The sequence below is a fragment of the Lactuca sativa genome, chromosome 9 (assembly GCF_002870075.4).
Source record: "Lactuca sativa cultivar Salinas chromosome 9, Lsat_Salinas_v11, whole genome shotgun sequence".
In the NCBI taxonomy this organism is placed as follows: domain Eukaryota; kingdom Viridiplantae; phylum Streptophyta; class Magnoliopsida; order Asterales; family Asteraceae; genus Lactuca; species Lactuca sativa.
The window spans coordinates 39,491,559-39,563,647 of NC_056631.2; the positions used below are offsets into that span (position 1 = coordinate 39,491,559).

At 36.2% G+C, this 72,089-nt stretch overlaps 2 protein-coding genes and 1 long non-coding RNA gene across 3 annotated transcripts; 1 reads left to right on the forward strand and 2 right to left on the reverse strand.

Moving 5' to 3' along the window:
• Window positions 1-30,633: 30,633 nt before the first annotated feature.
• On the reverse strand, window positions 30,634-32,022 carry LOC111891628 (chlorophyll a-b binding protein CP29.2, chloroplastic). The gene is made up of 2 exons (XM_023887689.2): window positions 31,215-32,022; window positions 30,634-31,124 (listed from the first exon to the last, which is right to left on the reverse strand). Exons 1-2 carry the CDS (start codon window positions 31,845-31,847, stop codon window positions 30,762-30,764), a joined length of 996 nt encoding a protein of 331 aa, XP_023743457.1. The 5' UTR covers window positions 31,848-32,022; the 3' UTR covers window positions 30,634-30,761.
• A 10,959-nt stretch (window positions 32,023-42,981) lies between these two features.
• LOC128128779 (uncharacterized) lies at window positions 42,982-44,318 on the reverse strand. Its single transcript, XR_008226809.1, has 2 exons — window positions 44,074-44,318; window positions 42,982-43,203 (listed from the first exon to the last, which is right to left on the reverse strand). It is a non-coding gene; the product is annotated as an uncharacterized LOC128128779 (long non-coding RNA).
• A 6,247-nt stretch (window positions 44,319-50,565) lies between these two features.
• LOC111891639 (high mobility group B protein 1) lies at window positions 50,566-52,699 on the forward strand. The gene is made up of 8 exons (XM_023887701.3): window positions 50,566-50,709; window positions 51,409-51,472; window positions 51,553-51,675; window positions 51,782-51,839; window positions 51,937-51,981; window positions 52,081-52,161; window positions 52,248-52,316; window positions 52,407-52,699. Exons 2-8 carry the CDS (start codon window positions 51,411-51,413, stop codon window positions 52,458-52,460), a joined length of 492 nt encoding a protein of 163 aa, XP_023743469.1. The 5' UTR covers window positions 50,566-50,709; window positions 51,409-51,410; the 3' UTR covers window positions 52,461-52,699.
• Window positions 52,700-72,089: the final 19,390 nt, after the last annotated feature.

The window sequence follows — 72,089 nt, forward strand, 5'->3', positions numbered from 1 at the left end:
AGTGTACATGCTTGGAGCATGGGACAACTATTGTTTTAAATTCAAGAATAAAGTTGATAGCTGAAACAGTATACAATGGATAATGTGTAATCATATGGTGATAAATAAAAGGTGTTTTATTTATGTTCATAGGTTTTGATACCATATTCGATTCAATTACTCTTGTGTTTCATTTTGCATGTCTTGACATCCAGAATAAACTAGGTCGTTGTTCTGGATGACTAAGTTATTCAAACCATCCATAGTCGTTCATATGTTGGAAGTAGATATGAGTTAAGACTGTCATGGGTTGGCTTGTAGAGGCCTAAGATGTTGGACAAAGGGCTACAACACTCATGAGTGCTCATAAGTTCTGAGTATTGGATTCAACCCGCGCTCATTGGAATCACTTCATGGATTTTTATCACGGGTGATCATGAGACGATAATATCTTATATTCTTCAAACCTAGAGATATGAGATGTTACTATTAGTTGGTTATACATTGATTGCATGAAAACGCATTGGTAACTCGATGTTATAAAATGTGCCTTTGTGTATGATTCAACAAGTAATAGAACAAGCCATATTAGTCGAAGTTTATCCATTCCTTTTACCTTCGGGATAAAAGTGATATCTATGGGCCCCTCGATGATTTGGTGATGACAAACGTAAGTGCTCGGCCGGGCCTGGACTGATTTGATTTGTTCAATTAGTCAGTCTTCATAAATCGGAAATCGGGAAACAACAAATGGACAGAGAGAATGATTATAATCCATGTCTCAGTACATATGATATCTAGAATAGAGGAATATATGATCCCTTATCTAATGGAACTGTCATTTGATTTGTTCAGAGTTTGACAGCAGCTTTAAGAGCTATGATTGCTAGTCGGGATCTTGGAGTCATACTTGAATAATAGTTTTAGACTTATCCAAGTGGGAGACTGTTGGATTAGGTGTCTAAGCCCATAACTATTATTGGTATGTATTCGACCCGAGAGTAGCATGGTCCGTTTGGGTTGCATATCATCAGGACAATTTGTTAGGATGGACTTTTGAGAGAAGGTTATTTATGGTTTATTAATATATTATAAGTAATAATATATTATTATGAAATCATATGTTTTAATTAGTATTGATCAAGAATTAATTTGGAATTAATTTAATGGTCGAAAGAGACTAATTAAATCTATGGGGACTAATTATGATAATTAGTTATAGTTATATGTGTTGGGCTTATGCTCCATGTTGGACCAAGTTTATGTATGGATACATAAAGAGTTGGGCCACATGAACCATGGATCATAAAACCCATGGGTATGGATTTGGGTTATATCCATGACCCTAGAAATCCCACATATAAATAGATACTTCATTCCCCAAAATCGCCACTTGTATCTTTTTAGAGTTCATGGTGTCTTTTGTCTGCATGGAATTCTCTCTCAAGTTCATCCTTTGTCCATGGTGTGTTGTGATTCCATTTGAGGCTTCCACACTATTGGGGCTAAGCTCTTTAAGGCCAAATACACCAAGAATTCAAGCTCCATCAAAAGGTATGTCATGCTAACTAGTATATTATATTTTTATGTTAAATGCATGCTAGTTGTAAGATTAATACCTTGGAAACCATTTGCATGTATAATTAGTGAAAACATAGATCCAAGCTATTTAGGGTTGTATGTGCACCATAGGATGTTGTAGTATACCAAAACCCAACAGAAACAACCTTCTACGTCTGACAACCACCTCATAGAAACGATCAGATCCTGAACTCCATCGAAAGTAGGGGGCTTCGTATTATCGAAGTCCCGATACCGGAAACCTCGACCGGCTGCTCCCCCTGCCGCTGATACAGCCAATGTAGCTGCCGCGGCAGCCGCCTCTGTGAGAGCTGCATAGCGCTCATCAAAGTACTCAACCATCGCGGTCTTGATCGACCCAAACATCTCCAGCAACTCAGTCTGAAAACTAGCAGCAACCTCATCATGCAGGATCTCACGAATCCTGGCATCCAACTCGTCCGTACTCATCTGACCAATGACCTCAGGTGGTACTGATCCACCCTGATCACCCTCTCCTGATCCCGATCCCGAACCGGATCCTACCCCGAGACGTCTCGTAATTGCCATACTGAAAATACGCAACAAGAATATTAGGCATTCCTTATAATAATCCCGAGAGCTAGCTCCCAACAAAACCCTAGGATATCTTTGCCGAGGCTTCGGCCTCTTTCCTAAAAAAACAAAACCCTAGGGGTTGTGACTTCCTTGGCACGCGTATGGGTCCTGTGCTTTCAGTAGTACGGGCCCATACTACCATCCACACCTACCCATATTTGTATCAAGTATCACCACAACACCCTAACAATAACATAACGAACACTCGATCCCCACTCCTAGAGGAGAACCACTATCCCATAACCGACCTACCAGTCTCACGCAACCCACCCATCCATGAAACTTCCACCAACCCTGCAGCACTAGTGTATGCTAGCCATACATAATGCTGGACCCCATAGACTTTCGAATATCCAATCCTACCCTAAGCTCCCAATCAAACAAGAATAGAGCATAAGGCCAAATCAAACATTCTCAGGCTATAAGATCTTAGTTATATAGGCCGTGATGCATACACTAAATAACTAAAGTAATGATGTCAATTTAATACAAGGAAACCCTAGGCTAGCAGGCATCATATAATCAGGCAATTCTATCATGCAAATTCCTGAAGATCCCTAGCCTAGTACTAGCATGTTGTTCTAACATATCACATAATCAAATAACTTGTATGGTATTTTGGGTTCTACTTACTGGCTCTGGCTGATCGTACCCCTACATCCCCCTTTACTTATTTTGAAAACCATTTTAAATTTCATTTTGAAAACTCCCCTTGATTTGAGATTGGATTCACGTGAGTGTTCCTCCAATTCACTCAAACCAAGGCTCTGATACCAACTTGTAACACCATGAAAATTGACAACCAATTTAAACTTTTCAAAAACAACCCATATTCATTAAGTTATTACAAAAGGTTTTCAGTTCATTTATTATCAGAGTATCCTAGAAACATCAATATAAATATGAGGAGCGGTACGATCACGCCTTCGCCTTGCCACCGTCTCCTAAAGTACCTGAAACAATACACTGAAACTGTAAGCCCGAAAGCTTAGTGAGTTACTCCCAAAATACCAACCACAATACCATACACATATCATATCATATCATAAACAGAACAATCATGCATATCGAGTCTACGGTGTGACTGGTCCACCTGCACCAGGCCTTCAGTCCACCCAGTCCACTCTCTCTCCGAGTCAACAGTATGACTGGTCCGCCCGCACCGGGCCTTCAGTCTGTTTGGTCCACTCTTCGAGCCTCGGCACGTCTGGTCCGCCCTCTTGGGGCCTTCATCCTATCCGGACCGTTCGTCGGGCCTTCGGTCTAACCGGTCCGCCCTGGGTATGTTGGCCTACAGCACAAAGCAGGACCCGCCTCAACCCAACCCCAGTCCAACAACCATGTGCACACAAACATATAATCATATAGAAATTCACGACTAATCAACCGATCTAGCATATCACATAACATAGCAACATCCTAATCAGGATACCGACCTAACCGGTCACTAAAATAACATCATCCTATATACCAGGATACCGACCTTAACCAGGTCTCTAATATATACCATCCTAACTACCAGGATGCAAACATAGCAAAGAAATAACATAACAAACAACTACCCGGATTCCCATCCAATAAAGGGCCGACTTTGGTGCCTTAGACCCTGTCGATATAGTGAGGATAACTCACCTCGCGACTCCCAAAATTCTGCAAATCTCCGATCGCTGACCCACCGGGACTCCCAACTATCACATGATAATCACCAAGTTAGATTCAAATCATGACTTTCTAGACCAAGGGCCCACAACACTCATTAAGTCCATCATCCTCTTATTGGGCCAAGTCCCAAAACCAAATCCTCATACAAAACCCATTATTGGCCCAATTTACTAAATTGGGCCCATCTTTCCAAACGGGCCTAGATCCAAGGTCCAATAATTATTGGGCCCAAATTACTCCATCCATGATGTTTAGTCACGGCCTAAGCCCCACTAGTCCATAAACAGCCCAATCACTTAAGGCCCAAAATCAAAAACCCAACAGAGGGCGTACGCTGGGCATACTCCTCTGGTACGCGGGGCGTACCCCGTCTCAAGTTGACTGGAAAATGGGTTGTTGACCCTATATGTTGGGTGTACAGCTTCCTACGAGGGGCGTACGCGAGTTCCACAAAAATCCTCATAAGTGCTTAATGGCTTAAGCTCTTAAGCCCAAACCTCAGATCCATCGACCAAATATGCCTATGACTCATAAAGTCTCGAACTTTATCATTTTGGACATCCAGAAAGTTCTTAATCCAAGGTATCAATCCATTAAGACCTTTCTACTACTTGCATGGAACCTCATAAGCCATTGGGACCTCATTTTTATCACTCAACACCCTATCAATAGTCTAAAAGGACAGATCATTTCGTCCAAAACTCAACATACATCATTTTAGGACTTTTGGGACAAGAAATGGTTCCAAAATGCTAGAATGGCTAGATCTATGATATACAAGCATAAAGTTCCAAGCTTTTTACCTTCTAGAGCTTCAAAGACACAACCCAACTTCAGATCTACATGCTAATCTTCTTCTCCAACTTCTTGGTGCAATGCCTTCACTTCCAAGAGCTCAAAATACCCACCAACTCACACTCTCACACAAGATCTAGGGTTTGGGACGTTTCTGAAAGATGGAGGCTGAGAGTGATGAGAGAAAATGAACCTTAAGGATGCTTATATAGCCCTCAAACCAGGACATTAGGGTTTTCATCTTTTACGAGTACACCCAGTGTACCCTTATGTACATGTGGCGTACTCCTCCTGGTCCCAATTTTACAAATTAGCCCTTAGGCTCTTCAAGACTTTACCCCATCCATTCCCATGGACTACAAATGACAAACTTGGGATGTTACAAAGATGATCGCAAAACATGATGCTAAAGTGCTCTCCTATCTTTTCAGATTTGAGAAACTTTTATCTTTCTTCCTAAGTTGATTTTTCTTATTCTCTCTGCCATACATTGGAACCTTTTCAAATGTCTCAAAATTACACTTAAGCTTGTAAGTATAACCATATTTACTGAGCGTTAGTAAATTATGACGAATAGTCTTATCGATATTTTGTGGTGGACTTGACCAGTGCACAAGAATGTGTACTCGATCCCTTAGTCCTTTACTTGACTCACACATCCATGTGAACAAGTAGTTAGTCTTAATTTTCCAACGCTTGAAAGTTCTTATTCATTATGCTATCCAACTTGCATGATTCTATGTTTCGGTCCAATTGAAACTTTGGTGAAGAGAAACTTTCCTTATTTGGTAAATTTAGACACTACCACAAATGAAAGAGTCAAATTCATATTTCCACTCTTGCTATTAATGGAATCATATAAGCAACAATTTTTTTTCCACAAATGCCATTGTAAGGATATTTTAAAATAAATAAAATCAAAATGCTTTTCTTTTATTTTAAAAACTTTGCGGAAAAACTATCCTTACAGTGCAAAAGCACATGAAAACGTTGTTGTTATCTTTTCCTAATATATCATAACTCCTAAGAAGTAGCTCAAGAATCCGATCCTCAAACTATGCGATAGAAATCCATCTACACGATCAGATTTAGCATGCTCTTTCTTTAAGTTTCTTCACTTTTCTTTGATTCGTACAATATCAACATGTGACCCAGTCACATCATGTAACAAGAATCTCATAACAGAAACTTAACAGAGTTAGATAGTGGACTTTCCCTGAAGTAGAGTCAATCTTATTGACTTGATCAACCTTATGATCTTTCAGGTAAATATGGCAGCTTCGCAACCAATGCCCTTTCCTTTTGGTAATAGAACCATATAGACCCTTTGGGAATGGTACATGAGACAATCTCAGACTTAGCCTTTCTCTTTACCATTTGGTCAACCGAGTTGAGTATGGCCAATCCCTTTCAATTGGGAAGAGAAAGATTTTACTGGGTATCCAGTGAAACCATTGTCAATGTCCATTGAAGGTTTGGGAAGTTGATCTACTAATCAAATTTGCTTTACCAAAGCTCCAAATCATTGCTGATTCAGCAGTACCAAGCAAATAGATAAGATCATTAAGGGTCATGTCATAGTCTATTTCATAGTAGTCCCAAAGGTAACTCACTATGTGACTTAGAAAGTGAATGAACATCCAACTTTCTTAAGACTTTGACACCCAACTCTCCCCGCTTGTTGATATGTGACTTCATCTCCAAGATGTGAGCACACATAGACCTTGCCTTCTATAAGGGCTTGAGTGACCTTGAACTTGTAGGTTAGGGAGAATAATTGGAGGAGGTGGAGGAAGTGAAGTTCCAAGAGATTTGGGAAGATCATATACGTCTGAACTAGACATCTTCTGGGAGATATCAATATAGTTGATTTAAAGTCCTTAATATAACACCCAATATGAAATATTAAGGCTAGGACCCAACAAACTATTTTATAACTTGGAAGAGGGATGTCGTAATCCAAGCTATAGAATATTTGAATGTAGGTGAATGGCGATTCACCAATTTCCACCATGAAAAAACAAAATAAATTTATTAGGTTTTTTAATTGGATTTGAAAATCCTAGATCTTTTGAGATTCATTGAACTGTTCAATGGCATGTTTCAATCTCGAGTGTGCCCTTCAAGTTTTGTGACTGGGATGCCGAGGATCACAAAACAAGGTGTGAATAACCATGCAAATATACTTGGTACCCTTAATTTTTTACCCCTCAATCGATGTGCCGGTTAACCACACACGCTCCATCGATACTATGATAAACATTAAGTTACCCTTTGCCTACCTTGTTAAATACGAGTTAGTGTGTCGGTTAACCACACAACTCCACTAACCGACTTAAGAAAAGTGCAAAGTGTAATTTCATGGATTAGCACCAAATTCACATTTTCCTAAGTAACTAAGATTGGGTATTACTAAGAGTTTAGTTACTTAGTATTTATCATTAATACTTTCGTGAAAGAGGCCTACTAATGGTAAGACGACTTGCTCTTATACATATATATATATATATATATATATATATATATATATATATATATATATATATATATATATATATTATTAACTTATAATATTATAAAGTATAAGGGTTGAATTTTAACTTTTAAAATTCTAAGGGCTTAACATGGAATTAAAGTATTCATGGGAAAACTTTACAAATTCCAAAACTTGAGGGCAAGTTTTGAAATTATTCAAAACTATTTAATTCCATAACTTATGTGTTTAAAGTAGTTTTAACTAAAAAACTCTTCAAGTTCCATAACTTGAGGACAAGTTATGGAAGACTTTAAACCATTAAAAATTGTGACTCTTCCTTATTCATAACTTATGGATTTAATTAAGGTTACACATTTTTTTTTATTTAATGAAGAGACTCTTGAACCTCCATAACTTGAGGACAAGTTATGGAGTCATAAAACCATTTAATGAGGACAAGACTCTTCATTTTGTAATCTATGACAACTTTTATGAGTTTTAAGAAACTTAAATGTGACTTTTCATGTAACTTGATAACAAGTTACAAAAACACATTTTAGAATCAACTCTTAGATTAAAATGGATTGAAAACATATTATCACATAATTTTCTATTAATTTAAATCAACTCATAAGATCAAGATAATTCAAACAAAAAAAACTTTTGGATTCCATAACTTGTGGAGTTTAATGCTTGTTTAATGATGAAACTTTTCATGTTCCTTAACTTAAGAACAAGTTATGGAATTCTTTAAAACATTAACACCAATTTTTGTAACTCCATAAAAAAACTTTGAATCAATTTTTTTTAAACCTTTTCATATCCATAACTTATGGAGGTTTCAAAAACTCTTTAAATCAAACTTTTAAAACTAATAAAATAATCATATCATTTTATCTTTTACTAAATTTGACCTAATTTAACTCATATAGAAAATGATTCAAATTTTACAAATAATCAGTTTTTCACAAAAACAGGTAATTATCTTAAAATTTGACAAACGTCAATTTTTTTTTCAACTTTGAAAATAAAACATTTGCATCAATATAACAGAAAACAACCCATGGCTCTGATACCATTGTTGGGTTTTGAGCATTCTAACACTCCTAAGTGTACATGCAATCCTAAATACATTGGATCTATGTTTTCTCTATTATACATGCAAATATGAATATTCCAAGGTATTACCCTATCTAGCATACAATCTATGATACTTGGGTAATAAAACAAGTTAGAATACATACCTTGTTGATGTAGCTTGTCTTAATGAAGCTTGAGTGCCTAGTGCCCCAACTGTGACACCTCAAATGGTTCACACAACACCATGAACACTTGGAATAACCTTGAGAATAAGGATACTTTGGTTCTCTCTAGTGAAATCGGCTAGCCCTCTTAGTGTACCCATACTAGTGTCAATTTCACCAACCAAGGACATCTTTATATAGTGTGGAGGCTAGGGTTAAACCCATGACCTTTCATTTCATATGATCCATGGGTTAAACACTCCATGGACTATCCATGAATCTTAGCCCAACCTAAATGAACTTGGCCCACCACACATATATATCTAAGAGTCCATACTTAATTAGTTCCTTCTGATCACTTAATTAATTATAAATTAATTCTTGATCAATACTGATTAAATAATATGATTATATATTAATATATTAGAACTTATAATATATCAATATAAATCACTAGTATCCTTTTTCCTCATCTTGTCAATCCAATTGTCCCGATGCCATGCAACCCAAATGGACCATGCCGGGTCCGATCAAGTCTTACTAATTATAGTTATGGACTTAGACATTAATCCAACACTAGTAAGTTTTCCCTAGAATACCCATATATGTTATCTATTATGACTTGATTTATGAATTTGTGAATCACATGCTAGTTAGGGCTAGGAGAGATGCCTTTATATGTTGTTTGATATGGTAGACTTGCATGCTAGTGCTGAGCAGTCAACGATAGATTGGCCTGATATGTGATGCTTGTAGCCTTGGGGATATTGGATGCTATGTTGGAATGGGAATGGCTATTGGTATTAGTAACTGCTAAGTGTATGTTTTGAAAATTGTATATGGTTAGGATCTTATAGCCTTAGAATAATTGATTTGGTCTTATTTCTTGTTCCTTGTCTGGTCGTAGTCATAGGGTAGTGTCTATTATTCGACAGTCTATTAGATCTTGTTATGTGTATAATTTGCATGCATAAGGCAACCAATAGTGAGGGTGGATTTGGATAGCATGAGTTGTAGTATGTGGGTCGAATGTTCTATGATAGTTGCATGGGTTGGAAAGTTACTGCATGAATGCTGCTTACTTTGTGCTTTGTGGAACTCTTGGATGATGGGAGTCAGCTGCTAAGTGCATATGATGATATTCAGGAGGTGGATGGTTGGCATCATGAGGAGTTCTTCAGCAGCTGATGACAGGGTGAGGTCGGAAACCAATGAAAGCCTAGGATATGCTCCAGTGAGTTTAGTGAGGTGAGTTGGCGAGGTTGGTGCTTGGGTTTGAGGAAGTGACTTAGAGGATTCGGGAGGATTGTTGAGGAAAGTATAGATAGGTGTGGAAGGTAGTATTGGGCCTGTACTACTGAAAGCACAGGATCCATACTCAAATTGGTGAGAGTCTTGGAGAATCTAAGAAGCTTATGGGAAAGAGAATTCTTGGTAATGCTCTGATCATGCAAATAGCTGTTTTGCAAGATGAGGATGAGCACGTATGGGGAAGGACCAGGGTTTGGTCTCGGCTTCGATGGTGAGCCAGGTAGTGGAAGTACTGCCAGAGATTTGAGTTCACGTTGGTTTAAGGATATCAAAAGTGTTTTCCGCACTAGTCCCTACTGTTGGATAAGGTGTCTAAGTCCATAACTATTTCTGGTATGTACTTGACCCGACCCGGCATGGTCCATTTGGGTTGCATGGCACCATGCAATTGGATAGACTAAATGAGAGAAATGACACTTGGAGATTATTAATATATTATAAGTTCTAATATATTAATAATATTATTTGATTAGTTTGATCAATAATTAATTTAGAATTAATTAAGTGGTCAAAAGAGAACTAATTAAATATATGGGTTGATTATGTAAATCATCCATATCTTGTATAGTGGGCTAAGAGGCTCCATGGATTATCAAGTTGGGTTCTACCCATTGGATGCTCCATGGATGCTCCATGGGAGTTACAAACCCATGGGTCATGGAAATGAAGAGTCATGACACATTAGGGTTTACATGGTGTAACCCTAGATGTGTCAACACTATATAAGAATCATATTCTCCACCAAAATCGGCTAGACATAAGAAACTAGAGGGCTTGGCCGATTTCAAGGAGTGTGTGTTCTCTCATAAGTTTTTCCAAGAGCATTTGGTGTTGTGTGAAGCATTTGAGGCATCACACTTGGGGTGCTAGGCTCACAAGGTTTCAAGGAACACAAGCAACAACAACGTAAGTAATTCTATCTATTATTCAAGTTAAAATTGTTCCCCATATATGCTAGATAGGAATATAGCCTTGGAATTCAACTTAGCATGATAATTAGACAAACATAGATCCAAGGTTATTAGGGTTGCATGTACACTTAGGAAGTGTTAGAATGCTCAAAACCCATCAGTGGTATCAGAGCCAGGTTTGTTTGTTTGTTATTTGTGCTTAAAAGTTGAAGGAAGTCGAAAATCTTGCTGTCTGACTGATGGACTCGGCGAGTCCATGGGGACGACTCGTCGAGTTCACTTGTATCTTCAACCTACTCGGCGAGTAGGTTTATGTACTCGGCGAGTAGGGTCGACAGAGTGCAGAATTTTGACCTCAGTTGCTGGAAATGGATTAGAAACATTACCCTAAATTGTTTTGGTATTTGAAAAACTTGTTTTAGAAGGTGTAATGTATTTTCTAATTCATTTACAACAACTAGTTATCAAAATTACAAAGATTAAAGTGTGATTTTGGTATATGAAAGTGTTCATGTTCATGATCTTGTTCTTATGATGTTTAGATGATCATAGGAATTATTTGTAACCTATGTGGTAGATTAATTCTTGATCATAATGTTATTTAATGGAGTCCATAACTTGTCCTCAAGTTATGGAAAACCAAAAGTCTCTTGGAGTGAAAACCATTAAAAGAACACAACAGTTAGAAAAATGAAAAGTCTTCATTTTATTACTCTATTAAACTCATAAGTTACAAGATATGAAAAGTTTTGAAAGTTTACAAAACTTGCCCTCAAGTTTTGGAACAAGTAAAGTTAAGATTAAAACTTTAGTTCCAACCCCTAGAATTTTAAAAGTTAAAATTCAACCCTTATACTTATATTATTATGATTTAATAATTATATATATATATATATATATATATATATATATATATATATATATATATATATATGTATAAGAACAAAGTCGTCTTACCGCTAGTACGCCTCATTCACGAAGCCGGTCTATAAGGTGGGTATAAGGTTGTTGCCTATAAAATGGTGACTTAATGGGTGTCCACTCTCACCTACCGCTTGCCTGACCGGTGGAGGGTCGTTAGCCGAACGGGTAAGACAAGGACTTAAAAATTTTCATTCAAAGTATGATGAATATTATAAAGTAACTAAATGTTTCATTAAATTCCCAATCTTAGTTACTTTAGGAAAAATGTGAATAAGGTGCTATTCCATGAAATTACACTTTACACTTTGATTAAGTCGTTGGTGGAGCGTGTGTGGTTAAACCGGCACACTAATTTGGACTAAACAAGGTAGGTAAAGGGTGACTTAGGGTTTATTATAGTACCGATGGAGCGTGTGTGGTTTACCGGCACATCGATTGAGTGATAAACTTTAAGGGTACCAAGTGATTTGCATGGTTACTTCACACCTCGTTTTGTGATCCTCGGTATCCCAGTCACAAAACTTGGAGGGCACACTCGAGATTGAAACATGCCTTTGAAAAGTTCATTGAATCTCAAAGAATCTAGGAATTTCTAAGAACCATTCAAAAAACCTAATACTTAAATATTGCGGTTTTCATGGTGGAAATTGGTGAATCGTCATTCACCTACCTTTCAAATATGACATAGCTTAGATTACGGCATACCTCTTCTAAGTTATATTATATTGTGATTGGATCCTAGCCTTAATATTACATTTGGGTGTTTTATTAAGGACTCTCTTATATCTAAACTAATCTTGTTCTCTTTTCTTCAGATGTCTTTCAACAATGCTTCTGGCTCTAATCCTAATGGCTCCTTTACCCTTATGAACTTGTGTGGGAAAGTCACCTTTGATGGATCCAACTTTAATGAGTGGATCAGAAACATCAGAAGGATTACCCGCTACGAGGACAAAGAATATGTTCTTGACAAGGAGCTTAAGGAGATTGATGAGACCACTGCAACTCCTCAGGAGATCGCTGACTTTCGGGCACATGAAAGGGATGCTACGAAAGTGGCTTGCATCATGATGGCCACGATGACAGCGGAACTCCAAAAGTCTTATGAGGATTTCTACCCTTATGAAATGCACCAAGATTTGATGGAAAGATACCATCAAAGTGCAAGGCAAGAGAGGTATGAAATCATCTGCTCCATGATAACAACCATGATGAAGGACGGGGAATCCGTCACGAGCCACATGCAGAAAATGCAAAGGTATGTGGATTGCTTGCTGAAGCTTAATGTGAACTTCCCGGAGGATCTTGCAATAGATATCATTTTGCACTCCTTACCATCGTGCTATGATCAATTCCGCATGACATATCACATGAGCAAGGAAGAAGTCACCCTCAGCAAACTTCAGGGACTTCTCAAGACCGCAGAATCAGGTCTTAAGGGGAAGTCGGTTGCTATCACTCCTACTCCAAACTCAACTCCGGTTTTGGCAATCGGGAAAAGTCGAGGGAGGAAGAGAAAGAGATCTTCGAAGGGTACCAAGGCTCGGACCTTTGATGGCTCTTCCTCGAGTGGAACCAAGAAAGGTTTCATTACTCCTTCTTCTGACCCAAAAGAGGCTGAATTCTTCTATTGCCATGAAAAGGCTCATTGGAAGCGGAACTGCCCAAAGTACCAGCAGGATGTGAAGGATGGGAAAGTCAAACCCAACCATGCAGGTATTTACACTATCATTTCTAATAACTCACCCCATTCTAATTCTTGGGTCCTTGATACCGGGTGTGGTATTCATATTTGTTGTGACTTGCAGGGACTAAGAAGAAGTGATGATGTGGAGCATGGAAGAATAAACTTGATCATGGGGAATAGGAAAGCTTCACCTGTTACCAAGATTGGAGTTTATACTTTATCGCTAAGTAGTGGGTTTAGTTTAGATTTGAATAAATGTTGTTACTCGCCAGGAATGGCAAGAAATATTATTTCCTTTCATGCTTTGTACAAACAAGGGTTTACCTTTTCATTTAATAATGAAGTTGGTTCTATTGATGCTTTCTTTAATAATGTTCTTTATTTTAAAGCATTACCTTGTGATGGTGTGTATGAAGCTATGTCTGTTGTAGATAACTTAGGAAATAATGTTTTGTGTATTGATTCTACTACTAATAATAACTTGGATAAAGCATCATTATGGCATTGTCGTCTTGGACATATAAGCAATAAGCGCATAGGCCAACTCCAAAAGGATGGAGTCTTGGAGTCGTTTGACCTAAAGTCAGATGATAGTTGCAAATCATGCTTACTTGGAAAAATGACAAAGTCACCCTTCACAGGTTCGTGTGAGAGGGGTGAAGGTTTGTTGGACCTCATACACACGGATGTGTGTGGACCATTCAAACATGCCACAAGGGATGCTAATCGTTATTATTTGACTTTTACTGATGATTACAGTAGATATGGATATGTCTACTTGATCAAGCATAAGTCAGAGACTTTCGAGAGATTTAAGGAATTTAAACAGGAAGTCGAGAATCAATTGGGCAGGAACATTAAGATGCTTCGATCCGATCGAGGAGGTGAGTATCTTAGTTCAGAGTTCCTCGACTATCTTAGGGAATGTGGGATTGTCTCACAATTGACACCTCCCAGGACACCACAGTTGAATGGTGTGGCTGAGAGGCGTAATCGAACCTTGTTAGATATGGTTCGTTCCATGATGAGTCGAGCTTCGCTACCAATCTCATTCTATGGGTATGCCTTAGAGGCTGCCGCCCATATCCTTAATCTAGTCCCTACAAAGAAAGTTGCCAAAACTCCTCACGAGATGTGGACTGGTAAAGTACCTAAACTAGACCACATCAAGATTTGGGGTTGCGAGGCTTTCGTGAGACGGTAGACTCATGATAAGCTCGAACCTCGAAGCGAGAGGTGTATTTTCATCGATTACCCACAGCGATCCTTTGGTTACCTCTTCTACAGACCCAGTGACAATGTGGTCTTTGTAGCAAGAAGAGGAGTCTTTCGAGAAAGAGAGTTTATAAGCCAAGGAGACAGTGGGAGGCAAATTGATCTTGAAGAAATTCAAGAATCAAGTGGTGAAGGAACTTCAAACTCTAGCCCTCAACTTGAGGAGGAAACTCCTGTTGAGCCAAATGACAAACCTGTACCTCTGAGGCGTTCCATGAGAGTTAGGAGTGCACCTGAGCATTACTATGGATTCCATATTACTGCAGAAGGTGAGACACTTATTAGTGATGGGACACTAGTAAGTCAAGATGACCCTAACAGCTACGAGGAAGCCATGGCAGGCCCCGAGTCTGCTAAATGGAAAGAGGCTATGGATAGCGAGATACAATCCATGTATGACAATCAAGTTTGGAACTTGGTTGAAAATGTACCAGGTCGTAAGACAGTAGGGTGCAAATGGGTCTTCAAGAAGAAGACCGACATGGATGGTAACGTACACACTTATAAGGCTAGACTGGTTGCAAAGGGCTTCTCTCAAATTCCTGGAGTGGACTATGATGAGACCTTTTCTCCGGTAGCCAAGATTAAGTCTATTCGGGTTCTGTTAGCCATAGCTGCATTTCATGACTATGAAATATGGCAGATGGATGTCAAAACCGCTTTCCTTAATGGAAAGTTGGCTGAAGATGTTTACATGAGTCGGCCAGAGGGTTTTGTCAGCAACGAGTACCCTAATAGAGTGTGTAAGCTTGAGAAATCCATCTATGGATTAAAGCAAGCACCTCGCAGATGGAATCTTTGCTTTGATGAGAAGGTCAAGGAATTTGGCTTTACTAGGAGTGAAGATGAATCATGTGTGTATGTCAAGGCTAGTGGGAGTATAGTTAGCTTTTTGGTATTGTATGTGGATGACATACTACTCATAGGAAACGACATTCCAACCCTGCAGGAAGTAAAGTCCTAGCTTGGGAAGTGTTTCGCTATGAAGGACCTTGGTGAAGCTGCCTATATTCTAGGGATAAGAATCTTGAGAGATCGGAGTAAAAGACTAATTGGACTTAGTCAGAGTACCTACTTGGATAAGGTGCTGAAGAGATTCAGCATGCAAGATTCCAAGAAAGGAGAGTTACCCATCCAGAGTAACACCAGATTGAGTAAGACACAAAGCCCTAGCACTGAGGCTGAGATAGCAGAAATGAGTCGAACACCTTATGCTTCGGCTGTAGGATCAATCATGTATGCTATGACGTGTACTCGACCTGATGTAGCCTTTGCCCTGAGCATGGTTAGCAGGTATCAGGCGAACCCTGGCAAGGCACACTGGACTGCGGTAAAGAATATCCTTAAGTACCTACGGAGGACTAAGGACTGGGTCCTTACCCTCGGTGGGAGTGATGACTTGAGAGTAGTAGGGTATAGTGATGCTAGCTTTCAGACTGATAGGGATAATTTACGCTCTCATTCGGGCTGGGTCTTTACCCTGAATGGAGGAGCAATTTCTTGGAAGAGTTCCAAGCAAGAGACAGTGGCAGATTCTACTTGTGAATCAGAGTATATTGCAGCTAGCGAGGCAGCAAAGGAGGCGATGTGGCTGAAGAACTTCATTGGAGACCTTGGAGTTGTACCAGCTATTAAAGAGCCAATGGAAATTTTCTGTGATAGTGAAAGTGTTGTTGCCTTAGCCAAGGAACCAAGGGATCACGGGAGATCCAGACACATCGACAGAAAATACCATTTTATCAGACATCGGATCGAAGAAGGACTCCTCGTGGCAAAGAGGGTATCATCAGATTTGAATCCGGCAGATCCCCTCACAAAGGGACTAACTCGGGTTAAGCATCTTCAGCATGCTCGGAGCATAGGGCTGAAGGATGATATTAGATTTAGTAGTTAGATAACCTCGAAATTTGTAAAGTGTAATTGACATTTGATGATGAATAAAAATGTTTTATTTATGAGTAAGGTGTTACTATCTCTTGTCGATCGTTTACTATATTTCGTTTGCATGTTTTGACTTCCAGAATAATTTTTGTTTGGTATAACATATTATTCAAACCCCCACAGTCAGTCATATGTCGGAAGTAGGTATGAATCAAGACTGTCATGTTTGGTTGTAGAGGTCTTGGACAAGGCTACAACAATCATGAGTGCTCATAAGTTCTGAGCATTGGACTCAACCCACGCTCACTAGAATCACTTCATGGAATTCTATCTCGAGTGATCGTGAGACGGTAATATCGTATAAGTCTTCAAACCTAGAGATATGATTTGTTACTTACAAGTTGGTTATGCATTGATTGTGCGAAAAACGCATTGGTAACTCGATGTTATAAATCGTACTCTTGTGTGTAATCCAATAGTGGTAGAACAAACATATGAGTCGAAGTTTATCTGTTCCTTCTTGGATTAGAAGCTGATATCTGGGCCCCTCGATGATTTTGTTTTGACCCATGTACCGGGCCCGGTCAGAACTAAGTTGATGTGTTCAATTAAGTTCTATGTCAAACAAATAGGAAATCGGGAAACAAATGCTGGACAATAAGCAAGATAGTGTTCCATGTATTTGTCCGGCTGATATCTCGAACAAAGGATTATATGATCACTTATCTTAAATGGCGTACCATCATCTTCTCAGTTCCGAGAAACCTTGAAAAGAGTTACGATTGCCGATTGGTTCCTGAAGTCATACTTGCAGTAATAGTTATTAGACTTATCCAAGTGGGAGACTGTTGGATAAGGTGTCTAAGTCCATAACTATTTCTGGTATGTACTTGACCCGACCCGGCATGGTCCATTTGGGTTGCATGGCACCATGCAATTGGATAGACTAAATGAGAGAAATGACACTTGGAGATTATTAATATATTATAAGTTCTAATATATTAATAATATTATTTGATTAGTTTGATTAATAATTAATTTAGAATTAATTAAGTGGTCAAAAGAGAACTAATTAAATATATGGGTTGATTATGTAAATCATCCATATATTGTATAGTGGGCTAAGAGGCTCCATGGATTATCAAGTTGGGTTCTACCCATTGGATGCTCCATGGATGCTCCATGGGAGTTACAAACCCATGGGTCATGGAAATGAAGAGTCATGACACATTAGGGTTTACATGGTGTAACCCTAGATGTGTCAACACTATATAAGAATCATATTCTCCACCAAAATCGGCTAGACATAAGAAACTAGAGGGCTTGGCCGATTTCAAGGAGTGTGTGTTCTCTCATAAGTTTTTCCAAGAGCATTTGGTGTTGTGTGAAGCATTTGAGGCATCACACTTGGGGTGCTAGGCTCACAAGGTTTCAAGGAACACAAGCAACAACAAGGTAAGTAATTCTATCTATTATTCAAGTTAAAATTGCTCCCCATGTATGCTAGATAGGAATATAGCATTGGAATTCAACTTAGCATGATAATTAGACAAACATAGATCCAAGGTTATTAGGGTTGCATGTACACTTAGGAAGTGTTAGAATGCTCAAAACCCATCACCTACTTCTTAGGAGCTAAGGTTCGGTTCGTCTTGGATCTCTTGTATCGGGCAGCAAGGAGTTGTTCGGTATTGATTGTGCGATCTATTACGCTTTCAGGATTAAGACTATGTCTTGGGAGTAGTTTGTAACCCAGGTTAGGACAGAGGTTGCTCAGCTATTGTAGTTCAGTTGTTGACGATTGAGCTGGTAAGGGTGTCAGGGTGCTAGACCCTAAATGATATGAATCCTAGATTCCGAGGGCAGGAGATCGATTTGGAGTACCTCGGGGAGAAAGGATCAGGCCAGGTGCATTTAATGGAGGGTCTCAGGAAGAGACCCCCGACTTTTGAACAGGTTGGAGAGGTCAACAAGGTCGAGGTCTGTGTAGCGCGTGCGAGAATGGCACAATGGAGCTTGCCAATCTAGAAGTATAGGTTGCTACAAGTGTAACAGGTTGATCATGTAAGTAGAGATTTTTGTCTAGGGGAGCCAAGGGAAGCCAGTGCTCCGACAAGTGGTTCGGAGGGTGTGTTATCGTTTATGATTCTTTCGGTTGCTATCAAGCTACACTATAGAAGTTGTTTATGCTACAAATTCACCCATCAAAAAGTGGTTTTGAGGGAGTTCATATGCATCTTTATTTTCGACTTCCAAAATTAAGGGGTATTACAGGAGGTAATAAAGACTTCTTGCATACTATTTATGGTTCTTCCGATTAATTGGCATGATTTTTTGAGTGAAATTCCAAACTTTTGATACTTGAACTTTGTTTGCTTACCACCTGTTTGATGAAATGCTTTTTTGTGTGAACTTTCAAAAGCTTCTAACACTTGAATTACTTAATGTCCAATGCATCAAGATATACATGTAGTATTTTATTCATTCTTGAAATATTTATATGCCCATGATGAAACCTAATTTGGGGTTTAAGTGGAAATTGCATCTAGTTTCTTAATTAATTAATGATGATAACGAAAGCAAGAAACTTATGTTATTTACAAGTACTGATCATTGGTATTGTGTGAATAGATCTTTGGCAAAAAGGGCTCTCACTATATTACATTGATAGGTATTTCCAAAAGAAAAAGAAATCCTCATTTAATTTAATTATTTTCATCTTTCTTATTTACTAATGTTAACATGATAGTGGCAAATTTATTATTTACTAATGTCACCATGATAATGGCAATGTTTGTATCGTTGGAAAGATTGTTAGGAGTATTACAAGTTCCTTATTATTTGTTTCGTCTTAATATGTCTAAAACAGGAGTAATTCAACTATGAACATGGCAAGTCGAAATCTTACAACATTTCAAGTGTTTGAACAACCCACTTCAAATGACCATATCTCATTCATTACATATCCATTTTGTTTGATTCTTTTTCCTATGTATTATTTGTTTTATAGCTATCAAATTCCCAAATCAGCTTTTAATAAATTTTTGTCCAAATTTGCAACCTAGTAGATTTTTCATATGACCTCCTTTTAAGCTGATTCTTTTTGTTATTGGTTCATTTTCAAGGCTACTATAAGTTACCTTTGTAACCTTTTTCCTTTATTTTCCTCTAGGTTTGACTTTTATGGTCTCAAAGTTGGCATTTTATCACTTTTACATTGAATTACAAATTTCATATTCTTTTCCACTTTTGCCCTTGAACTTAATCCCTTACACCATAAGCATATAAAACTCACATAACTCGTATAATTATGACACATTTACTATTATATACCTTGTTGATTACATAAAATAACCAATTTACCCTCTTTAACCATTTTTCCCTTTATTGTTATTTGTCAATTTCCAACTTATTCCTTTTCTTTCTCACCTTCTAAACATCCATATTTTGGGATGTTACACATATTCATATAGTTATTCATATTCATATGCATATAGTTATTCTTATAGATATGCATATGTATATACTTATTCATATACATAAGCATAATAAATATGTATTTAATAACCTTATGAATATACTTATTCTTATATGTATACATATACTTATGAATATGCATATACATACACATAATCATATGTATTTAATTGTTTTAGGTATATACTTATTTTTATGCATATACATACGCATATGCATAAGCATAAGCATATGCATTTAATTGCAATATGTATATACTTATTCTTTTATATATATATATATATATATATATATATATATATATATATATATATATATATATATATATATATATATATATATATATATAGATATGCATATGCATATGTATATGGATATATATGCATATGTATATGCATATGCATATGTATATGCATATATATATATATATATATATATATATATATATATATATATATATATATATATATATATGCTTACTCTTATGCATATATAGAGGCATTGAAGGTGTTTTCTTAAAAAAATACTCATGTGTATATGCATATGTTTTTAAAAATATAAATATGCATTAAAAATATATTTTTTTTTTTAAATACTAAATTCGAAATGTAAGGAATAATTTCGTTGATTTAAAAAATAATAATATTTTTTTAAATAAGTGAAAATATACATTATATTTCTAAATTAAGATTTGATAAAAGAATTTTTCAAAAAAAAAACATTTTTAATGCATATTCATATTTTTTGTGTAAATATATATTTTCAAAAAAATGTGCATATGTACATGCATATAACTTTTTTTTTTCATTTGTCTTAGATATATGTATGTACATTCACATGTGAAATTTAATACCTAAATTCATTATAGATAAAAACTTTGTTGGTTCTCTTCCTCAATTTATTTCTCCATTGATCTTCTCTCTCTCTCTCTCTCACTCTCTCTCTCTCTCTCTCTCTCTATATATATATATATATATATATATATATATATATATATATATATATATATATATATATATATATAGGGCCCACACGTGTTTCGACCTGACATTCTGAGCAAATCATTCTGGATACATGGTGAATACAAATTAAATTCGTCCAATCTTAATATCGAAGATTTTGTGTAATTTTCACCATGGATTCAATAAACCAAGTTAGTTTTACAGATTATCGTACTTTCATTTATGTCTATGAACGATTTATTTAGTCTTGAATGCGTACAACAATTATGGAATACGACTATCATCTTTGGAATAGCATGTACTATTATATTACTTTTAGGCATGGGTAAAATATAGAAAAACACAACCATTTATCTATCAGAATTCAGAAAAACCCTTATATTTTGTTTATATGCAGAAAAACCTTTATATTTTTAATTACCTTTCAAATTAACCCAAATATTCGGTTTTTTAAATAAATTATCGGTTGTTTTGTGACATAACATTTATATTTTGTTTTTAGGTTAACCAGTAAACATAAATAAATGAAGTTGCCTCTTCTCTAAACTAAAATGTGAGAAATATATAATTTACTCAACGACCATTTGCTCAAACAAATATAAGTGACATTGTTTATTTTTTTCCATGTCAACCTAAAACCGAACAAGATAAATGTTATGTCATAAAACAACCCGATAACTTCTTAAAAAAAGGATATTTTGATAAATCTAAAAGGTAACTGAAAATGTAATGGTATTTCTGTACATAAATAAAATATAAGGGTTTTTCTAAATGCCTATAGATAAATGGTTGTGCTTTTCTGTATTTTTCCCTTTAGGCATTGTTACCATGTATGTAACATAAAATTTGTAATTGATACTACATACAAAGTAAGAACAATAGGTAATCTTGTTAAATATATTCCAGAATGTGAATAATGAGTCTGGAATACAAAGAAATGTGAATAATGAGTCTGGAATACAAAGAAATGTTCTGGAATGTTCGGAATATGTAATCTTGTTAAATATATTCCACAATGTGAATAATAAGTCATTCCCTTCCAATATTCATAAAGTCACAAAAATAAAAGTATAATACTGAAGTGAAGTAAGATAACTTTTTTTAAACATAATAATAAAATATTTTCAAGCAAATAGTTTTTAATTAAGTAAAAATAATAATAATTTAAAATAAAGTAAAACTACAAAATACATTATATTATATTAAAAATATTATAATTTGAAATAATAATAATAATAATAATAATAATAATAATAATAATAATAATAATAAATGAAATAACAATACTTAAATAAATTATTTCAAAATCATTTAAAACTACCTATATTTTTTAATAAATTAAAAACTTTATTTAATTAAATTCAAACACAACTTATTATATCTATCTTATTTATCGTATACTTAAAATAATTATAAAATTAGTTACAACTTAGTGTAAAAATACATTATTTTAATGATAAATTCCAATAATAATGTTATTATAACATATAATTGTCAATATTTATATTACATTATTTCATACAACTCAAATGTTTGACACTCCGATTACAACTCAAGAGTTTTTTTTTTTTATTTTAAATGTAGTTTTGATTCCAAATTTAATGTAATTAGTCATGTCTTTTTATTTTCCACTACATACAAATGTTTTTTTTAAGTTTCGATTACTAATGTTCAATGTTTTTTCATTTTCCACTTATTTATATGCACTATAGTTATATTTGTATTATATAAATATGTTTTGATCAAAATATGTTCGAAAATATGTAACAACCTGATATTTTAAGTCAATGTAATGATCTAAAGTCAAGTAGTTTAACCTATTTTTGGGTTAATAAAATAGCATCAAAAATGAAATGTTCAAAAATCTCAATTGGTATGTATAAAGTGATAGATATCGTAGCAAGGTTTTCAGTAATATAAAGAACACTAAAATCTGAGGTATATCGAAGAAGTTATGACCAATCAAAGATCCGCGACAAATCCGGTAAAACACTGTTAAGCGTAAAACGCGAAATTCCAATAAAATACTTTTTAGCCTTAGGTATCTAAATGAAAGTCGTAGATATCATTAATCCGTAAGCATACATAAAAAGAACGTCCAAATCTGACTTCGTATGAGGAAGTTATGATTTTTTCTAAGTTTCGGAATAGCAGTACACAACTAAAAACTCGAAACAAAGATCGAGTGATTTTTAGCCGATGCAACCTAAACGAGAATTGAAGATCTCGACAATAGTAGTACAACAGTAAAAAAACAGACGAAAACGAACGTCGGATAAAGAAGTTGTGAATTTTTAACGGACTTTTTCTGTCCTAGCCTGTTAAATATATAATATTAAAAATAAAGTAAAAATTAGCTGACGGAGTCTAAATGAAAGTTGTAGAGACTAATCTCACCAACGCGCGAATATAAAGAACGTAAAAAACGGGACTCGTATGCGAAAAATGTGAATTTTTGAAGTTTGGGGCGCGAACTTCAACATCTGTCAGGGATTCACGTCGTGAGTCAAGAGTTCATGACGTGAACCAGTGATTGACGTGTTCCAGAGTTGGGCTATCAGACGTCGAGTCTACGATCTGAATCATGACCAAGTTCATGACGTGAACAATTTCATGTTCACGACGTGAACTCAAAACGTACACCCTATAAATAGAAACCGAGAGTCTCGGGTTTAGAGTGCTCAATTTTATCCTCCCTCCTGCATTTACTCTGTTTTAAGCTCTCGAGAATACCCCGACACCCTGGTTACATATCCAAGCTCTAAGGGAAGCCCGAAGCCTCGAAACCCGAGAAGCTAACCTCGTTCCAGTCGAAGTGTTGCCCGCGTGAAGCCTAGCTTTTCATCAGATCATCACTCTTACCAAGTGAGTTCATACCCCTACAACTATACTTTTAAATGTTTTTTAAACACTTTTAGCGGGGAATACAAGTAATCACGCAGATAAGTCGTGTTAAAATATCAATCTTTTGCTATATTTTCTTGTTGTTGTTATAACTTTTATATGAAAATATTAGCATGCAAAACATCTCATGATACCATTTTACTCTCTCGGGATAAATTAATGTCTATATATATAAATATGATTTATTTTATGTCTTTATAAACATCGTAAAAAGAGTAACCATTTCAGATGTAACGATATTCATTTCAAAAATATGTAATCTAGTTGGGAATTTGTGAGTCATTCGTCTTCCTAGTACCTATCAAGGTATACAAGAAAACCCTGTTTTATAACCAGAGTCTCTGTCCAGAGAACGTGATAAGTGTGTATAGATCTATACGGGACTGATGATCCCGCACCCTGGTTGTTAGCTACAGCTCGACCGACAGGTTAAGGGTGGCAAATGTCATAACATTTCGACGCCTGAAGAACGTCGCTACAGGCAAACCCATCTTAGTACGGTTATGAAAACTCACATGATAGACGAATTTTACGGTATTATGTTTTACGTAAGCAGTAATGTTACAATTATCTTTACGTGAAAATACAAGCTTTCAAATAGTTTTATTTACTAATAAAACTATATTTTAAGAAGTTAAGTATGACATATTTACTTACAAACTACGGTCTTGGAACATTAAGACTACTCAATTTTAGGAAAATATAGGATTTTCCGGGTTCAATACATCCATTTTATACAGCAACAAATCATAACTCATTTTATAGAAAATATCGGATTTTCTGGAAACAAACATGAACTTACGAATAACATGCATTTATTCAAATAACTACTTATGAAGTCACCAACTTAATTGTTGACAATTTTTCTTTAAAATAACTTGTATTCTCAGGGAATCGCTAAATCAAGTTATCAGCTACTTTTGATGATTGACGCTCAGGCGTTAATAAAATCTTTTGTACATCATATTGTAATTGACTTTTGAAACATGTAACACTTACAATCATGTAAACTTTTCGATTATGTATATAATGGTTGTGTGTACTTTTTTTACTATTCAATTGTTATGATACTGTATATGACGTCTTGCGCTCCCAAATGTTTTCCGCCGTTCGGGTTTGGGGGTGTGACAAAATATTTGTGATTCAAATATGAAAAGAATTGAAAAAAAAATGAGTTTATCGTATCAATGGTTATTTCAACGCAATTTTTTAAATAATAATGTTTCTCTATATCAAATGTATGTTGATTTCTAAATATTCATTTTAAATGATTTATAAATATTTAATAAGTTTTGTTTGATGTAAATGGTATACTAAATGTTGTACTATTTTTATGTTGTTAAATGTTGTAGTATTTTTTTCATATTATTTCTTATTTGTTTTATATATAAATCAACATATGTTTTATATATAATTGTACAAGTTAAAACGGTCTATAAAATCATAAAAAAATTATAGTATTTATTTTTTCATACTAGTTTGTTATTTGATATATATAGAAATCAACATACGTTTGATATAAAATTTACACAACATAAAACGGTCTATACAATCATCAATTAATAATAGAAAGAACTAATGATATAAACTTATTACAGTTAATAAAACTAATAGGTTAACTATATGTTTTATTTTGCTAATGACATTGGTTTTTGCATATATAAATACTAAATCATAATTTATAAAATTTTATTATTTTAAATTAAATAATTATATTTGCGCACAACGCGCAAAGATTCGCCTAATTCAATATAAAACCATGAGAATAAAAGTACCTTTCAATCGATATTGTCGGTGCAAATATTAAGTTTGCTTGCAAAATCTGAAATACAAGTTATATTTTGTTAGAAATAATAATTAAGAGAAAATGTATAACTTTTTAAAATTTGAAAACTTACCATTTTCCATTTCTTCAAGGTCTTCAATTTTTTTCAACACATCTTCATAACAAACTTTTGCAGTTTTATTAAACACACCCCGAATCCAATTTTGTGTGCATAAAATCGCTCACACTGTTTTAGGAGAAAGAATACTCCTAAATGAATCCAAATTTCTACCCTCCGTGCTAAATGTGGATTCCGAAGTAAATGTAGAAACTGGAACAACCAAGACATCCCTTGCAATTTTTCCGAAAATCTTATATTTTGCTTCATTTGTCTCCCACCAATCCAATAAGTCAAATAACTCATAACTTGGCTCTTGATTATATGACAAATATATTTAAAGCAATTCTCCTATTTTATTTATCTTCCAAATGTGCCTTATATTTTAGCATATGCTTCTCTTATATGCTAAGATTCTCATTAACTTTCCTTTTGTTATGATTATTGTTTGAAGAAGAATTTTTTGCATACATAGGATGTTTTTCCAAATAAAAGTCATAAAGTCGAGTCAAAGTGGCTTTTAACTTTTTTTTCAAGTCGACAATATCATAAATAGGATACATTTCTTCCAAACTCCAATTGACATATTCTAACTTGTATAGAGGTTCAAGAACATCTACATACAATAAAGGATTCATCTTTTCTGCATTTCCCAGTCTTTATCATACTTTTCTTTCATATTCATAGCCATCGAACTCACCCGCCAATCATCACTTTTAATGTATTCATTAATATGGCTATGCAATGAACACATATCATGAAAGTAAGCACTAGAAGTTACATACAAAGACCTCGAAAACCAATTTGTCACTTCGTAAAACACCTTAAGAAAAACCATAATGCTTGTTCAACATCCCAATCAATATCACTAGGTGGCCCGACTTTAGTGACATCATACTTTTTTTTGCATCTACTTCATTCAACAAGCTACTAGGACCCACATTAAAAAACCTTGCATAATATCCATCTTCTTCCAACCGATTAAATGCTTTTCTATACTTCAAAGCTGACTCCAACATCAAGTAAGTGGATTTCCACTTAGTGGAAACATCTAAACAAATAGTTCCTGGAACATTTAACTTTTCTATCTTCACACATTCCTTAAACTTACCCAACCTTGAAAGCGAGGATCTAACATACATCACAACATTTCTAATAACTTGAATTGCAAGATCACCATCTTTTAACCCATCACACAGAATCAAGTTTAACACATGAGCACAACAACGCATATGCAAGTATTGAGCATCTAAAACCGCATGTCCCCAAATTTGTATTTTCTTTTTCAGAAAGGAAATAGTTGTATCATTAGATCTTGCATTATCCATAGTGATTGTAAAAAACTTCTCATTACCCCATGTAATTAGAGAACTCTAAACCATTTTACTAATTGTGTCACCCTTATGATTAGAAATAACTTCAAAATTCAAACTCCTTTTTTGCAATTTCCATTCTACATCAATGTAATTGACTGTTAAAACAATATAAGTGATGTTTTGACATGAAGTCCATGCATCAATTGTAAAACAAACAGATTGTGAAGATTTTCGTAAAAGCTCTTTCAACTTATTCTTTTTATCCACATATAATGATAAGATATCTTTAGCAATTGTAAGTTGTTAACCATATAATTGATGTTTTGACATGATGCTCTAGAACTGTGAAACTGTGATGTTAATTTGTTAACCATTTCAATAAAAAAAAAAGCACAAAGAACCAAAATATTAAGTATGAATCAGAATCTAAACACATAGAACCTAAAGCTTTGATATCTAAAGGAATTAATGATTGATTGGTGGTGTATTAGCTTTGATCAGAACATAACATACCTTATGTTCTGAACATAACATACATTATCAGAGAAGGAGCGACGAAGCTGTAAGCTAGAAGAGGAGCTGTTGCAGGCGGAAGCGGAGCTATTGCAGACGAAGGTGGAGCTGCTGCAGGCGGAGACGACGAGTCGGCGAGGTGTAGTCAGAGGGTTGATACCGTCTCAGAGTCTTAGTTGGCTACAAGTCAACGACCGTGAAGATAGAAACAACGAAAGAGAAATGACGAGTTCGATTCGAGTTTGCATTTTTGCGATTAGGTTACGACGTTACATGACTTACTTCCCATATGGAGTCTAGACTCTTGGATTAGATTTGACACTTCTTGTTTTTCAATTGGGCTTTATTTACTAGTTCACAAAAGAAATTAGGATTGGGCCTAGTAGTTAAATGTTGTGGGTTTTAATTTTATTATTTATGTAAAATTAATATATAATACAACAAAATACATATTTTATATATATATATATATATATATATATATATATATATATATATATATATATATATATATATATATATATATATATATATATATATATATGCTCCAGTCCGGTTTTTATATGGTTTGAAATATTAAAAACTGTAAGTCAAACTGTTCACTACGGTTTGAAAAGTTCAATACCGAAAGCCAAACCGTAAAACATAGGAAAACTGCAATAAAGTCCCTACATATTGGCCTCATAATCGATTTAGTCCTTATATATTTTTTGATACAATTAAGTCCCAAATACCGGTAATCGTATTCAATTTAACCCTTTGACCCGGTCACCAGGTCATCTAACTTTCAAAAATTACATTTTTGGCCCAGATTTCAAAATTTATTACAAATTTGGTCCAAAATTTACACTTTTGGCCCAGATTTTAATTTTTTTAACAAATTTGGTCCAAAATTTACCCTTTTTGCCCAAATTTTAGAATTTTATTATGAATTCATCATAAATTTAGTTTTTTCTACAACTTTTTTCTCAAAAATTTGTTTCTAATATGTTTTTTCTTTATAAACTCATATTTATACAAAAAAAAACATATTTTCACATAAAAATCTTATTTTTTTTCTACATAAAAACTTTTTTTAAAAGGTTTTTTGTATATAAAATATCTAGTTATAAAAATAGGTTTGGAATATATGTGTGATATCTCTTAAAAAATCAATTAAGAAACTAAAAGTAACCCTAAATTATAAAAACAGGTTTGGATTATTTATTCTTTAATCACATTTATATGAAAGTTTAAATTAGTTACATTATATATGAAAGTTTAAAATATATATATAATATAATAATATTATATTTTATTCATAAGAATTTTTTCTAAGAAAAAAGTTAAAATCATAACTTTGATAAATTTTTTTATAACTTTTTAATAAATATATTATCTAAATAAAACATATTCATTCATGGCACGTGTCCGATCTAGGTTGTGATTTTTTATTGTCAATCAACCTTTTCTTATTTGGATTATTTATAATCTTGTATTTCCTTTATTATTTAATGTCTGTTATATGAAATATCGGTTGCAATTTATTATCGATAAACATGTTTTCAAGGGAGTGAGAAATGACCAAAAATACAATAGCAAAATAAATATATAAAATATTATAACTATCAATAACACAATAGAATACTTTAACTAAAGTTCTAAAGAATTTACACATGAGTTTGGTTAAAAAAAATTACTCAAAGACCTGAAAAATGTTTGAGTTGAGCTTCACAAGGAATTTTTTTAACCAAACTCATATGTAAATTCTTTAGAACTTTAGTTAAAGTATTCTATTGTGTTATTGATAGTTATAATATTTTATATATTTATGTTGCTATTGTATTTTTGTTCATTTCTTACACCCCTAAAAACATGTTTATCGATGATAAATTGCAACCGGTATTCCATATAACAGACATTAAAAAACGAAATGAAATACAAGATTATAAATAATCCAAGTAAGAAGAGGTTGATTGGCAATAAAAAATCACAACCTAGATCGGACACGTGTCATGAATGAATATGTTTTATTTAGATAATATATTTATTAAAAAGTTATAAAAAATATATCAAAGTTATGATTTTAACTTTTTTCCTAAAAAATTCTTACGAATAAAATATAATATTATTATATTATATATATATTAAACTTTCATATATAATGTAACTAGTTTAAACTTTCATATAAATGTGATTAAAGAACAAATAATCCAAACATGTTTTTATAATTTAGGGTTACTTTTAATTTCTTAATTGATTTTTTAAGAGATATCACACAAATAATCCAAACCTATTTTTATAACTAGATATTTTATATAGAAAAAACATTTTAAAAAAAGTTTTTATATAGAAAAAATAAGATTTTTATGTGAAAATATGTTTTTTTTGTATAAATATGAGTTTATAAAGAAAAAACATATTAGAAACAATTTTTTGAGAAAAAAAGTTGTAAAAAAAAAAACTAAAGTTAAGATGAATTCATAATAAAATTCTAAAATTTTGGCAAAAAGGGTAAATTTTGGACCAAATTTGTAAAAAATTTAAAATTTGGGCCAAAAGTGTAAATTTTGGACCAACTTTGTAATAAAGTTTAAAATCTAGGCCAAAAATGTAATTTTTGAAAGTTGGATGACCTGTTGACCGGGTCAAAGGGTTAAATTGAATACGATTACCGGTATTTCGGATTTAATTGAATAAAAAAAATATATAAGGACTAAATCGATTATGAGGCTAATATGTAGGGACTTTATTGCAGTTTTCCCTAATATATATATATATATATATATATATATATATATATATATATATATATATATATATATATATATATATATATATATATATATATATATATATATATATATGTTCTAATCTGGGTTTTATACGGTTTGAAATCTTAAAAACCGTAAGTCAAACTGTTCACTACGATTTGAAAAGTTCAATACCGAAAGTCAAACCGTAAAACAACCAAACAACGAGCACCCGTAATTAAAAGTGGGGTAAATAACTTATTATGATAATTAACTTTTCGTTTTGTTAACATTTAGACAACTTTATTTTTTTTTTATAAACATTTGACCATTTAATTTGTTAAATGTGTTTAATTATTACTATTGTTATCTTTATAACCGGTTACGATGATAAAATGTATAACAATCTAAATGGTTAAATATATAAAATAAAATAATAAGTGGTTTATACAGATTTCCCCTCATCATTGACAAAAACAAAGCAACAACAAGAACAAGTGTCATAAGTTCGATCCATGCGAAGTGACAATAAAAAGCAATATATTGTTCCGCTTGATTTGTCAAAAGTTACAAACTTTACAAGATAGACGTAATCATAAAACTACATCGGTGATGATATATATTTATCAACGGAAACTCCAAAAAACGATTTTACGAGAAGAAGCCAAAGGTGTCAAGGATAGTAGTGTGAAGTGGATCACTCAAATGAGTAACCCAGTTGTTGAGAGGACCTTTTCCGGTGGCCGCTGCTTGAACGGCAAACCCAAGGAATCCCACCATGGCAAGACGGGCATGCTTGATCTCCGCCAGTTGTAGGATGGCTTTCTTCTCGGGGTCGGCGGCTAAGTTCAACGGATCAAACGGACCACCGGGGTATAACCTCTTTTCAGGATCAAGCTCAGCGTTTCTTTGAAACTCAATGTAGCCGATGATCAAAACCTCAATCCAGATCAAAGTGGTGATAGAGAATGGGAGTGGTTGACCAAGGTACGATGATCCATCGATTAGTTCAACCTAAAGAAAAACAATACAAGAAAATCCATTAATTTTCATGGTTTATGCTTAATCATCGACTAATCAAATCTATAACATGTACGTACGCACCTTTCCGGCATCTTGCCATGTAACACCGGTGACGGATTCAACGGTGAGAGCGCCGAGGGTAGCCAACATAGCCCACCGGCCATGGATGAGTTCGCACTCCCTAAACCTCTGAAGCCCGAACACTTCGCTGTATGGTTGGAAAGGTGTCGATTTCACATCCGCATCTTCGAACCGGGTTCCGATCACGTCTCCGGCCAAATTCTTCGCTAAGTTTTGATCCAACGAGTCCAAATCAAACTGTAAATACTCTGCCGGTTTACCTAAACCGAAAGGGTCAAACCCGTAGTCTCCGACCAGACTCCCGTCTAGATACTCCGGTGCTTTTGCGCCGGGATACCATAAGGGGCGATCAGATGTTACGGTTCTCGATGCTTTTTTGGGGGCGGCTTTCTTCTTTCCAAATCCGAATCTAGCTGTAACTCGGCCGGAGTTGGAATGTAGGTCCGGGAGACGGGTTCCGATGAAGGAGGCGGCGGCGGCGGCAGATGCGGCGGTTGCCATCGGTGGTGGTGGTGGTGGGTTGTGACTTGTGTGTAGTGGGCAAGAAGTGTGGCGTGATGTATAGAGTTTGATGGGTGTGAAGGGATTAGATAAGCGAGGAAATTTTGGCCGTTGGATGAAGCGAGTATCCATCTGAGGGATGAGAGAACGTAGGCCTTATCTAGGCCTTATCTGGTTGAAGAATGTCTGATTTCTACTGGTGGATTGAGGAGGAGTACGTGTCATGGTAATTTGTGGTTGATATTTGCCAAATTAAACCATTAATAATAAGAACTTGAAAGATTTAAAAGCTAGCCAAAACATTTTCAAGGAGAAGGTGGCTAAAGATAAAAGGTTAATTTCATGAAAGATATAAAACTTTGTTTTGTTCTCTTAAATCAAATGTTTTATTTTTTTCCTTTAAAAACTATGGCTTTTTCAGAAAAAGAAATATATAATTTTGTTCGATAATTGGATTTGTGGTTAATTATTGGTAAACAGTTACAAAAACAAATTTTGATAAACTTATACCTTTTATTTTTTCTGTAAGCAAAAGTTTTAGTTAAACTGAAAATTGGTTAAATTTATAGATTTTTATTAAACTTTTTTAACTTTCTCAACCACTAATGGTTTCAATAATAAAAAATTAGGAAAGTTCTATCATCATCATTATCATATATATATATATATATATATATATATATATATATATATATATATATATATATATATATATATATATATATATATATATATATATATATATATATATATATATATATATATATATTAGGTTACAACCCGTAGTAACCATGGAAAAAAATTTATAAAATTTTATTAAATTGATAAGATTTAAGTTTTTTTTAGACTTTTGTGTTTGTCGATTAAAATTAGTATATATATATATATATATATATATATATATATATATATATATATATATATATATATATATATATATATATATTTGAATATCCGATATATACCATTTAATATAATTATAATTTATAAAAATAACAAAATTTGAATAAAGAAATATATACTTCACGATATATATTTATAAAACATTATATTAGGGAGCGATAACTTTTTAATTATCAATAAAACTTTTTCAAAATATATTTTTATTTGATTCTTTTTATTTTTATTTATTAATAGAATAGATTATAATAATAATAAAATTATTGTATCAATACAAAAGTTATGAAAGCTGATGGACTCATATAAATGTGGTGCAAATGGATGGACTTATTTAACTAACTAAAACCAAAAAAGGTACCATCAATTTTATAACTTGTTCTGTATGGTTTTGTTTTAAATGTCATAATCTAAAAGAAAACTTTTAAAAGAGGTTAAAAATTGAAGAAAAATATAAATTTCACAAGATATGAATGTTTTTTTTCAATATATGATATAAGTTGCAATATATGGAGGTGTTTTAAAATATATGATTAATTCATATCAATTTTCTTTTTTTACTTGAATTTTTTCAAAAATGTTTAATATTTTTATAATTAAACCTAATCCTAGTGTCATTATTACTTTCCTATTGTACATACAAAATTCTCATAAAATCGAGATGTAACCCTTAATTTACATTATGATATGACCTATAGAATGATATGAAATTTTATACTCCTTCCGTCTCAATATTATTGTTCACAGACAAAAAACACACAGATCAAGAAAAGCATTAATTACCATTAATTTTATTTAATAAAATGACACTTTTGTCTTTACTTTGCATTTAATGTTCCATTAAAAGTTTAGTTGGTTAAGTAATAATGAGGGGTATTTTGGTAAAAATGTTATTTATTTTTAGAAATGGACTATTATTTTGGGACAAACCAAAAAGAGTTAAATCAAACTCTAATTTTAGAAATGGACTATAATTTTAGGACGGGGGAGTATCTTTAAACTTATTTGCTTTTAGAAGTTACATACAAGCATTTGTAATAAAATTATTTTAAAAATTTAGAAACCGAAAAAGAGTTAAATCAAACTATATTAGCAATTTTAGTCCCTCACTCACACAATGCTATAATTGGTTAGTTTAAAAAAGAAATAGTCATAGTGCAATACTTGTTTAGTTTCTATAAAAAAGTATGATGCTACAATTGGTTAGTTTTTCATAATAAAAAAACTCAAAGTGCAATGATATAATATACAAACATAAAAGTATGTTTCTATCTGTTGCAAACATTTGACTATACAACAAACATTTTGCTTAGTTGTACATGTAATAAAAAAAACCTTTAATTAAACATTCTAGTAACCTTATGAGATTGCAAGTGAGATGTATTTTTTTAATAACACATGTCATCTTGTTGATGGCCTCGCCCGCTACAACGGCCCCGCCGCTCCAGGCCTCGCCTGGCTTCGAGCCCCGGTCGGATACAGATCTGTTTCACTTAGGCCTCGCCTGTCACAGGGTCTCGCTCGCTAACACATAATAGCACACAAACATATCATAACACATAAGCTAAACACATACTAACGGATCTTGTCCTAAGGCCTCGCCTATCCTGAGCCTCGCCCTTGTCCTGCTACTGATGAGTCATGGAACCCCGTCCACGCTCTTACTGATAGTGAGATACGGGCCCAGCCCATACTCACTCTTTCCTTAACTTGGGCCTCGCCCCTGATCTGTTGCTAACGAGATGTGGAACACCATCCACACTCTACTAATAGTGAGATACGGGCCCAGCCCACACTTACTCTTTCCTTAACTTGGGCCTCGTCCCTGATTTGTTGCTAATGAGATGTGGAACGCCATCCACACTCTGCTATTGGTGAGATACGGGACCTCGCCCACACTCACCTCCCTACCAGGCACATACAAGTATCACATAGACAACAGGTATAAACTATCACATAAACCATTCCTTGGGCACCCGCCCGCTATCATTGGACCTCCTCCTGAATATGATACTAGCATACTGTGCCTAGGGCTAACCCCGGGTCTTCTACTCAAAACTACATGGGCCGGCATTGTGGTCGTAGACCCATTCACACAAAAGGGAAACTCACCTGTTCTTGCTAAACTTGCTGATAACCCCTCTGGATGTTGAATGACAATTCCCTGAACCGCTGCCCCGCTAGCTCCCCAAGCTACCAATATCAATGCAACACTTAGTCTAACTGGCCCCCAAAAGTCAACTCTGGTCAATGTCAAAGTCCTGGTCAAGGTCAACCTTCCAGGTCAACCCTAGTCGCCGAGTCAACCTACTGACTCGCCGAGTTTATATGCTCAAAGTCCTTCCATTCGCGACTCGACTCGCCGAGTCTACCGATTTCCAAGTCCTGACCTGTCCGACTCACCGAGTCTCCACCCGACTCACTGATTCGAGTCTCAACTCGAAGGGTTTGGGGTTTCGCGACATGACTCGCCGAGTCCAAGAACAGACTCTTCGAGTCCAAGGCAATCTTCAACAGACTCGCCGAGTTGTTCTTCCAACTCGTCGATTTCCCAACCAACCTCGTCCAACTCGCCGAGTCCACCCATGTGACTCGCCGAGTCGCTCCAGCTCTTAAACCATGCAGTGGCTTTTCGAGCCAAACAGGGGCTCCAACACATAGATCCATACTTCCAGGGCCTATTCTTCACGTAAAGTGGCAAACTTTACGTGTAGCTATGGAGATCTAGGCTCAAAACACTCCAAACTAGGGTTTATGACAACCATGCTTCACCCACATACCAAGACCTGATACTTTATGGGATTCTAGACCAAAACAAGCATGGACCTGAGGTAGCAACCTCAGATCTAAACTTCTAGCTTGAAATGGTTACTCATCATGCTAAGAATGCCCAAAACTCACACATAGATCTAGGTGCAAAGGAGTCCAAGAACTAGTTTATTACCTCCAAATGTTCAGAAATGTCTTCCCAATCCTGGATCTATAGCCCCTTCTAGCCCCTCCAAGATCCTTCTTCCTTCTCCAAGCTTTAATGCACTCTTCAAGGCAATAATTAGCTCAAAAATGGATATGGCGGCTAGGGTTTGGTGTTCTGGGTTAGAGAGGCAGTAAAGGAACCCTAGGGAAGAGAATGAGACGCTTAAATAGGCTCCAAGTCCCGAATTTAGGGTTTTCCTCGTTCAGACTAGACTCGCCGAGTCTCCTTAGCCGACTCGCCGAGTCAGTCACTTACTCCTTGACCCGGATCCCGCTCGGACTCGTCGAGTTCCTCCTTGGACTCGATGAGTCGTCCCTTAAACTTAGGGTTTCCTTTCCTTTCTTGGCCTTCCTGACTTTGGGTGTTACAACTCACCCCCACTTAAACTAAACTTCGTCCTCGAAGTTTGCTATGGCCCACTGCCTACGATCTGCTTCCAATACCCTACTAATTACTCCAACACCAGCTGCCTAACTTCGCTGGTCTTCCGCCTGGTCATTCCGACTAACATTAATCCTTGCGGATAATAATCTCGGGTCAACGCTGACCCTGAACATTGTGGAAACACAACTTACTCAACCGACAATCCTTCTGGTACTCTCCGAGTACTGCACTGAACCCATAGGGATTCACCCCTTCTTTCCTTTCGCGATTTCCTTGACTTCTCAAGGCAACGCTCCATAACCAACTATTTCCTCTGTCACTGTGAAGATCTTATCTTCACCAAATCCATTACTCCTGCTACCTCCAGTATGGGTCATTATCGCCAGTATCCACTGAGAATTTCTTTCTACGCTAAATTAGTGTCGAGTACCCCACGATCAACTAACTGAATTCCACCATACACTGCTTACCTGCACTACTACATACTGAAAATTCTGCTATTCCTTATCTGCTTTCCGGATGAACTGAGACCACCTGGGTCCCTACCAACCTATCAATATCTGGATTACCGGCTCCCACCGGTAGCTAGTCCCAACACAACTCCTAGTCGCTCACAGCGACTTTCGAAGAAACTTCGACCACCTATAACTGCTCAATCTATTATGCCATACAGGCACTACCATCCTAGGATCCTCGATCCCCTATCATGACACTACGATCCCTACCAGGTCCCACCTATGCTGCTAAAACTCACGGGCCTCGCCCACGGGCCCCACCCGCCTCTATCCTTCAAGTCCCACTTGTCTAACCACTCTCGCTCGGGCCCCGCCCACGGGTCTCACCTAACCATACTACTGAGCAACCCTGCTCTCAGGTCTCACCTACACTGCTAATCTCATACGGGCCTCGCCCACGGGTCTCACCCTACTATATCCTGGAGTGGCCTCCCCCAAGGTCTCACCTCTCTAGGGCTATACAGGCAAACTCCCTACCATTCTCGTCCACTACCCATTCCTGATCTCTATCTGATCACTAGGAGATAAGGGCCTCGCCCCAACTCCGCTAATGAAGCTACCATGGAATGCTACGACTTACTCGTAGTCTTACATCACCTTCCATCACTGACTGCTAGCGAATGCTACGACTGCCTCGTAGTCTTACAACACTCTCTACCACTGACCGCTAGTGAATGCTACGGCTGCCCCGTAGTCTTACAACACTCTCTACCACTGACCGCTAATACGAAAGCAACCCATGCTATCAATTCTCAAGATCCTCATTCCGACTCTCTCGAGTCCTACAGGCGATCCACCAACCTGAATTCCCAACCACATACTAACCATCACCATCACACGCACTAGCTGATGGGGAGTTTCTCAAACTCCCAACCCTGAACTCCTCAATCCATCAAACATTGTACTACTTCTTTTCCTTCTCAAAGGTCGCGCACTCATCCTGGATCTGCGTGCTCTTACCTTTTCACACTCGAAGGATACTCCCCCACTTCGATCCTGCTTACCCTTTGCTGCTTAATGCTCAGGAAGAAATCCCAATCCTTGCTACCATTCCATAATCAATCTGCTGAGGAACCCAAGCTTACCATAGCTAGGGATCTAACCAATCCATCTCTAAAACTATACAACTCCGAACTAGCGAGGCGTACCAAGTCCCTCCCAAGCATGCTACAGTTATTGCATCCTATGTAACCTTCTCCAATAGAGCACATCCCCTCACTATCATTCAAATTCCCAAGGTATGCAGATGGCATATAACTCGATCATAATCACGCCGCTAAAAAAAATAAAATACTCATACCGATAATGATGCAAAACCATAACAATATAATCATGCACAAATAAAAGAACTGAAAATGGAAATCGCATACCTACAACGTCCGGTGCTGCTCGCACCTCCAAGGTAGTCATCTGAAAAGCCCTGCCTCCTACCACAGGCGCCTCTATACGGCCCTGATTGCCATCTGTGATCCTCAAAGTTGCAGGGGCAGGTGCCATCACTCGTCCTGCCGAAAAAAAACTGGGGCACTAGGCCTTCTTGTGGCCCCGCTGAACTGCAGTGAAAACATATCAAGTCTGATGCCTGTGTGGTGGTGATAGTACAATCCCTGCTAAAATGACCAGTCCGACCACACTTGAAGCAGCCGGACTCATCATCGCTACCACTCCTGCACGCGTCCCCGTGCGCCCTGCCACACTTCCCGCACCGGCTGCGGTCCTGATAATCCCTCGATCTCGGATCCGATCCCTTGGGCCTTTTGTCCGAACCTGTGGCTCCCTAAACCTCATCCGACTTCCTCTTCCGAATCTGGTCCAAATCAATTTCCCTCTCTTTAGCCCGAGAAATCATATCTTCCAGTGTCTTACAGCCGGATCTGCTCACGAACTTCCTGATGTCATCCCTCAACATCTCATGGTATCGGGCCTTCTTCATCTCCTCATCCGCGACATACTGCGGTACAAGAAGAGCCCTTTCCCTGAACTTGGCGGTGATCTCCGCCACAGTCTCAGTGGCCTGTGTCAAATCCTGAAATTCCCGTGCCAACTGTTGCACCTCAATAATCGGTGAAAACTCAGCCTTGAATCTGGCCGAGAAATTGCTCCATGTCATCGCGTCCAACGCGACATCATCCCCCAAAGCATGACCAATCTCTTCTCACCAATCCCTCGCTCTGTCCTTCAGTAGACAGGAGGCGAGTCTGACCTTGTCCCCCTCGGGACACCGGCTCGTACGGAATGCGTTGGCAACATCAGCCAACCATCTGCTGCTAGCGATGGGGTCCCTAGCCCCATGATAATCTGGTGTCCCGCAAGCCCTAAAATCTCGAAATGTCAAGGTACGCGCTCCCATCAAAGCCATCATCTCCGTATGGAAGGCTCCCAGCCTCTCATCCAAAATCTCCAATATACCCTCCTTGACCGTGCCAAAGATCACAGGAGTTTGATCTACAATACTGCGCGTAACCTCAGCTGATATCAACTCCCTCATTCGCTCCTCGAGCTGCTCGGCTCCTGAACCCGAGCCTGATCCCTCTCCGGCGCCTGATCCGCCCACTGGTCTCTCTCGCAACGTCACCATGCTGAAAATATAATACATCCTCTATCATAATACTTATCACTGCTGTGCGACCTAACACACGCACTACCAGGTCCCCAGTCTTGTCTCGGCCTTTCCCGAATCGAGTACGGATCCTCTGCTTTCAGTAGTACGGGCCCATACTACCTTCCACATCTATCTGTACTTTCCTCAGGACTTGCTTCAACTCCACTAGGTCCCTTTTTCTATTACTACTGCTCCCAGCACTATCTCATCCTAGGCTTACCCTAGGGAAACCTCTGACTCAACCCAAACCAGTCCTCAGCTGTTGAAGGTCTCCTTGTGATGCCAATTAGCCAATACCTGGATACTATCACATGTGACGAGGCTTAGATAATCCTTCGGGTAAATGAGTCGTCCCTACAACGGTTGGACTCAAACAAGAGCTGCGAAATAGGGCCAAATCTAGCACTCTGAGATTATTCAACCCTGATAACATGTGACGTGACGTATCCACCTAATGGCTAACTCCCATCACTTAGAATCCCATATTGCACAAAGCAAGCAGCATTCAGACAAGGGGAAAATCTAACCACAACACACTCAAGCAATCATATCCACATAGCAAGAATCTGAACTGGCATGCAACACAAACTCATAAACTCAGGCATAACCTAAACAGGCTATCCTACTACTTTCTAATCAACACTATCATGCAACTCAAAGCACATATAATAGGCACATAAGGCATCCTCCCTAGATCCTTAGTCCTAATCTAACATGCTGTTCTACTAACTGATAATCATAACATAAACTTGTATGGGTATTTTGGGGTACTTACTTGAGCTCGGCTGATTGCATACACCACACCCTTTTTCTCTTTTCAAAGTTCTTTCCTTTCTGAATTCTTTTTGCTTTTCTAAAACTGTTTTCTTTCTCAAAACTCTCTTCTTACAAAATTGTCTTTTCTTTTTGAAAACTTCTATACCAATTCCTCAGTTTGAGTTCAGACACACCCGAGAGCATATCCGAATCCCTCAAACTAAAGCTCTGATACCAACTTGTAACATCCCAAAATTCAAGACTAAAAATTTCTTTTAATAAAACATTACTTAAAGCAAAATCATCAAACCAAAACATAATCAGAGTATTAGTTTCCAAAACACATATTCGTTATCAAAGTAAAACATTCCCAGGCTGCCTAAACTATGGTGTGTGCCATGCGATCACCCCGAGCTCTTCCCTCCGCTACCGGAAGTACATGAAACCAAAACTAAAAACCGTAAGCACGAAGCGTAGTGAGTTCCCCACCCTACCACATACCATGCATAACCACATACTGCACATACTGGGCCACGCCTGCTATCCTGGGCCTCGCCCCTAGCCTCGGGCTTCGCCCGCTACAACGGCCCCGCCGCTCCAGGCCTCGCCTGGCTTCGATCCCCGCTCGGACACAAATCTGTTTCACTTAGGCCTCGCTTGTCACAGGGCCTCGCCCGCTAACACATAATAGCACACAAACATATCACAACACATAAGCTAAATACATACTAACGGATCTTGTCCTAAGGCCTCGCCTATCCTGGGCCTCGCCCTTGTCCTGCTACTGATGAGTCATGGAACCCCGTCCACGCTCTTACTGATAGTGAGATACAGGCCCAGCCCACACTCACTCTTTCCCTAACTTGGGCCTCGCCCCTGATCTATTGCTAACGAGATGTGGAACACCATCCACACTCTGCTAATAGTGAGATATGGGCCCAGCCCACACTCACTCTTTCCCTAACTTGGGCCTCGCCCCTGATCTGTTGCTAATGAGATGTGGAACGCCATCCATACTCTGCTATTGGTGAGATACGGGACCTCACCCACACTCACCTCCCTACCAGGCACATACAAGTATCACATAGATAACAAGTATAAACTATCAAACAAACAATTCCTTGGGCACCCGCCCACTATCATTGGACCTCATCCTGAATATCATACTAGCATACTGTGCCTAGGGCTAACCTCCGGGTCTTCTACTCATAACTACATGGACCGACATTGTGGTCGTAGACCCATTCACACAAAAGGGAAACTCACCTGCACTTGTTGAACTTGCTAATAACCCCTCTGGATGCTGACCGACAATTCCTTGAACCGCTGCCCCGCTAGCTCCCCGAGCTACCAATATCAATGCAACACTTAGTCTAACTGACCGCCGAAAGTCAACTCTGGTCAATGTCAAAGTCCTGGTCAAGGTCAACCTTCCAGGTCAACCCTACTCGTCGAGTCAACCTACTGACTCGCCGAGTTCATATGCTCAAAGTCCTTCCATTTGCGACTCGACTCGCCGAGTCTACCGATTTCCGAGTCCTGACCTGTTCGACTCACCGAGTCTCCACCCAACTCATTGATTCGAGTCTCAACTTGAAGGGTTTGGGGTTTCGCGACCTGACTCGCCGAGTCCAAGAACAGACTCGCCGAGTCCAAGGCAATCTTCAACAGACTCGCCGAGTTGTTCTTCCAACTCGCCGAGTTCCCAACCAACCTCGTCCAACTCGCCGAGTCCACCCATGTGACTCACCGAGTCGCTCCAGCTCTTAAACCATGCAATGGCTTTTCGAGCCAAACAGGGGCTCCAACACATAGATCCATACTTCCAAGGCCTATTCCTCACGTAAAGTGGCAAACTTTACGTGTAGCTATGGAGATCTAGGCTCAAAACACTCCAAACTAGGGTTTATGACAACCATGCTTCACCCACATACCAAGAGCTGATACTTTATGGGATTCTAGACCAAAACAAGCATGGAACTGAGGTAGCAACCTCAGATCTGAACTTCTAGCTTGAAATGGTTACTCATCATGCCAAGAATGCCCAAAACTCACACATAGATCTAGGTGAAAAGGAGTCCAAGAACTAGTTTATTACCTCCAAATGTTCATAAATGTCTTCCCAATCCCGGATCTATAGCCCATTCTCGCCCCTCCAAGATCCTTCTTCCTTCTCCAAGCTTTAATGCACTCTTCAAGGCAATAATTAGCTCAAAAATGGATATGGCGGCTAGGGTTTGGTGTTCTGGGTTAGAGAGGCAATAAAGGAACCCTAGGGAAGAGAATGAGACGCTTAAATAGGCTCCAAGTCCCGGATTTAGGGTTTTCCTCATTCAGACCAGACTCGCCGAGTCTCCTTAGCCGACTCGCCGAGTCGGTCACTTACTCCTTGACCCGGATCCCGGTCAGACTCGCCTAGTTCCTCCTTGGACTCGACGAGTCGTCCCTTAAACTTAGCTTTTCTTGGCCTTCCTGAGTTTGGGTGTTACAAGGTGCTTGGCTATTGATTTGATGCTTCCAGAACATTTCCCCCAAAAACATTCAGTGGTTTCCATTAAGCATTTCAACCAACAAAAAAGCTAGATTTTCACAACTTGAAGTTATATTTGCATTAAACAAATGTCAACATTCACTTCTTGGTCATGTCAAGAAAAAAATACATACTTTGGAAGGGGAAGTAAAATGGCAGAATTACCCTTGTTTAAGAGACATATTTTATCAAATGTTTTGAGAATTGTGTACCAGTACATATGTTAACAGATGCAAGATCGCCATATCCATTACCAATGTTAGGTGTATTACCATCTGGATCTTTAGTGACTTCTTTAACCAATGTCTTGTGAAAATAAAATGCTATTACATGTCTTCTCTGAGCAGCCATATCATACACGAAGTGAAAACCAACATGATAGATGTAATTCATATGAAGTTATACTTCATAAAAAAGCACATAAACATAAATTAAAAAAAAAACATTTTTATTGGACTATTTTTTTAGTTTACCTGGAGAGAGGCCATGCAATTGAGACTCAGGTTGGGGCATAAATGAGTGAACCGAAGGGTTTTCTTAATCAGGTAGAAAAATAAGGCATCAATGTATCTTTGAGACATTTAGTCTAACAACTGAACACTACCTTTTAACAAAATTCTCTATTTTTTTGAACTTTTTTAAATCCCATTAACAACCACATACATAGGTCAAATAAATACAATTGCACACACCCATAATTACACATATTCATATACAAACACACTAAAAACCATATACATACAATCAAATACATAGACTCGAACACAATTCTTGAAAACTTTGATTATTGTTTTTAGAGCCTCGTTATGCAATTAGGTAGCTTGGACCTGTAATTTAACAGCATTTTGGTATGAATAGACGATCAATATAACGATTAGGAAGAAACTTGAAACTACCATAATCTTTTATTGGATTTAGGTGACTGGGTATTTTTTTAAATCTAAGTTTACTCGAATGATTTTACCATCATGTTGAAAAGGGCATTTTCGATTCGAATTGCGCATTAGAGGAAGGTCCATGGAACCAAAAAGAAAGACAGATAGAAAAAGATTTGAAACATACCACACATCAGAATAAAAAAGAAGATGAAAATGTTAGGGTTTCTGATTAAATTACCTGTGGATCATCGCGCCAGTAAAGGAATCATCAACAATAACCTCACAACAATCTGCACATTCAAAGGGTATTTTTTATAAATTTGTAAAATTTGCAGATATGAGAGTTGGACCAAAATCTAATATGGTCAAAATCAGAAGAAAAAAAATAGTTGATCATCTTCTTTTGAAATTTGTTTTTAAATCTAAGAAACACATCCACCAGTACATCAATAATCTACATTGTCCATATGTACCATAATGGCTTCCTCTGCTATCACCGAGCTTCTTCCTAAATCCATCCAAGAATCTACATTGCCATTGACATATGTGTCTTAGACTAATCTAATACATCTATGATGATTACCTGGGATTTCAACCTTATTATAAAAAAAATAAGCATCCGTGATGGGTTACAAGTTAAAAGAAGACCCACAAAACAATAATCGAGAAAAATCGCAACAACTATTAAAATGAAGTTATGTTTTCAAATAGAATTTGCAAGAAAAACAATCAGGCACATAAAATGAATAAAAATATCAAATAGAAAAATTACAAGCATTTAGCCTTGTACATTAAGAAAAAGCAAGTTTGATATTTAACCTGAAATTGGATGAAGGAAACGGGCCCTCAATTCTTCTTTTGGTCCTTGTGTCATCGAGCACCTTGCTCCTGTCAATAGTCGATCCTGATTAATCTTCATCACGATAATAAGGAAGAAGGTTAGGGGAGAAGAACAAATGTAATAGGAATCCATCATGTTAATTTCAAAAATGGTTGCAATGGTGAAGTTGAATCACGCTAAAACCCTAAATATGGGTAAATAGACAGGGCGTAGCCAAGATATACATACTACAAGTGGACCTTTGGATTAAAAAAATTAAAGGCTAAGATCTTTTATGGCACTTTTGTAAATAAGTGGAAAAAAACACGGGAGGGTATCTCAAAAAAATAATATAAGGACATTTTAGGGATTTAGAAATTATCCCCCAAATAAACATGTCAGATCGATCCCTAATTATTTCTACTGCTCATTCCCTTTTCCTGATTCTTCATTGAGTCCATCGACCTCCTCCCTGATTCCATCGGCACCTCCCCCCGCCTCCGCCTCCAATGCCCACCCCTACCTGTATCAACAACCAACATGGTCTTGTATTCATTGTTGTCGATCATCTCGACTCCATTAAAGGTGTTGTCTCTTCTCCTTCATCCATACGTCTGTAGAAGACCACTCATACATCGACCTACCGTTCTCTTCGTTGGAGATCATCCAACCTCTCTCTCATTTCTATCAGCCATCGATAATTCATCATTAATCGAAAAAAACCTGATTAATCTCATGGATCGCAAATACACGCCTAAGTGGGAATCGATTTCTACAAAATTAATTCTTCAAAATCGATTGTCGATAGAGCTTTGGTATCGATTTTCTAGTCATGATATCAAGAAGTTATGGATTAAATCATTGAAGGTAATCTAAAATCGATTCATTTATGTATTTTTCTCTCCTTTATCGAGTCAACCAGTCACATACCCTGTGGTCTATTTTTCTCTTCTTTACTTCTTCCTCTTAGTTTCTGTCTCTTATTTGACCATTTTTATGGCTGATTTATAGGTTTTTATGGATAGTTGTAACCACTTTCTGGAATTTATGAAGAGGAGCAGTTCTGTTAGTCCTAAAATTGTTTATGAAACAGCAACTGCTTTGCAGGTACGGTTAGATGAGCTTTAATAAATCCAACTATATATCTGAGAAACTAATATCTCGTTCTGTGATAAAACTATTACGAAAAAATATTTTCTAATTTCCTATATTTCTTCTAGCATTTTCAGATTTGCTCTTGATATTGACCTTTCCTCAACAACGTAAATTCATTTGTTCTTATGTGTGCTTAGATTAATTTTCTCATATAAACTGTTTTTTACAGGTATCAGGAAGGATATCAGAGCTAAATCACATTCTACATGAGATTCATATGTAAATTACATGTGATTCACATGAAAATGATGAATGTTGTTTTGATTCTATCTATGTTTAGTTATTAGGTACGTTCATTGTTGATTGTCTGGTTTTGATTATGTTGTTATTATATTATTATTTATTTGTTGCAGGGGTATGTCATCTGTTCATGCCATCTTCATTACAACAATGTATTTGTACTTTGTGTTCTGGTCATATCTTTATTCTGATTAGTATACTGTGGGTCCTGTTACTTTCAAGAGCTCACCACTCTCCACATTTGCTTTAGGGGTAAGTAAGTCTTAATAATTTCAATCTGTTAAGTCTTATTATGATGTGTTTGCCAATTCAAATGTCAAATGTTTGTTGTTGTTTCTTAATCTTTGAGCAATGTATTTCAATTATATTTTTCTTTTTCACAGGTTTCAGTCGGCTACTTCTTATCAGACCTTGGAATGATCATTTGGCTATATCCTTCTTTGGGTGGATTAGAATATTTAAGTTAATGATTAAGGATGAAAAAATTCATTAAAACATTATGCTACTTCCTTTTCTTGCATCAAATCAAATCTGTCCTCTCTAAAGGGAAACAAAAACCACTTCCAATTTGAACAAATATCTATCATTTACCATAAAATTTCAGTCTAGATTGTTTTGTCATATTAGAAGTTTTGGGTGTATATTCCTTTTATGTTATTGATGCTAATTTTTAATGGTGGTTTTAGGTTGTTCATCACACACTTTCACCAATTGCAGTAGGATATGCCATGTTCACAGGAGAAGGTAAACAATTTCTAAACAATTTAGAAAAAGTTTAGGATCTACATGAGATTCACATGTAAATCACATGTGATTCACAAGTAAATGACATGTGAATAATGTGAATCACATGTAAATCACATGTAAATGACATATGATTCACATGTAAATCACATATGATTAACATATGAATCACATGTGATTTATATGAAAATCAAATGTAATTCACATATGATGCTATATGTAAATGTGATTCATATATGAATCGCATGTGATTCATTTGTTAATCACATGTAAATCGCATGTGTATTTTTATGAGTGTTTTTTGCATCAATCAAATTTTTTTTCTAAATTTTCTTGTAGATTTGGAAGAAATTGTGGTGAATATTGAAGAGGTAAAAATGATAAATTGAAGAAAATAAGGAAATATTGACACGAAGACATGAAAACGCTTTGAAATTTGTAGCTTTTTTTATTTTTTATATTTTATTTTGTATCGAAAACGCTTTGAAATTAGTCATGCTTATGCGTAAAGATGGAAACTTTACATAGCCATCTAGCTTTATGGGGTCAGATCTGCATTTTAGGGTTTTGTCCTTGTTGATTAAGTGCTTACTGGCTAAGCCCTCACCCTTTTGAGTTTAGGGTTTGGGTTTGGACCCCTTTAGGTGGTTCCTAGGGGTAAAGTTGGAAACTTTACCCTTTTTGATCTCATATTGGTCAAGGATCTAAGTTATGGAGTCCCTGGAATCGATAATGTTGACTTAATGTATTAAGATATGGATTTCTGGCGAACGCGGTGAGTTTATGGATAAACTCGGCGAGTTGAATCGACTTTTATCGACTTCGCGGATTGTTAGATGAACTCGACGAGTTGAAGGATAAACTCGGCGAGTTGGGTTAACTCAGGCTGTTGAATTTGACTTTTGACTTTATCCTTTGATCAAGTTTGTCACAAGGGTTATTTGAGGTAATCCGAATTGTAATTAAGGAAAATATGGGCCTAGGATAAGACCCATATAGTATTTGGCCCAATTTGGAAAATTTGGCCATTGGTGGCCCATTGTGGATCTTTTGGTTTTGTGCCTTCTTGGTAACTGGAGTTGGGCCTCAGTTTTTGTTTATGTTGGGGTCAGGGGTAAAATGGTCATTTTACCCTAAGTATGGTTGGTGGGCCTTGGGATGGATTCCAATTCCTAATTGGGTGTTATTTTGATCTGTTAGTTCAGAGGTGTCATCAGGGCAGCAACTAGGGAATTCTTTCAGTGAGCTTCTACGTTCGAGGTGAGTATCCTCACTGTCTATGGGTCAAAGGCACCAATGTCGGCCCATCTGGTTTCTGTATGGTAGGAAGACCTAGGGGTGACCCTTGGTATTTTGTATGGAAGACCAGGAGGCGGCTCTTAGCACTTGTCTGTAACAAATGTTAGTTAAGTAGTTGTAGATTGTATTTCAGTTGTCTTTTTGATACTTGCATGGAAGACCAGGAGGTGGCTCTTGGCACTTGTCTGTAAGACCTAGGGTTATGGCCCCCAGCCTAGCAAGGAAGACCACGAGGCGGCTCGTGGCATAACGACAAGACTATGGTTGACACATAACACTCCTATTGATTATGTTTATGTGTAATATATGTGGCTCATGATTATGTGTGTTATGTAAGGCTCGTTTGATATGTCTAGTATGTGGTATTTGGGGAACTCACTAAGCTTTGTACTTATAGTTTGTGGTTTATGGTTTCAAGTACCTCTGTTCGAAAGGAAAGGGTCTGACTTGATCACAATACATATACCCGTGTTTTCCGTAATGTTTGATCTTTGGGAATGAACTAAGTTTTTTTTTTTATTATTTTTTTTATAGGTTATTACTATTGACTAATTAATAATGAACATTTATTCGTATTGGAGTAAATGATTTTTTTGCTTATTTTTATTGACCACTCAATATATATTGAGTGATCAATATAGTTTAACCATTTGTATATTTTATCCTCTCATCTTCTAATCATATTTTAATGTAACCCTTCTTTATATTTTAGCTTTCAATTTATTTATTTGTTTACTAGTTAATTAACTCTACCAAATATTTAGTGACATTTTAATTAAGAAATATAAATATAGCGATAATATTAATTAAAATAGTTTATATTAAATATGATATGTGTTTAAAAATGACTAATTAAATGGAGGAGATTATATAAAAAAATTTAAACAGATAAGGATAATTAAATTTAAAAAAAACATATTTGAAGAGTTTAACCATTTTAGAGACCATTTATTTAAAGATTAAAAATATTAGAATAATGATATTACAATAACTTTATTAAAATCCTCTCAAATATTATGGACCAAAGAAGTGATTTTGTCTTAAAATTACTACAGAGTAGAGATGCGAATATGGATGGGTAATGCCGTAATGTGGCTTTAAAAATTAAAACTTAAAGTAATCAAGACTTTTTGGTACGGATCAAAATATGTCGGCTTGGTTGACCCATGGTAAAATCATTATTGTCATTTTTGTCAAAATTTATAGAATGTATATATGTTAAATATGATAACCGACATAAAAAAGCAGAAAGATGAACATAATCCACACTAAATGATCTTTTTGATATTTTGTAACTTTGTATATAAAAATGTCAACCCAAATGAAAAAAGAAAAAGAAAAAGAAAGACATGTACAAAAAAATAAGCCTGCAAATCACGAGGAGCAACGTAAGCCGGTAAAACCGTACAAAAACACAAATCTCGCATTTGAAGAGTTAGTGGATCGAAAATCCTACCTAATAAATGAAAATAATTTTGACACATGTCATTTTCTCATTAAGTTGGACACATGTCATTTTTTGGTATTTTTGAATAAATGTTTTTTCTATTCGTCATTTTTTTCATTTTTTTATCTTTTCTTAATTAACATATCATATTTATACCTTAATTAATAATTACATTAATTGAAAATAACCAATAAATTACAATATTACAACTCATATAATATTTAATTAGATTATGACACGCGTTAAACGCGGAGAATATAAATTACATACACATCACATTAATAGATGATATTGTTTTAGGTGAAATTTTAATAAAAAATGTTAGTTAGATTCATTTTGAATTTTTGAATCAAACTTATTAAATAAAAATATTTAATATTTATATTAGAGCAATTTGATATTTTAATATAGTAATTTTTAACATAAATGATTTACGTGATATTTGTTTTATCACAACATGATGCGACTCATTGATAAAACATGTTATGTAGTAGTTTTATGAATTAACTTTGTTCGGTATACAAACCCTCATGGAGGCTCATATGACACTTTTCATATTGGTCATGTAAAACCAAAAACAATAATAAGTTGTTATATATACCAGCAACGTTAAATTCTGTAAAGAAATTTGATAAACATTACAATTAAAGTGCATTGTCATAGCTATAAACATCAAACTCAGACATTGTAATTTGGTCAATTTCTAAAGTATATTTTCCTTATAAGAACAAAATATGATTTTTCAAGCTACACCTAAATATACATATCATCTGATCAAAGAAATTATTACAAAAAAAGCCTTGTTATGAACAAAAATATAATATTATTTTCATAATTTGCCAAAAGTTAACACTAATAAATAATAATGAACTTTCACAAATCTTGCATTTTGGTCACTGCATCTAACTAACAAATGAATTTCAGTTTAGATAATTGATTCAAGAAGTACATCCATGACTTCTTGTAGCAGAATTTAGGAGAATGCTAAGACCTATTAAGATATGTGAGAATGGTCTATGAGACTACGATTGGTTTCTGGAGGGCAATACAAATTCAAAATGTTAGCACGTATCTTTCCTCTAGGAGATTGATTAATTTTTTTTATGACATCTCAACAGGAATATAATAATAACAGGTAATAAGAACATAGTAAATGCATGAAATTAGAGAAGAAGAAGGAGACAGAGTAAAGAAAAAACCTGGAAAAAAAAATGGAGAAGAAGACCATTGAAGAAGAGCATTATAAATCGTACGACTCAATCCAAAATCGTAAGCATAAAAAATTCAATGTAATTCCATATAATTCAAATTTAAAATTTAAATAAATTTTTGTTTAAACCTTCATGTTTAATTTTTTTGTTTTATCCAACCCGTATAAGATACGGGTTTCACATTTTTGTTTTATCCAACCCGTATAATATACGGGTTTCACGTCTGGTTGAAATCTATAAATAGAAGATCAAAATGCAAACTTGTACAAACATGAGGGTCCAATATGCAAAAACATCATTCTTGTACCACTGATTACTGATTCCTCTACTTTTGTCTGAAACCGGCTACACCCGGTAACCTGTATTCTTTTGGAAGATCTTTATTGAGCCGTTGCGACATATTCGGGAACAAGTCAACCGGCTTGTCCGGTCACTCTTCGTAAAAGTCTTCTTCATTCTCCCGGTTCTCTGCCCCTTCCTCGCACTTCTGTTCTCTTCCACTTCACCGATCACAGATCGTTTCTCACTTCTCGCTCTAGGTATCTCCTTCTTCAGATCTGTTCTTCAATTTTTTATTTTGTGAATTTGAGTTTAATTGTCTTTTGAATTGAACAATTTGTGACTAGTTACTGTATTATTCACTTCGAAGCTGGTGAATTGCTCCGTTTTTTGTTTGATTTTTGCTGTTTTTGTTATTGTTCGTTGTTTCTTTTTGTGATATTTTCATTTAAATGGTTTTCAAATCGAACAATTTGTGCTTAATTATCGTATTAATCGCTTCGAAGTTTGTGAATTTCTCCGCTTTTGGTCCGATATCTGCTGATTTTCCTTGTTCTGTCTTGCTGTTTATGTTTCAGTTTTTTTGAACTTCAGATTTTGAATTTCATATATTCTTTCCTCCAACGAATTGAATTAGGGTTTCTGTAGCTATTTTCTAGAAGCGATTCGATTTGTTTTTTTACGAGAGAGATTGATACCCTTCATGTTATCTTTTAGTGCTTTGACTTATGCTTATTCCTTCTTCAATTTGCTTTGGAATAACATAACGCAAGTGCATAATTTCCCTCTCATTATGCTTCAGGTCCATCAGATCAAATGTTATTTTAGAAATTTGACTAACAATGAGACAATTTTTCTTTCAAGTGGACTAATGCAATGTCGATTATCAAATTTATAATCTCAAATCACTTTCCTAACTTTCTCAAAATTTTGTTTATAAACTCTTTGATGCTTTATAGATATGAAGGGTGCCAAGGGTAAAGGGGCAGCAAAGAGGGACACCTTGAAGCCTGTTGATGACAAGTTAAGATCACTCTTAATTTCATGCTCAAATTATTGTTCTAAGTATCTTGATAATTGATGTGCTCTTTTCAATCTTTCAGAAAAGTAGGGAAGAGAAAGGCACCTCCTGCTAAGGCTGTTGGCAAAAGCAAAGCCAAGACTGCGAAAGCAGCTAAAGATCCCAACAAGCCAAAGAGACCTCCAAGTGCTTTCTTTGTCTTCCTGTATGTGTATTCATTAAAAAAAAAAGAAAAAAAAAACATTTTTTGATTGTTTGAAATGAACTTTACACTTATATTCCTACTGATACTGATCATATAACATTTACAGTGAGGAATTCCGAAAGACATTCAAGAAAGAAAACCCTGATGTGAAAGCTGTTTCAGCTGTAAGTACTACACAATCCTTGTTACATTATCTTGCTGTTTGTTTTTTTACTTTTACTTTTTTATTTTTCCATTTTATTTATCTTTCTGTTTATACAGGTTGGGAAAGCTGGGGGAGAGAAGTGGAAATCCCTTACTGCAGCTGTAAGTTTTTTTGTCTTTGTGGAAAATAACTTTTTTATACTATAAAGTTTACTCAAATAATATAATGGAACTTAGTTATTCTTTATCTAATCTTATCAGGAAAAAGCACCATATGAGGCCAAAGCTGCAAAAAGGAAGATTGATTATGAGAAACTAATGACTGCATACAACAAGAAACAGGTAATATTTTCATTGTGATTAAATAACAAATTAACAACAAACATCATGACTTGTTTATTTACAAAGATTTATGTATAACTCAACAGGATAGCATTGCTGATGATGATGAAGAATCTGAAAAGTCAAAGTCTGAAGTAGATGAGGAAAGTGGACAGGTATTGTTAATGTTTTTAGTAAAATAGACAATTGACTACAATAAAATAAACAAATATTGGTTTTTAATTTTTGCATTGTAATAATTACAGGAAGGTGGTGATGATGATGAAGATGATGAGGATGATGATGAAGATGATGATTGAGATCAATGCTTTTTTTTTTTCAGCAAAATCTGTCTGAATTCATTTTCAGACCAAACAAATATTTGCTGGAAATTTGCATGTTCATGTTCATAGATTATGGTCATGTCTTATCTATGTGTACTTTGCATTTTACACTTCAGCTCTTGCAGAGTGTTTAGCTTAGATTTTATTAATGATCTTTTATTTTATGTACTTTATCTATGATTTCTCTTTTATTTTGACTTGAGTGTTAAATTTTACGTTGTTGTTAAGTGAGTTTCCTTTCAAACCTTTGTAGGTAAACTAATTATTAGGCTTTGTGAAACAAAAAAAATGTTTTTTTTTTTGAAAGTATGACTGTTTATTAAAACTTCACATGTAAATTGAAAACGAGTCCATGGTGGAAGTGTCTCTAGTGGGGTATTTTGTATTGAAGTCCATGATAAACCGTTACGCATAAAAGAAGTGATTAAAACACAATCTACTAAGATTGTGTTTGACACGCCACAGCTAGCTGATAAGCTAGTTTATTTTTCGAGTTTTTTTATGTTGTCGTGTTTGGTAAGCCAAAAAAAGTAGCTTATAAGATAACTTTTTGAAAAGCTACTTAGACTAGCTTTTTAGGAGCTTTTTTAAAATTTTCCAAATACCCCCCTTAATTAATTATAGAAACACATATTCTTACATGTCCTTTTATGTAATTTTATATATTTCAGCTAGCTTTTCAGCTAGTTTTACCAAACGTTATTTTTTATCAGCTAGCTTTTCAGCTATCAGCTAGCTTTTTATTTAACAGCTAGCTTTTCAGCCATCAGCTAGCTTTTCAGCTAGTCCGCCAAACATAGCCTAAGACATCAATGAATTTGATTATCAACTAATTCTATTTCAACCCTGTTTCCCGTACTCAGATACTCTACTATTTCCAAAAGTTTTTTAAAATATATAAATACACACAACTGACCCCCAACCCACCTACACTAAAATATATAAATACACACACCCCATCAAATAAGAAACTTTCCTTATTACAAGATTTGTTTATATATATAGTTTACATAAGGTATTTTATGAAAACTTGATATAGACGTTTTTAGTTTTGGTATTGGAATAGGATTTTTTTTATTTATTTTATATATATATTTTTTTTAGTATAAACTAGTTTATAAACTGTGGGAACTCCGGTTACAAAATTAATTAAAACTTTATAGTAAAATTTAAAATTATTAATCAATTGTTTTACATAAATTATTTTAAATAAATTATTAATTAAGAAATATTTTTTAATTATGTAAAATTATAATCATTGATTTAAATAAACACGTGAAACTATATCATCTTATAATTTGTATTAATTTTAATTTAATTTTTATTCTAATGTTATTAATTTAATGTAATTAGAGTGAGAAATTTGGAATTTGAAATTTGAAATGGAAAATCAATAGGTTCACAAGTGGCGTGCACTAATTAGGAGGTCTAATAGGGTAACATATGGTAAAAGAAGAATAAAATATGCATTAATTACAACCTAATAGGATGACATATGACAAAAAGAGAATAAAACTGTTTTTTTTATTAGAATAAGGAGATATGTCTAGGTCTAGTTAAAAATCACATTAAGTTTATTTCTGTTTTGTGCTTCATGCATATTCACAAGAGAATCAAGGAAATAATCCTTTCAAGATTTCTTTGATTCATTCTTTTACGTTGCTGCATAAAGTTTTTTATTAAGTTTTTGTCAACACTTGTTATCAAAGCATGGTTACGCTGAAGGAGGTGTGATTCGAGGTTGATTACAAATAACCTCGGTTTCTCTTAACCAGGCTTGTGAGAAACTAACCAGAGGTGCGTGATAAATGGATGGGAATACATCAAAGCGGGTGGATTTGATTCTGTTCGTTTTGCAGGTGACGGAAGACAGTAAAGGTGATTGTGACATTGTCTTGTTCTTCAGTGGAAGAGTGCTCTTTAAACAAGCTTGATTAAGGAGGCCGAGGTTGTCAAAAGGAGAATAGGATATCATTGGTTAAAGAAGGAGGTTCGATGATGTATCAAGTTCTAGTTTTGACTCCAAAAAATTATGCGGTGTGGGCAGTCAAAGTCAAGTCGATTATGGATGCACACGACATATGGGAGACTATTGAATTGAGAGCGTTAGGTGAAACATCGGATCGAAAGAAGTCAAAACAAGCTCCTTCCTTTCTATTTCAAGTGATACCCGAAGACATGGTGTTGAAAATAGGGAGTTACACTGACCTAAAGCAAATGTGGGATGGGCTGAAAACATGGTATTTGGGTGTGGATCGAGTGAAAATGGCTCGACTTGCAACATTAAAAGGAGAGCTTGAAAGTTTGTACATGAAGGAGGGTGAAACGATCGATATTTTGTGATGAAATTATCCGGTTTAGATTAAAAAGCAAGGGGCCTTAGTTATGAGCTTTGTAGCATCTTCATTTCCAGGTATTCCATTTTTCACATTTGTATTGAGTATGGTTTGCAAATTTAGTCCTAACAGACATTTTCGTAATTTTTGGGCAAGGCTTGCTGTAACACCCCGTTTATTAAATAAATAAATAGATAAAGTTGATGAATGGATAGTAGCCCTAAATTCAATAATTATACAATGAGGTGTTGGTTTCGAGGAGTTACTTGGCATAATTTAGAAGTTGGGGGTTAAAAATGTAAGTTCGGGATTAAAGTGATAAGGATTTCGGAAGTTAGGGTGCATTTGGTAATTTAGGGATCGATTATAAAAGAAATTTATGGGATCAGGGTTTGAAAGGTAAGTTTTGGATTCAGTTTGTAAATATTTCTCAGGGCAAGGTCTGTTTGGTATGTTTTGGATTTAAGTTGAAGTGGATTTGGGAAGGAGGGACTGAATATGTCAATCTGGGTGAACTTTTAAATGGGACGGGAGTTTAAGAACCGTCTATTCCTCCTGTGTATGGAAGCATCGTTTAAAGGGTCGCCACTCTTTAGCCGCCACCATCGCTTTGGAGCATCTCGGCAGCCGGTTGCATCACTAAACACTACCGCCGCTTCTTAGCCATTATTGAAGTCACAAGCCACCCGAGCCCTTTTTGTATTCTAACCAGACGAGTTCCGAGCGACGCCAAGATGGTTGAAGATGAAGGTTGCGTTGGTCGTTAGGGCAGTGGGCGAAGTAGAAGAACATGACCTGTCGCTGCTTCCGTTCGCCAGATGGGGTCGCGACCTCCCTCCTCTTCCCCCGTTATTCTGTTATGTGCCTCAGCTCGTATTACTGGCGCCACTGTTGTCACTGTTTCATTTCTGTTCATTTCAGTTCCAGCTCGTGTATGTGTCCGTGTTTTAGTGGTTGTTGTGTGATGTTGGCCGGAGAGCAAGAGGGCCACCACGGCAACCAACCATGGCGGCTGTCGACATCCAAACTCCTTCTACCGCCACTAACCACCATGAGTGGTGGCTGTGGGTATGTGTAATAGTGCTATGTGTGCGCTAATTTTAGTGATGTTGTTCTCCTCTGGTGTTGCTTGATCGAAATCCAAAAGAAACCACCGCCACCACCGTGAGGTGGTGGCTGCCACCCTTTACCACCACCGGCCACCACTAGGGTGGCTGTGTGTGTATTATATTAGTTAGTATGTGTGTGTGTGTGTCTATTTTTTTTTAAAGCAGTGTATCTGTAATTAGCAAAGAATAATGAAAAAATAATAATAACCACCACCGTGAACCGCCGTTGACCACCACTACCCGAGGTGGTAGTGGTGGTGCCCCCTAGCAAAACCCTAATGGGCTTAAATATTAATTTTGGGCCTATTGGTCCATGTTTGGGTGAAAACCCTAATTAGGGTTTAGAAAACCCTAATTAGGGTTTAGAAAACCCTAATTGTGAGTATTTGGGCCTTGGACTTATTGGGACCACTTTTGGGCTATGGGGATGGATTATGTATTAAGTCCAACTACTCCATATCATTTATCTAGTAGAGTAAAGGACTTAATGGATTAAGTCCTTAATGAGTTAATTGAGAAACACTTAACCTTAATTGTCATTTTATGTGAAACCCTAGTTTCACTTGGGCCTTAAGTTGGGCCTTTATATTTGGCTTTGGTGATTGGGCCAATAATGGGCCATTCAAGGAGAATCATATGGACTAGAATAATTTAATGGGTTTAAGGGTAAGGCACTTGTAAGGGGTTTGGGCCCAATTTGGAAAATTGGGCCATAGTTTGGGCCTTGATGATTATGGGATATTGGACCATCAAAATGTCAAGTATTGGACCAAGAATAAGTGGTTGGGCCTTAAAGCAAGACCATGTAGAGACTTGGGCCCAATTGGGGAAATTGGACCATAGTTGGGCCTTGGTTCATTATTAGACTTTTAGTCCTTTTTATTGGGCCTTGAGCTTGAATAGGGTAAAGCAGTCTTTTACCCTAAGCATGGACTTGTGGGTATATGTGTTGGAACCCAATCATTAATTGGGTGTTATTTTGATGTTGACAGATTCGGGAATCTATCATCCAACAGCTAGGGTTTTGTCAGCGGGACTTCAGTAGCGTGAGGTGAGTTTCTCCTTCAGCAGGAACGGGTCTAAGGCACCAATGCCGGCCCGTTTAAGTAGTAGAGTATGCCGGGGTAAGCCCGATGCATGTTATATGTTACCGGACTTCAGTCCGATGCCGGAGCGGTCCCGAGAAGTAGTTATGTATGCCTGATGTCTTTGTGATTCATGCATGTTATGTGTTATGTGTTATGTATTCCAGACTCTGGTATGATGTCGGGCAAGCCCGATGCTGTATATGTGATTATGTTTAATGTTATGTGTTCCGGGGCAAGCCTGATGCCGGGGCAATCCCGATGTATGTTAGTTATTATGCCATATGTTATGTGTTTCAGGGCAAGCCCAACATATGCTAGTTTATGTGTTATAAGTTATTTGTTCCGGGCTTCGGTCCGATGCCTGGGCAAGCCCGATGCAGATTATGTGATTATGTTATATATGTGCCGGAGTAAGACTAATGTCAGGGTAAGCCCGATGCTGGGGTGAGCCGGATGCCCGATGCGGCCGGATGCCGGGGTAAGCCCGATGCTGGATAGGAGTCCGATGCCTGGTAAGCCAATGTCGGGGTTTTTCCCGATGTAGTTGGGAGTAGTCCCAGAGTTATGTTATTTGGTTATATGTGTTTTGTATGGTATGTAGTAGTTTGGGGGAGCTCACTAAGCTTCGTGCTTACAGTTTTCAGTTTTGGTTTCAGGTACTTCAGCGAGTAAAGGGAAGGGCTCGAGTTGATGGTATGGCACACACAACAGTTTTATCAGCTTGGGAGCTTACTCTAATATTTTTATATGAGACAGTTATATGCTGACAATTTTTATGAGTTTTTGAGATACATGTTTGATAATCTTATTTTAAGGTGATTATATTATGTTTGTTAAATGGTTTTAAAAACGAAAATTTTGGCCGTATTTTTGGGATGTTACTCTTGCGTACCCTGGGTGTACATTTCGTACGTTGGGCGTACGTAGCCATGGTGCAAACACTAAATTTTAGGGTTTGAACCCCATTGAAGCATCATTATGATCTCATACCCTTCCTTAACTCCAGTCTCCATCCTTATCTCGAAATCCTAAAGTGTGTGAGAGTGTTTTGAAGCTTGGAGAGTCATTTTGGTGCCATTTTGGTGCTCTTGGTGGTGAAGGAGGAACCTTGAAGTTGTGGTGCTTCACTTATGACTTTGGATCCAACAACTACTCTCTCTTGTGCATCTTCTGGAGGTATAAAGCTCCAACCGTGATGAATATCTCATTAAGATCTAGTTCTAGCTTAAAGTTGGCACCGTTTTGTCTTAATCTTCATCATTGTGAGTATGGCATACTCCAAGACCTGTGAGTTGTCCTTTCAGATGTTTTAGGGTGTGATAAGTCATAAAAATGTGATCCTGGGCATTAGTTTCTTTCTATGCATGATCTAGGATGTCTTAGTGGTTCAATAAGCTAGGGTTTTTGATGTTAAGGTCTTAATAGCCATGCAAAACCATAAAGTTGGAAACTTTATGGTTAAGAACACCTTTTAGGAGCTAGATCTGGATTTTGGATGAAAAAGCTTAAGGATTAAGCTCTTAATAGGTTGAGTGGGTGGCAGTCGCGTATGGTGAGCATACCAAAGGGTACGTTGCGCGTACATAATCAGCCCCTCTCTTTTGGTCAAGAAAGCAGTACTCCCGGCATACGTGTTGAGTACGCCCAACATACGCACCGAGTTGTCCTGGTTGACTCGGTTGACTTTGACCTATATTTTGACCAAAGTTTGATCTTGATGTATTTTGGGTATTTTGATATGTATTTTGAGTTTTGGTCACTGTATTTATAAAGGTGATTGGTAGACTTGGTTCTGGAGCAACATGTTGTTTCAGTTTCACATCTGTCTGTGAGGAGAGTATTCTCATTGTATCCATGGGTCGAAGGCACCAATGTCGTCCCATTGTTGTGTTATTTAGGATGATAGTTGTTATGTGTCTTATATGTGTTTGTATGATGGGTTGAAATAGATCCCAGAGTGGGGACCATTGTCATATGTTCGGGTTGAAATAGACCCTAGGGTGGGGCCCATTATTGTATGTTCGGGTTGAAAGATACCACACGGTGGGGCCTATATGTGTTGCTTGGGTTGAAATACACCTTAGGACAAGGTCCCACAGCGGGGCCCATATATGTATATCAGATTGGATTATACCTCAGGGTTAATCCCAGTTGTATGTTTTGGTATGTGGTACTTTGGGGAACTCACTAAGCTTTGTGCTTACCGTTTATGTTTATGGTTTCAAGTACTTATGATTCGAAAGGGATGGGCCCGACATGATGGCACAACATCCACCCTTCATGATTTTCACATTTTGAATAATTATGCTCTGATGTTTTGGATATTATATTTGGTGTTGGATTTTTAAACAATTAATGAATAAATTGACGGCCTTTCAATGAAAAAATTTATCATTGTTTTTGTGATGTTACAAGTTGGTATCAGAGCCTTGCTTTGAGGGATTCGAGCACACTTTCGGGTGTGTTGGAACTCAAACTGAGGAAATGATAATTTTTTTGAAAAACAAAATTGAATTTCTTAAAAGATTCTTACTAATAAATGGGGTACGATGCATGCAATCAGACGAGCTCAAGTAAGTAGTTCCAAAAATTACTCATAACTATGTGTTATGATTAGTATGCTTAATATGAGAATTTCATGCTAGCATAGGGCTAAGGATAAGTTCAGGAATTATATGATATGATTGTTTGATTTGTATGATGCCTTATAGCCTAGGAGGATTGGATGTTATGTATTACTTGGGATTGATATCATACTAGTAAATTGCTAAGTGTATGCTTTCAAAGTTGAATACGACTAGGATCATATAGCCCTAGAATGATTGATTTGGCCTTATTTCCTATTCCTTGTTTGGTTGTGGACTTAGGGTAGAATCATCATTGACAGTCTATGTGATTCCATTTGTGTATAACTTGCATGCATAAGGCAACCAAAGGTGTTGATTAACGTGGGTAGACGAAAATAGTTGGTGTGTGATGAAGTATGAGTTTGAGGATGAGATGAAAGATAAACCTCGGTAGCTACGGATTTAGTACTGTAAAGATAAGCCTCGGTAGCTATGGATTTAGTACTGTATATAGATGAACCTTGGTAGCTATAGATTTAGTACCGTATAGACGAACGTAGGTAGCTATGGAGTTAGTACTGTTAGATTGATGATGATAGCTATGGACTTAGTACCTGTTAGATAAACGTTGGTAGCTATGGACATAGTACCAACACTGGTAGCTACGGATTTAGTACCCGATGAATGAACCATAGCATCTATGGAATTAGTGCTTTACGAAAGAACCTTGGCAGCTATTGTCTTAGTGCCTAATAAAGAATCCTGGCAGCTATTGTCTTAGTGCCCAATACAGAGTGAACGAATAGATGACTCTTAGGGTAGGCCCTTAAGAGTAAGGAAGATAATGGGATGGGTAATCGGAATGATTGTTTGATGATTGAATATATATATATATATATATATATATATATATATATATATATATATATATATATATATATATATAAGATATAATATCGTGGGTTGAAAACCCTATATGCTCATCAGGCTCTCAAGCCTGACCCACTCAGTTTTCTTTGCATTACATGTAATGACACAAGAGTATAAGTTGGTGGACTTGACGAGAGATTTTGGATTATAGATCAGTAGTTATAAATAACTGTTGTAAAGTCTATTTTATATTGGTTATGCTTTTGGTCTGTATCGGAACATGACATCCCGAGATTTTGTTATTTAATGAAAATACATTTCTTTAAAAAAATGTTTTGATTAATTCTTATCGTATTTTGTTTTGGGAACAAATTCCGTAACCGTTTTCTTCAAACGGATACTCTAATTTCTAAAACAAAGCATAAAGAAATCGGTCTTTTCTGGCCGTGAAATTGGGGATGTCACAGTTGGTATCACAACATTAGTTGAAGCGAACTAGGAATTTGTAGGAAATTTCTAGACTTAAACTTAGAATGCTAAGTAGTGATTATGAGGAGTGTCTAAAATATGTTAGGTAGTACACCTAAATTGACACAAGCACTAGTTTATTTTAGGAATGATGCCTAAAATGCTTTATGAGCTAAATGTCTTGTGTGATAGCTATATTGATGCTAATATTTGTTCGGATCTATGGTCTGTTGCCGACCGGATCTGGAAACCTTAGGTGTTTAGGATTCTAAGCGTATGACTAAGATATTTGAACTAGCATGTAAACGTTTCGGAGTGATAAGGAGATTTATACGTTTATCGTAATTAGAGCTTTCGTATCTTAAATTCTCGCTTGGTACACCGAATGTCTGCTTGGGTGCACAAAGGGTCATGGTGAAGACTCGTAGAGAATTGAGTAAATGGAGGAAATGAAAAGGCTTATGATAGTGAATGACACCCAAGGTTCTAAATAATGTAAGGCATGACTTGGCGGCAATGTCAAGCCTCAAGCTTTTCCGAGCCTTGGCGAGTCATGGCGTTTGTAAGGCGTGACTTAAGGCGGCAATTTTGTATAAAATTAATATTTTTATACGTATTTTCAACTACTATTCATTTTTATACACATATATGAGTTAAGGCGGCGTTTTGGCAAAGCTTGGCGGCAGGTGCAAGCCTTGGAGTCGTGGCGTGCCATGGCGGAGCCATGGCGAGCTTTTTAGAACCGTGATGACACCTATCGGAAGATATCGTAAGAGTGGTATCTTGCCTTTAGAAAGTCTTATAAAATAACAGTACGTTTAAAGGAGTACGATACGTCTAAAGTACACCTTCGATTGGCAGGATGATGGAACGATTGGTGAAATTCTTGTAGTTGTCTCATCGTCTGGTATTTCCATCACCAATCAAGTTAAAGTAGAGTTGATGATTGAAGATTGAGCAATGAAGAAGTCCTAGTAAAGACTAGGGAAATTTTTATGATTATTTGGACACATTCGTATGTGTTAAATTGTTTTGTGATTTTCTTGTATGGTGACTTGGTCGACTGTGGGACAATACTTGGGACGAGTATGGGTAGGTGTGAAAGGTAGTAGATGCATATACTACCAGAAGCACAAGAATCACACTTGGATTGGGGAGAGTCACAAGGTTACCAAGAAGCTAGTAATTTATTCCGTTTTATTCTGGTATGTCATTACCATTGTTTCAGTAATGACTAGTAAGATGGTTGTTATTCCAACCCTAATGGTCATGTCCAATTGGGGTCCGACTACGGTGAGTATGTTACGGGGTTTAGAGAACCAAGTTCGATGTAACATCTGACGTAAGTTAGAAGATTAAAGTCAATGCGATCATTGGTATCACGCTCATTGTTAAAAGAAGTTTGCAGATAGAAATGCTACATGCTGAAACGTGATTATATCACATTAGAATATGAAGGAAGGTATATTCCATTCTGGAATCTGACTCTAAGAGACTTGAGTCTAAGCGTTGCATCATACGATGAGAGGTCATTACAACACGACCCATCGGTCTGTTACAATAGATAACGGAAAGTACTTATCCTAAGAAGAAGAAGGAGTCATCAATAAGGATTTATTTTGTAACTTGTAGGTTACGATTGAAAGTCCAACATGGTACGATAAGCAGATGCAAGATTGGGCATCGTCTTCGTTCAAGAAAGACATAGAGTTAAATACTCTTTCGAGGAAACATGGAAGTTACGATTATTACTTAGGATGAATAGGTAATGTATGGAATCATTATCCAAGCCCTACTTTCATTGATGATTCCGGGATGTAATCGTCCTAAGGGGGAGATAATTGTAACGCCCGTAGATCCGGGCTAGTCAAGTTAGAACCGATAAGCGTCAAAAATGACTTTTTGATGAAGATTATTTAGAATGATTAATCTTAACTAAGTTGTAGTATATGTTACAAGGATTCCGTGCATATAAAGAACGCCGAAATCCGAGTTATAACGAAGAAGTTATGACCTGTCGAAGTTTCGCGACAGAGCTGGTACGACGCTGAATGACGTAAAAAGTGAATTTACGTTAGAGAAATATTTAGCCTTAGAGATCTAAACAAAAGTCGTAGAATACGTTAAAACGAAAACGTGCATAAAACGAACGCCTAAATTTGACTTCGTATAAGGAAGTTATGATTTTTCCAAAGTTTCGACTTAGCAGTATGCAGCCCGAATCCTCGATTTGAGATCGAGCGATTTTTAGCCGAAACAATATAAATGAGAATCGACGATCTCATCGATAGTAGTGAAACGATAAAAAGATAGGCGGAAACGGACGTCAGATGAAGAAGTTATGAATTTATAACGGAGTTTTCCTGTTGCGGCCTAAAAGTAATATATTTATAATATATTAACAATAAAGTCAAAATTAGCAAACGGAGTCTAAATGAGAGTTGTAGAGCATATTCTCACCTACGTGTCGATATAAAGAATGTTAAAAACAGAGTTCGTATGCGAAAGTTATGAATTTCTGAAGTTCAGGGCGCGAAACCCCAAAATTGTCAGCCACCACGACGTGGTAAAATTACCACGACGTGGCAGGAGCTCTGGAGTCTGTCAGACCCACTTGCAATGACGACCCAGCCACCACGATGTGGTAAACCGTACCACGACGTGGCAAGGGTAAATTTTGCCCTATAAATAGATTTGAAGGGCCAGTCGAGTTTGGGTTGTTCCAACTCCTCTCTCTCTCTCTCACACTCCTGATACCCTCTATAGTCATTCCGAAGTACCCCCGAAGCCGCGGTTTCATCCCAAGACCCGAATCAAGTCCCGAAGCCCGAAGATCCCGAGAAGTGATATTCTCGAGCCGAAGCTTTGCCCGCGAGAAGCCCGGTTTTGTGAAGATCTTCCAGATCTACCGAAGAATACGGCTTCTACAAGCCGTAGTGCCGTCCGATCATCTTTTGATTAAGTGAGTGTGTGGCCACTTTCTTCTAACACATAAATATTAAGTATTTTCTATGAAATACGTGCTATGTGAATAATATAAAGTTGTTTATATGTGTGGGTGTATAGTCCCTTTCATAAACACGAGTATAATACATGTATTGTTTGAATGTATTAAGTATATGTTGGGGTGAGTGTGTAGTTACTTTCTTCTAACACATAAATACGAAATATTTGCTATGAAATACGTGCTATATGTTTATATATTATTTGTCTATTTGAGATAGGCATGGAATTGAAGTTTTATATAGGTTTTAAATGAGTTAAAATGTATATGTATTTTATCTCTACAAATATGTTGGGTAGAACATGGGTACACGAAATAGTTGGGGTGTGATGAAGGATGAGTTTGAGGATGAGACGAAAGATAAACCTCGGTAGCTATGGATTTAGTATTGTAAAGATAAGCCTTGATACCTATGGATTTAGTATCGTATATAGATGAACCTTGGTAGCTATGGATTTAGTACCGTATAGATGAACGTTGGTAGCTATGGATTTAGTACTGTTAGATAGACGATGATAGCTATGAACTTAGTACCTGTTAGATAAACGTTGGTAGCTATGGACTTAGTACCTACACTGGTAGCTATGGATTTAGTACCTGATGAATGAACCATAGCAGCTATGGAATTAGTGCTTTACGATAGAACCTTGGCAGCTATTGTCTTAGTGCCTAATAAAGAATCCTGGCAGCGATTGTCTTAGTAATTTTGTCAAACCGCACCAAACCGCACTATGCGGTTTAGAATTTCGCGGTGCGGTTTGCGATTCGTAATTTTGTCAAACCGCATTATGCGGTGCAGTTTGCGGTTTATAGTTATTAAACACCGCTTCAAACCGCACCGCATCGTATATATATATATATATATATATCAAAGTTTCCAATCACCAAATATTTCATACTGTCCAATAACTTTATTCTATATCACGATGGTTAAATATGGTAATTAAAGACTATGATATCAAATTTCATAAGTCATAACAACTTAGCAAAACAATTTATCAAACCGCATAAACCGCACATAAATCGCCTAAACCGCCCGCATGAAACCGCAACGCTTAATGCGGTTTAGAGCTTTTGTGGTGCGGTTTGCGGTTTCAACTCTAAACCGCACCGCGAACACCCCTATATATATATATATATATATATATATATATATATATATATATATATATAATATCGTGGGTTGAAAACCCTATATGCTCACCAGGCTCCCAAGCCTGACCCACTCCATTTTCTTTGCATTACTGGTAATGGCACAAGAGTATAAGTTGGTGGACTTGACGAGGGATTTTGGATTATAGATCAGTAGTTATAAATAACTGTTGTAAGGTCTATTTTATATTGTTTATGCTTTTGGTCTGTATCGGAACATGACATCCCGTGATTTTGTTATTTAATGAAAATACATTTCTTTAAAGAAATGCTTTGATAAATTCTTATCATATTTTGTTTTGGGAACAAATTCCGCAACCGTTTTCTTTAAATGAATACTCTGATTTATAAAACAAAGCATAAACAAATCGGTCTTTTCTGGCCGTGAAATTGGGGATGTCACAAAAATCTCCCAAATCTCTCCAAGTATGTGAAATCTCTCTTAAATCTCTCCAAGTATGTGAAATCTCTCCAAGTATGGGAAATCTCTCCCAAATCTCTCCAAGTATGTGAAATCTCTCCCAAATCTCTCCAAGTATGTGAAATCTCTCCCAAATCTCTCCAAGTATGTGAAATCTCCCAAATCTCTCTATGTACCTTCCTCAGTCGAAAACAGCCCAAAACAGAAGGAGAAAACCTAAAAGGACCCTCTTGGTCCTTAACCTCTCGTCTGGAACCCTCTTGGTCCGGAACACCTTCTAAGGAACCAAGAGGACTCACAATCTCGGAACCCCCCTCCCCTTCGGAGCCTCTGAAGTGACTCCGGAAGACTTAAGGCTTGCTCCGGAAGGGCCTTGTACCAGATAATTTCGTATCTCGGAATGCCTTGGTTCGGACAATCTCGTAACTCCGGATGCTCCTTGCTTCGCCTCACTTTGGAAACCCCTGGCCGGACCGGACTTCGCCTCCGGACTTTGCATCTGACTCCAGAATTGTAGGGAGAGCCTCGAAATTTGATTATTGACTCTGGAACTTTGAGGATGACTCCAGAAGTTGAGAATGACCTTCGAAACTCCTAAAATGGCTCCAGAACTCACTTCTTGACTTCGGATTTTAGACCATTTCGCAACATTTCATCACTTTAAGGCATTTTGACGTCGGAAATTGCACCAAACTCATATTTTTCATATCTTAGACCCCTTAAACCCATATTTTATGCCAAAATCAATTATTTGAAACATATTTAAATAAAATAATACCCAATATTTTTAAAGAGATTTTTAGAGGATAAAGGGGTTTGACTTTATGATGTGATGCAAATTCCTCATTTCCCATGCAAATCCCAGTTAAACACACAAATACCCATGGATATAAGCATTGTACACCAGTCCTCCATGCAAGTGTCAAGTCACCCTTATCCTTCCCTTTAGATACGTGAACTCCTTTTCCTCTCCAAGTTCCACTTCTCTCATTCACATTTAGTAAACTCCCAAGAATACTCTCAACACCTTCAAGCTTCAAGTTCATCCCTTCAAAGAAAAGTCCTAGCTTTTTTTTTTGTAAGTATTTTCTTCTCTTTGAATAATTATTCTTCACATTATTATAAGATTTCATTATATTTACACACAAAAATTATTCTTAGAATCCTCTAAAGATTTAAGAATCTTCCAAGTTTTGGAGCTTGGAAACTTCCTCATCACTCTCCAAATTACCCAGCAAGCAAACTAAGGTGAGCTTCATACCCCACCTTTTTCAATGTTTTAGTGTTTTTGGGGGAGAGTACAAGTAAAATCTTGTCTAAATACTTGAATAATTTCATGTATACGTATGTTTGAATGTGTGTGTGAAATATTATTAAATTATTATTTTAGTAATATTCTCATGAACGTAAGATTTCACAACTTCATAAAGAACAGAGGATACTTTGTGTACAAAAGAGCCTCCCAACTAATGGGTGTGTCCAACTTAACCCCTTTAATTATACTTTCATGTCCAAAGATAAAAGTTATAAAAAGGGACCTTGATTAGTTGACACTATTTCTAGTGATTTTTCTAAAATGGGAACTTTGTGACTAATTGCAAATTACTAGGGATTATTTATAAATATTTGGTAAATAATTTCACCAAGGAAATACACAAATGGAGCCTTTATGACAGAAAATATTTGCATGTCATAAACTGCTGTTGTGAAACCTTCGTGAACATAAGTAATGTTCTATATGTCATAAAACAGAAAATGTGTGTCATAATCTTCAGTCATAAGTTTACACCAATTATAATTGACACTTTTCTCTTGACTAATATGGGCCTGGGCCGACAATTTATAGAAAGAAAAGTCTATTTTGTCAATTCTGATAATGTTGGGTCATTTTGTTAAACATTCAAGATGGCTTATTTTTCAATAAACGAAGCGGAACGAACACGAAGCACCCAGTTAACGAGCATAATAAACGAGATGGAACGAGAATGATATTTCTATTAAATGAGTACGAAATTCATTATTTTATCTAACAAATAATGGATCTCAAACGATTGCTCAAAAGGTTGTTAATATTCTAGTCAGACAAATCTCAAAAGTACCTAAATATAAAAATATTAGTGTACGCCTAAAATCCTGTATGGAGTTATAGCCAGAGTCTCCTAGAGGGAGAGCGGGAATTTGTGTATAGATCTATATGGGGTTGACACCCCGCACCTTCGTTGTTCGCTATAGCTAGACCGGCCAGTCTAGGGAGACAAATGTCTTGGGACAAAATGAGGGCGCTTGAGAAACGCCAAAACAGGTTACCGTCATAACAGTATGGTTATAACGACTCACTAGAATATGTTATGTTATCTAGAAATTTATGCAAGGAAAACCTCATAAATATATTTGGCAAGTTGTGTTGACTGTCCTACACATGGTAGTGATGGTCCGCATTTGTTACGTTGACTGTCCTTTTTCTTTGCATAGAACGTCCATGATCGCCATGTTAATTTTTTTTTCACTTAACAAGTATAGAGTCTTAATACTACTATTTTACAAATCAGAAAACGTAGGACTTTATGGAAAACGTTTGTAAACGATTTTAAAAATGATAAACTAACACACACATATGTAAGTATACACAGTTGAAAACAGAACTTACGAATATTTTATAGCAGAGAATATAGGATTTTCTGGAGAAAACGATTTTATACGATTTTGATAACGATAAGCTAGAACGCACACTCAATTTCACTCGATAAGAAAAACAAGACGTTCAACTATATTCTCTTTTTGAAAATAGGGGATTTACTGGAAATGGTTGACTATTATTATACAAAAGGACTATTCTCGAACACAGCTCGCATTTACAAATTACATCACTTTTCGAAATCACTCCTTATAAGGATGAACAAAAGTAATGACATGCACACACCTATATCCATGATTTCCAAAGCAAGGCTTCAAACGATTTCATAGAAAATATTAGATTTTCTGAAAGTGCAATGAGAACGATTCTAAACATGTGTAACACTATTTATACAAAAATGCTTATGAACTCACCAACTTTTTAGTTGACGCTTTTCAAAATGACTTGTATTCTTAGGGATTTAGTAAACAGGTAACAAGGGACGCGGATGCTGGACTATTTAGGTGTAGTTTGAAAATTTTCTGCTCATTTCTCATTTGTGTAACTCAAAGAACAAACACATTATGTAAACAATGTAAGTTTGATATCTCAATGTATGATGTTTGGAATTCTCTGTTTCATATATATTCAATTGTTATGATACTGCACATGGAAGTCACCTGCCTCCGTACGTTTCCGCCGTCTGGTCTGGGGGTGTGACATAAGTGTTTTTATTTCTTCTTATTTCTTTTTATTTATTTTAAATGTAAAAACAGTCAATAGAAAATGTAAAATAAATTAAAAATGGTATAAAAGTCTTTTTATATTAGTCAGAGACCAACCACAATAGAAATTAAAAACCGCTAGGACCTTCCATGAATTTTTTTAATGTTAGGGACTAAAGTCCATATTTTGAGAAAGCACAGGGACCATTTATGAAGGTTTTTCTTTTTAGGAAGAATGTACAAGACCCCCTTAGTTATTTGAGTAATGGGAAATAGTTGGGAAAGAATGAGAACGAATCTTGATTTCTTAGAAATAAACATTTGTGTGTCTCTTGTGGATGATGGTGGTTTTATGTGTTTGAGAGAGATATAAGTGTGTGTGGGGCGGGGGTGGAGGAGGAGGGTTCTAATTTTATTTATTTAAATATATAAATAATTAATAGGAAAAGAAAAAGTATATATATTAAAAAGGATAAAATGTTTGTTTCATGTGACTCATGGGCCAGAAGCCCAACAAATGCAAATCACATTATTAGCCTAAGTCAAAACGTAATATAAGAACCAAATATTAATTTACAAATATATATATATATATATATATATATATATATATATATATATATATATATATATATATATATATATAAAACACAATTTATATAGTTAACGTACATGTGGTATGCAGGGTCGTACCCATTGGCATGGGAAACTCAGGTAATGGTCGAGGGCCTCCTGATTTCAACGGTTCCATTTTTTATATATCTTATAAAGATAGCATAGAAAAAACTATGATATATCGTGTATAACAGCTGAGCAGAAAAAGGAAAGGAAATGGAGTCAAAACAAATGAAGCGGAGAAGACTAATCGACGTGTGATTTTCTGGAATAATCATCACACTAGGCCTCTTACCATCACCAATAGAAGAACTCTATGAACCAATTTTGATTTTTTAATGATTACAAAAAAAAATCGATTATGATTTTTTCATGTAACCTTCTGAGTTTCGGTTTCAATTTCTGTTTTCTAATTTTGATTTCAATATTTCTTAGTTCATTAGTTATGATAATATGATTTTATGCATCCATCAAAAAAATTTAGTAATGTATTCGTGTTAATATGATTTGAGGTAGCCTCACCAATTTTAGTGTATGATTTATGATTTGTTTTAATCTAATTCATGTTAATCTAATTCGTGTAAATTGTAAGATTTCATTATTGTTCTTAACTTCACTTCTTTGATGTTAGTATTCTGATAAAAAGTCAGTTTTTGTGATTTCTTTCAAACTTTATATAGACAACTTGAAACCTCAAAATTATAAGTTTTGAATCCTTGTTGTTGGAGTCTGGAAAACGATTTAGAAACCTTATGTTTTTTATTGAAAAATGATTCGACATCACAAGTTCACAACTGATGTAACATTTTCTTTACTTGTTTTTTTCATTGACATTGTTTTATAAGTTTAAAATAGTAATATGTTGCATAGAAAACATTTTTATGGTAGTGAAATTTTGTTCGGGTCGGCTTTCTTTGTCGGACGTTTTATAGGAACGGACAGCTGCCCCATAATTTCCACCATCATCGCTTTATTATTACTTTTGGTCACTTTAATATTGGTTTATATAATTTGAGTTTCCAAAGGGAAGAAGAGTTCTTTTCTTTTCTTCGTCATTCTCAGGGCGGGTCTCTTCTCATTGGGCCCGCTTGGGTTATGGTTGGGGCACGCCCCACTGAGGTTTTCTTAAGAAATCATATCAGAATGCTATTCTCCGCTCATCCATCGGAGAGAGGAACAACCCTAGCTGAGCTTTAACTCCTCAATTCAAGAAGAGTTCAAGGGTAGGAGGAGAATAAGAGGTTAGCAATGTACGAACGTTTTCCAGAGTACTTCGCGCCACAACCATCTCTTTTTTATAGGTTCTACGGACCGAAGCCTGCTGCTTCATCTGGGAGAAAATAATCATAGATATGCTATTTTTTTCTTTTATATTGTGTAACCCAAAGCGCATTCCTTTAAGAATGTATCTGGTTCCATTTTTCTTTCGTTAGTTAAGCCACCTTTTTCTAAAAGGGATTGTAGTAATTCTGTTTTTATACTCTTTAAAATGGCTCTCTCATATTGAGAAATTCTGTCTAGTGGCATTCGATCACAGAATCCATTGACAGCTGCATAAATGACTAAAATTTGTTTTTCAATTGGAAGTGGTGAGCTCCCTAGCTTGTATTGATGTTAAGGGGTAAGGCCTTTATGTCCCCCCCTTGTCTTTTCTTTTTTTGCAATAAATAGCGAAAGCGAGACGATAGTTCTCTGTCGGGTGAGAGAAGAGATAGAGCACGGTATTCTCACGGGCCGAAGTGCAAAGCCCGGTAGCCTATCCGTAGTTCGGAAGGAAGCCCCCTATGGTCTAAATCAAGTTGCTACTTTCCCTCTGCGCTTATAAGTAGATTAGGTCAGACTTTGCTTGCTCTGAGACATCTTGAAAAGGGAAATCCAATATCAAAATGGAAATGTTTGAAATTGCTCCTTGACCCAAGAAAGGAACAAACGGGATTCGGAGCTTGACACATCTCATGTTTGCCGAATCTAAAAACCATCGCCTTTGCATCCAAACACTTCACGGCGGCTATGATCAGATCCCAGTGTTGGTTCACTTTTGACTTTATCCTCCACCAAATCTTCTGATCTCCCGTTCTCAATGATGTTAAGCAGCTCCTGATCGCAGCAATCATGCCTTCGAAGGTACGTTTTTTTCATTCGGGGTCTTACCTTGGGGATAGACGATGGACCCGCCATTCGACATGATGCAACATTTTGAAAGGAAATTCCATCAAATAAAAGGAGTTTACATTTCTGACATCTCTTGACACCCTTAATTTTAATAAGTCCAAAATTGACTAAGGACAGAAGCAAGCTACAAGCATTAGCAACCGCTTTCGTTTAATCTTTTGGAAAAAAAAAATAAGCAGCGAAGAAAACAAGACAGTAAGTTGTTGCGCTAACTCGCTAGCTCAGTAGCTTCAGTCTTCTACTACTAGTCTAATTGGTAATTAAATTATGCTCCAGTCTCTTATTCATCCGTATCAGAAGCTTGGGGATCATGCTCTCATGCTATCGGTCCGAAGGTAGGCTCAAGCTAAGATTCTGCTTGTGAGCGTAATGGTATAAGCCTGCCTGACTGTGAGACCGATTGGTCGAACAAAGACGAAAGTCGGCCATAGTGATCCGGGAGTCCCGTGTGGAAGGGCTCTCGC

Excerpts from the sequence above, each read along its gene's own strand:
- LOC111891628 (XM_023887689.2), bottom strand. The coding sequence starts at position 31,847 with ATGGATACTCGCTTCATCCAACGGCCAAAATTTCCTCGCTTATCTAAT. Across the intron at positions 31,125-31,214 it reads CATGGCAAGATGCCGGAAAG|GTTGAACTAATCGATGGATC; the intron begins GTGCGTACGTAC and ends GTTTTTCTTTAG.
- LOC111891639 (XM_023887701.3), top strand. The coding sequence starts at position 51,411 with ATGAAGGGTGCCAAGGGTAAAGGGGCAGCAAAGAGGGACACCTTGAAG. Across the intron at positions 51,840-51,936 it reads ATGTGAAAGCTGTTTCAGCT|GTTGGGAAAGCTGGGGGAGA; the intron begins GTAAGTACTACA and ends CTGTTTATACAG. Across the intron at positions 52,317-52,406 it reads TAGATGAGGAAAGTGGACAG|GAAGGTGGTGATGATGATGA; the intron begins GTATTGTTAATG and ends TAATAATTACAG.